At 39.4% G+C, this 72089-nt stretch overlaps 1 protein-coding gene across 1 annotated transcript; it reads right to left on the bottom strand.

Annotated features, from left to right (window-relative positions):
* Positions 1-24869: 24869 nt before the first annotated feature.
* triqk (triple QxxK/R motif containing) lies at positions 24870-49717 on the bottom strand. The gene is made up of 4 exons (XM_026156446.1): positions 49554-49717; positions 44082-44156; positions 34327-34412; positions 24870-26672 (listed from the first exon to the last, which is right to left on the bottom strand). Exons 2-4 carry the CDS (start codon positions 44140-44142, stop codon positions 26565-26567), a joined length of 255 nt encoding a protein of 84 aa, XP_026012231.1. The 5' UTR covers positions 44143-44156; positions 49554-49717; the 3' UTR covers positions 24870-26564.
* Positions 49718-72089: the final 22372 nt, after the last annotated feature.

The raw sequence follows: 72089 nt of genomic DNA, 5'->3' as shown, positions 1-72089 counted from the left end.
AATTGTACCTGCTCAGTGCTCAGCCTGGAGACCAAGTGAGAGAAAGAGACAAGTACCGCTGATGATGCCAACAGATCGTCCAATTTCCACTCTGTATAGTGTCAAGAGAAGAGGCAGGGATGGATTGCATGTGTGTGTGTGTGTGTGTGTGTGTATGTGTGTGTGTGTGTGTGTGTGTATGTGTATTTGCACGAAGGAAATAGCCCTTCTGAGAAAGAAATTCAGGCATTTGCTTTAAACTGGCCACAGACTGAGGACTGATGCTGCAAATAACAAAATGACAACAGTAAAATGTGTGCCTTTAAATAAAGAACACTATACGGACAAAGGTATCGGGACACACCATTTAATCTTTGAATTCAGGTGTTTTCAGTCTCATTGCCACAGAAGTTTAAAGTCATACAACTAGGCATGCAGTCCACCCTTTAGAGACATTTTGGAAATAATAGATTGTTCTAATAAGCTCACTGTATTCAAGCATCTTACTGTAACAGGATGGCACAGTTGTAAGAAGTCAGCTTGTGAAATTTCTTCCCTCCACGATAGTCCACAATCAGCTGTTTATGGGATTATTGCAAAGTGGAAGCATTTAGGAACCACAGCAACTCAACCATGAATTTTCAGGCCACGTAAAGTTACAGTCTCCAAGTGCTGAGGAGATGTCATCGCTCTGCTGGCTCAATAACTGCAGAGCTCCAAAGATCCTCTGGCATTAACATCAACACAAAAACTGTGTGGCGGGAGCTTCACAGCCTGGGTTTCAATGGTCCTGTAGGCAGAATGTGTTTTGTCCATATAGCGTATATTGTTCAATTTTCCCACATCTTTTTGTTCTCCTTTATGTTGTCACTCTACTTGAATTCTGCAGTAGTAATGAACAAACCTCAAAAAGCCACTGACAGCATAATACACTCAAAGCACTTTCCAAAACCCAGCTTTTCTATAAAATCAATCATCTGCCTCAAATCACCCTCCAATGTTTTTCCCATCAACTTCGTGGCCAACTATTTGTCATTCTCTCATGGAAAACCCTACACCTTATAACACGACAGACAGAACTGAGTAGAAGACAGGGGGACATACACAGGAGAGTTGTGTGAGTATTTAAACAGAGCTGATGGAACAATAGCGTGGCGTCCAGCGCACCGCTCTTTACCCTCTACACCTTTATTTGGCAAACGCAAAATAGAGAGGGAGACAGTAAGTGGTTTAAGATGTGCCTGGTAAATCGTAAAAAGAGTATATATCTGTGTGTGTGTGTGTGTGTGTGTGTGTGTGTGTGTGTGTGTGTGTGTGTGTGTGTGTGTGGGTGGGAGAGAAAGCTAGTGGATTTTGGGTTGAGAAAAATTCATGTTTAAATGTTGTTTCTTTCAATCTGTGAGTGCATTTTTGTGTGTTTGAAAGTCTGTTTGTGTCTATCTGAGTATACCAACATATGTGTTTGTTTCTGCCCACGCGCATGCTTGTGTGTATGTGGGAAAGCAAGGGAGCAGCCTACATTGTGTAGGCTCTGCACCAGCTGTGTGGGCCATGTGGAGGAGGATGTATCAGGGGGTCATGCGCTGGCAGCTGGCAGGGAGGAAGGGAGTCCGGTGCTGTGCCTAGAGGCCCAGACATTAGGAGTTGCACTACGCACTGCTCAGAGTTGTGTGTGTGTGTGTACATGTGTGTCAGAAAAAAGTTTTAGCATGAAAACGAGCGGGGCTGTTGCGGTGCAAGTGTTTATTAAATCAGATAAGCGCGTTAACACATTAACACCGAGGAAAACACACACACACACACACTGCCACCTCATAAGAAACCCTCTCTGTTGAGGGTTGTCCTCAGGAGTCAGTACAGACACCCAGCATGCACACACTGTGCTGAGTTTGCGGCTAAGGGAGTCATTAACACCTTCGCTGGGTGTCTGGTTTTCCTCTGACACCGCTGATGGTTTTGACCTCTGGAGTGGAGAGGTCACACAAAAGTCGCGTGCGTTGCTTCCAGGAACCAAAAACATCACCGCAACTCACAGAGGAATATCAGACTAAGCGATTCTGATGTGATGCTCACCGATTTAAATTATTTAAGGGATAATATAGGTTTATTGTGTGCTGTGATTACATTTGTGTAGTTTTTGGCTATGGTAAAATGAACAGTCACAGAAGCACCAAAAATAAAGAATTTATTGTTATAACTGAAAGAACGAGTGTCTGAACAATTCAATTCAACTGCGTAGCCAGAAATGCTAGGCCCTGTTTTGTAACTTTTTTGCTTCTAGTGAATAGGCACGCAGGAACCAGGAAAACTGTTAAAAGTATTTCCAAGTTTGGTTAGAAATGTGGGTAAACTTTGGTAGTTTATTTTTCTTATCTGCCTTTAAAAAAAAAAGGTTTCAAACTCATTTTCTCACTGCTTGTGTTTTTCTTGTTCAAGTCTGTTCGTGCAGATGTTTCTAGGTCTCTGCAAAGATTTTGATTAGTAAAACATTATCATTACAGATAAGAGTAACGGCTAACACTGTGAATGCAAGTTGTGAATACAAGCTGGAACAACTTGGAATTTAACTATCCCATTAAGGACCCGACGCTTAGTAAGAAACAGTTTGTCAAAGCTGTGAAAGCAAACCACAGCTCCAACCGGTCGTGGCAAACAGCCACCCTCTCAGAGCCTGATTTGGCTTGAGGTTTCTTCCTGTTAAAAGGGAGACTGTGTTTTTTCTCTCCTTACTATTGCCAAATGCTTAGTCTCAGGGGATTGTTGGATCACGGAGTTTCTAGCTATAATATCATGGTTTCTTTACCATACCGTATAGGGTGGCTGTGTCGCTGAAATGAGAATTGTTGTAAATACTTTAAAAAAGGGATAAAACTGTATTGCACAACTATTTTCATTGTAAACCAATTTGCAGAGAACAGCTGGTCCAATTAACACTGACTTTATTAAAAAAAGAAAAACTAAGGAGAATGTTCTGTAACCTCAAAAATTAAAGCCTATTCCAATCAAACTACCTCTAATCATCATTGTCAGAGACTCCCTGAGGTGAATGTAATGTGTCTCACTGGCTGATAAAGCTTCTGTACGCTGGGACGTCTAGAAATACTCCGCAACATCTGTGAAGCTACTCGAGGTCCTAGTGTTTCACTCCGCTCCCAGCTAAAGCAAACAAGGGGAAACATATTGGGAAGGAATTAGGGACAGATTTGAGACAGGCTGTATTGTTAAGCCTTCAACAGTGACATGTCTGTTTCGGTCAACGTCTACAGACTGCCTGACCTGGCAACGGCTTTATGAACTTATGTCTCAGCCAAAATTTGTGAAGCATGGATTGGCAAGGTTATGCACATTAAAAATGGAAACTTTTGTCCAGAAAACTAATACAGGAAGTTTTTAAAAAAAATGAGAAATTATTGAAATTTTAAATAAAACTACATAGCAACATTTTGAGACTTAACTTTTACTTTGCGTACAGCAAGTGTGGCTCACACCAACCACCACATTCAAATACAAGGCATCACCACTACCCAGTCCTCTTGCTTCGAAATAGCACACAAATGCACACGAGCAAAGCCGCGCAGTCCACCAGACAGACGAACACCCGCTCATTTGTTTCATTTGAGAGCAGAAAAACTGAACAGACGCCGGCTTCTCCTTTCGGCACGGTGCCGGCCGTGGTGGCAGTAGCAGGGGTTGGCGGCAGCACGCTCATCATTCCACAAAACCCCAGCCAGATGTCCCAGAGCCTGGAAGGCAGGTGGGCTGGAGCCCCCCCCTCTGCCGCACCGCGATGATGCTGGCAGCTCTTCAGACCTGCTGGGTATAACCTTTAATTCACATGCTTTTCCTGGCACGGTGGGCTGAGGGGCTGCCATCTGCCTGGCCTGTTGTGGTGTGAAGAGAGAGAGAGAGTGAGAGGAAATGAGAGGAGGAGGGAGAGTGGAAGTGTATCTGTTTGTATGAGAGTTGCGGTGGCACACTGGATGACTGAGCTGCCCAGGAGCCACCTCACAGGATACTGTTCTGGTGGTCCATCAGCAGACCCACACACACATATATACACATAAAATCACAGAGTTAGAGTGCGTTCATAAAATCCTCCTTACTCAGTGCTTACTAATGCTTATGTTTAATCAAGATCGCACATGCTGACACACAAAGCAGTTTCCCGACTAAATGTGAACAGTTTAAACTACGTCCTAATAAAGACTTAGCGGGGTGTTCTGTCAAACGTCAACACCTTGCACAGATGCTCACCAGATGCAGCGATTTCTACTTGATCCAAAGGCAACCCTGATTATTTACAGTATCCGCTTTCATCTGTTTGCTAACAGACATATTGCTTTTCAGTGCTTTCTGTCATGAAGGAAGGGCAGAGCTGTGTGACTTAGAACAGATGTCATTGATAATCCTGAGCATAATGAAACCCAGCTGACCCGTAAGTCATGATACAGTCAACAAACATGGTGACAGTCACTGAGGAGGTGAGCAGAAGAACCACATCCCTCGGATCATACATGCCAGGAACAGTCATATTACAATATTGGGAATTATTGCCAGACTGAGTGAACTGATAAAATCTTTGAAAGTTTGGAGAAGCAGTTTGAACGTGTCTTTATCTTAAGTTGTGGGGGTAAGTCTCACTTGCTGTTTTATGTTTTCACATGACATGATAGGGGGTTGCTTTTCCTGTGGTTGAAAAAGAATGTGTATTAAAATGCTGAAAATTAAAATATAGAAAATGAAGAACACTATCAAGCAGTCTGAAAGACTCGAGTTTAATATAGGCAGAAGTTTTTCAGATGCCATGGCAGTGCTGCTTGTTTTGGGATTCTCCATGACGAAGGAGCGCACCCTGAACCTGATCACCACGAAGAGCAGCTCTGAGTTTTCATTATGCTGGAGGAGCACTATTAACCCTTTAAAAACGAACTATTTTAGTTAGCACTGTAACCACGTAAACTAGCGCAATTATTGTTTTTGCATACGAAACCGGAGGAGTTGTACTTACATCTTATGCCATCAGCTTGTCCTCGGTCACGGTTTCCTTCCACATATAGCTTTGCAAAAACTGCATAAAAAGCACTTGCAGCAACAAAAAAAATAATATTCCAGAAACACGCTTTGCCGATCCGATCAGCTGTTCGTAACACTTCCTATGTTGGAATAGACATCAGCGCGAACTATCGCATGTCCGCCATGACCTGCCCAAAACCGGAAGTGACATAATTTTCGCGGAAATGTATTTTTTTTTTTTTTTTTTTTTTTTACCATCAAGGCCTTATAAGCCTATACTGGTGTTTTTAAAAATTATGTTTTACTTTATGACTTTCTGTGTCATTTCTGGGATGCTTAGAAGTCATATTGCACTGCTGGAAATAGTTTATTTTGATGCAAATGCTGTTTTCTTTGCAGATTTGCATTATACGATTGTTTTTCATTTTTTCTGCAGTATATAAAAATTACTGTATTTCAAAAATAAAACTATGAAGACACTCAAAATAAATTTCCTGTGGTGGGAAACTATTTTGTGCAACTTTTTGTACTTACAGTTTTGAGGGATAAGCCTTTTAAATTTCTCTAACTAGAAATATATGTTAAAAAAACAAAAACGATTTTCTATTTTTTTGTAGGTTATTGCACTTTTTTGCAATTTATGTAATTACTATGCACTTAATGCATACATATTATTAAAATTTGGGCTATAATGGTTGTATTGATGTATAGCAACTTGAAATGCTCCCAAAAATGGCACTACAGCATGTAAAAATATAATATAAGCTCTGACGGACTTGGTTCTAGGTCTTAAAGGGTTAAAAAGCTTTGCAAGTCATTCATTTAATACTTGAGCACTTTTAAACACAGCAGAGAAAAGTTGAACTTAAAGAATGAACTAAAGACATGCAAATGCCTTTTATGGTGTTAACAACTGTTTGTGAATCCCTGTGAAATAATAGCCATTGTTTTGTGATAATCTTATTGATGTTATTTTAATTGATTTCGATATTTCAGCGAAATATCAGAATATTAAAATTGCGTTATCACTGAGTCTCTTTCTCTCATCAATGCCTCGAGACTCTGGTCCTACTTACATTCCTGTATTCTGTAAACCTCACATAGGTTGTGTTTGCGTCTTGCAATAAATATTTGTATGTTTGTGTCACGTTGTTCTTTGTGTGTTTCCCTTTTCTGCTGTAAGGATAGAGGAGACTTTAATTTTTGAGTCTTGAGGTGCTTCCAGTTTCAATTATAATTGCTTCATACGCCACAACTTGGCCACATTTTAGATGTGGTCACAATAATTAACAACAAGTCCTGAGTTCCCTCCTGGTACTCCAGCTTCCTCCCACAGTCCAAAGACATGCAGTTAGTGGGGTTAGTTTAACTGGTGATTCTAAATCACCCATAGATGTGGATGTGATTGTGAGTTTTCTGCCATCCCATGCCCTGCAACCCTGAACTGGATTCTCAGAAAAAAATGGATGGATGGAGCAAGTATTTATAAAACCAACAGTAATCACTACAAAAATACACAACTGATAATTAGTGCATACCTAATGTGCATAAGTCATTATACTACATATAAATGTGCATCTATATATTTTAGAGAGAATTTACCTAGTTGAACCATTAGCAGCTCCTAAATAATGATGTAATACTTTATTCAGAAATGGTTAAAGTCTCATTTATTAAGTATGAAAACTTATTAATTGAGAACAAAGCATTTACAACTCTGTTTATAAGTCAAATACTAATGTATACTAATGTAGGCGCAGTGCTTTATAAATGATGTATGACGTATTCCCTAATACCTCAGTAATGCCTGAAAGCATATAGTTATTATAAAATATAACCAAAATGAATATCTAAAATATTACTGGGTAAAATAAAATGACATAAAATGTAACTTAGAGATTCGATTTTACAAATTCTCGACATTAACATTACTTACACATGCCTCTTCATACTACTCTCTTTATTACGTGCAGCACATATTGTTAGCCAATATTATATGGTGACTGATACTTGTTTTAATCTGAAACCACTTGAATTCAGTTGTGTGCCATTCCCACTTTTCACAACTAAAGAGGGAACGGGAGATAAAAAATTTTTTTAAAAAGTGATTGTGCCAGAGTAGCAGAGAGTGGAAAAGAGAGAAAAACAGAGTGAATGTCTTCATTTAATTCCTTTGAGTTAAATGAAGTGAAAGAATGATAAAGGCAAAGTGAGAGAGGGGGAGTCAGAGTCGGACGGAGGGAGCAGAAGATGGATGATAAGCAGCGTGCGGCGCATGTGAAAGATAATGAATAGAAAGAAAATTTCCAGAAATAGAAGAAGAGGAAGAAGTAGAGAAAATGGAACGAAGAGTGAGAAAGAGAGAGAGGGGTGCTGCAGAGAGGCAGCCACAGGCCTGCTGTGTGGTGCATGGTGGAGACTCATCATTCAGCTAATTATGATCAGGCTTTTCCCTGCAGGCACAGCAGTGCTGGAAATGGAAAGTCTTTGTTCTCGCACACCCCAATGGAAGCGATGGGGCATGGCGCCATGCAGATGAGATGTGTGTACACACACGTATACACGTATACAGACACACACATACAAACACAAGCAAGCATGCAGCCTCATTAACACTACATGCACGCACTGTGCTTACTCCCACACACACATTCTTGTGTACATACACACACACACACACAATCACTATTCACACCACGCTTCTCTCTTAATGCATGTTGCCAGCCATTTATACATTCCCCCCTCACACAAACACACACCTCATGATCATGCAGTGCCCCACAAAAAAGCACACACACAAACACACACAGCGTACACGTAAACAAACAGTATCCGAATCACAGAGAACGCATTGGAACATTATGATGATACCATCAATTAAGTTTGCACCTACTGAGCCAAGTTATCCATCTCTATTATAGAATACGAGCCTCCTTTAGAAAGACCAGTGGGGTATTCAATTAGAAAAGTGAAGAAAACAATGGAGTTACATCCAACAAGGATTAAAGAGACTCTAAAAAAGTAAATTTGAGCTTTTCATTAATTACTGGGGCTTTTGTGCCAAGTAAGAGCAATTAGGACAAACGCAAGCACACAATATTGCCGAGCAGATTTGTGGGGTCAGATATCAAACCAAATTATCCATAATGACAACAACTACCTGTCAGAACCACGCTGTGACGTTCATGGCTACTGAGCAGCACTTTTTAATTAAAATTCATGGGTATTTCAAACACTTCATTACAAGAAGGGAAATGATTGCTTTATTAATAAAGAAAGCAAAATTGAAACCCTGCCAAGAAATTGGCATTGGACCTAATGATTAAGCACCCTGCTTAATCCAAATATTTTATGAGGATTTCAAAGGCCTAATCAAATCTGCAGCAACTTCCATTCATAGAATTTTCTTCAGAGCATGGATATTATTTTAAATATGATGCAAATCTAAACACAGGTATGAAATGTGATCAAATATTTGTCATTTGAGGAAGGCATATATTTCACATTGGCAGTTAAACGCATGCTCAGGTGTTCATAGTGAACACGACTGCACACCCTCGTAGAACAAGCAGATGAAAACCGTGCTGACTGTTGCACAAAACAATTATCTGACTTGACACATGTAGAAAATATAAAGACTGTGCACAGAAGATTTAAGTTTCAGTCTAGACAGAGAAACAGGTGTGTGTGTGTGTGTGTGTGTGTGTGTGTGTGTGTGTGTGTGTGTGTGTGTGTGTGTGTGTGTGTGTGTGTGTGTGTGTGTGTGTGGGTTATGTCATGACAACAAGCAGATAATTTACAATAGATAGACTTGAGCTTCTTTGATTGTTTTAGCTTCATGATTGGTATTTAAAAGTACTATTTGAGGTTCACTTTTAATCTGACAATTACAGTAAAACTACAACATCTGATTCCTTCCTTCCTACTTTGCTAAATTGACTTCCAAACTTAAGTTCACTTGGAAATTCTTTGGTTCTGGTATATTTTGTCTAAGAATGAGCCAGAAGATCTCATGAAGCACAGCTGCTTTCTTGCTCCTGAATAATTGGTCCATTGAGTCCTCTCCTTATCTGAAATATTTCGGAGACTGACTTTTCTCTCTATGAGTGTGTGAAACAAAGAGCAGGCAATAATTATGGTTCATGTTCCTTGTGGAGTTACTCTCAGGTGATTCGCCCACTTTGTAAGCAGCACTTTGTCTCCTCTTTGCAGCCATCAGGTGCTTCAGCGCTGTCCAGCAAAAACACTACAGAGCCTACGCTTATACTGAAATCCTTTCAAGTAGCAACTACAGAAGTAACTGCGGGAATATTCTGCATTAAAGAAAATTATTGGGTAGCGTAGCTGATACTCATTTCTAAAGAAAAAGATGTCAGGGGGGAAAAAAGGATAGACTCACTCACCAGATGCATGCTGAAGAAGCAAAGTGCTTAACAAATTATCCAAAAGGAAAATGATGGATCTGGAAATACTTGGAATAATATAGGCCAAGCCAGAGGGAAATAGCTACAGAAGCGTAGTGATTAACTACATTTTGAAGTGTGGAAAGCAATAACTAGGTCTACACTATTTAGAGAGTCTGATAAACAGCATATCACCAAAATAACCATACAATGAGGAAGAGGACAAAGGTCATGTGTCAGACAGAAATATCTCTGCAGTGATCTCACAGGAACATGGATCCTTTAAAATGATTTATGATTGAAATGATTTGTTTTGTGCGCAATGGTGTGAATACTTTGCGTGGATGTTGAGTTCCTTCAGAAAACTGAATGACATTTATCCAACATTAAATAAATAAAAAATAAATAAAAACATCTGTTTGCCTCTTTCAAATCATTTGCGACTAGACAAAGTGTGGAACATACTCAGATAATGATTTCATGCTTTTTCCAAGAGGAAACGTGCCGATATCTTACAGTTTCAGTGTCTCTAAACCCCCCCCAAAATGCATGTATTGTTGTGATTTCATGCCGGGTATTGTTACTGGACATATTTTTTCATGAAGTCTAGCATTACAGCCCCCTGGCAGCCAGGGAAGATCTCTTGGCATGGCTCTTCAGCACTCTCCGACTCCCCTCTCTTGTTTACTGCACAAACACATCTGCCTTTCACGCATAAGTGGCTCCTCAGAGCTGTGCAGCGGTAAATGATATCCCCCTGCTCCCAGATAGAGGTGTGTATCTCAGAATAATGTCCCCAAAGCTGAGAAGACTTGGGAAAAAAAAAAACAATAAAACGAAATAAAAAACCCAGGTTGTTTTAATGAGCTGCTTATTATTGTTTGGGTGCCTTGTGTGTGCGTGTTTGTGCCTAGTTAATACAGGCACATGCATGTACAGTATATAGCTCTTTTTTTAAGTATATTTGAGGAATTAGTACTTTTCATTAATTGGTTGTTTTTGGTGTTTTTGTTGTGTTGGTGAGTGTCCGCAGCGAATAGAAAAGGATAAATGGATTGAGTTTATTCCAAACAAGCCCTGTACTTTCTTTTTGTGTAGATTTTAGATTGGGAAAAATGGTGTCACCTTCTGTTGTATGGAATGTAAATAAAAAAAAAATATCTCCAAACTAACAAATCAAAACAAAACAACACAAAGCAAGCAAAACAAACAAGAACTAAAATAATGTCAAGATGAATATTATCGAGAATGGTTAATAGGACTGTAAGCAACCAGGTTTATCTTCTCTTTGACAAACTAGGAGAGCTTCACATTATCACTTTAGTAATTGTGCTAATGTGTTTTATTTTCTGTGAATGAGATTTCATGAGCGCTTTTTGATGTTTGATGTGGGCTGATGTTGTAGGGTTTATGTTTTTGTTTTACTGCTTAAATGCTATTATTTCTTGCCTAAGTGTAGATGTCTCTGCATCTTTGGTTTTCCATTATTGTCTATAAATGCCATCAACCTGCGAGGGACCACAGATGAAAAGTGCTCATGTTGATTAATGTGCTTTGGCCCTTTTAAAGGAAATAAACATTCAGTTTGGTCTCCATCTAGCTTTTGCTGTACACATCAGCCGGACTCTGTAAAACTGTCACTGGATAAGGTTGCCTTTACAAAATCATTATTAAATCAAAATATGGAAATATGCCAATTCTTATGTCTTCACACTCAAAGCCTTATTTTTAAAATACGTTTTTGCAAAATACAGTAAATGGAGCAGTATGTACTTAGCCAAAATGGCCATTAAAATAGAGTCAGAGACAAGAACTTGAATTAAATTATGTAATTTCTTCTTCTTCTTCTTTTTTTTTTTTTTTAAATCTTATGGAAAATAATTGATCCGTCTGGCAGCTATCCATTTCCTTTGACTGAGTATCTCATTTAGCTCTCCTTTCATATTTGTAATCACCATATATGCCCATGGTAAAGTCTTAGTGCCAAGCTTTTGCACACTTTGCACTTCCTATTTGACAGACTTGCTTCCACTCAGATGAGTCTCCTTGATTGTTGACTTACTTGCTTACAGTATGCATTAACATATCTTCCATGTCTAAATGTCAAATACAGTTTCATACCTACTTCTTTAGCTCATTGTTTCTTTAACAATGTCTTACACTCATCAACAAACAATAACAACTGCTTAAGGACTAATCACAAGAGTAAACTTGTGTATACTGAATAAACTATTCAAACAAATGCTGCAAACATGTTGTGCAGCAACCTTATAAGTCTGAAAAGAACAAAAACAACTAGAAATGAGCCTCGCTCTGAGATTATCAGTCACTTCAGTATGTCAGAGAACTGGCATGCTGGGAAAAGCTGTCACTGCGGTGAACTAGTGGGTTTGAGGTTACGATGGCCTGATCAGACCGCACTCTTATTACTGGTGGAGACAGCCAGAAACAAGCAGAGAGTTGTGGCGTGCCAAAATGTAAGTCAACAACCTTACTAACCAGATAGTCAGTTAAGTAACCGACCTCAGCCAGTCAGCCAGCCAGTGCAGCCGAGCGTTTCCTTCATGCTGCCAGCTGTCTGTTTTTTTCCCAGTAGCTACAATGTGGGATTGTTTACAGCTCTTTTTATAGTCCAGTGAATAAGCCCTTATTTTCTCCCAATCTACCCCTGCTGGGAGAGCCAGCCCAGACAGTGGGAAGTAGCCCTGGGAAGTCATAATTATATTTGGCAATGTGTGCAGAACCACACGCGCTCACACGCGCTCACAAATACACACACACTAAGAAGACAGAAAAGTGTTTAAACGTCATCGCTCACGCTTATATAAAAATCCCTGTAAAAAAAACAAAAAAAAAACAAGGCGGTGTGTGCTTGTCTACAGATACACATCAACACATATGGGACACAGCAAACGCAGCGCCATTCCTGCCCTCACAGAAAAGCCAGCATGCGCATCCATAAAAGACCTGAGACACCTCCGCAGAGTTAAAGCGGCGCTTGAACTCACCTCCCTCTCTGCCTGAAACATATGTTTAACAAGTACTCTGGCTCATTTGGCTGACTCTCTCAGACATGAGGGGACAGTGAACGATCATTTAGTGTATGATGACTGCATATGTATTGCCTGATTTGGCTTGTTTCCTTTGTATAAACCAATATGCTTCACATAGCACAAGAAAAGCAATTACAGAGAGTTAGTTTGTCAATGTTAAATTTAAGTGAAATACATATTTGATTACATTTGTTGTATGTGAAACAGTGATTATGAATTACATACCAAAGTACAATGAATTTGGCTTTCATTCAGTTAAAGTCATCTTACCCGCAGAACAACCCTAAGTTTTTTGTCCCAGCTGCTATTGAAACCCACACTCACCAGCCACTTTTAGTCATTTGCTGAAGTTCAACCTGAGCATCAGAATGGATGAAGATTGGTGATTTAAGTGATTCTGAACATGCAGTATAGGTTTCTGAGTATTTCAGAAAATGCTGACCCAATCATCCCTGGAGTTGACAGAGAATGGTCCAAAAACGGAGAAAATATCCAGCGAGAGACAGTTTGCTGGGTGAAAATGCCTTGCTGATGCCAAGGGTCAAAGGTGGCCCTACCACAAGCTGATAGGATGGCAACAGAAACCATTTATTGCAATCAAGGTATGCAGAAGGGCATTTCTGTGCATGCAACATATCAATCTTTAAAGCAAATGGACTACAGCAGCAGAAGACCACACGCACTGTCACTTCTATCAGCTACGAATAAGAAACTGTGGCTACAGTTCTCATTAGTCTTAATTTCTGCTGAGACATTTGGATGTCAGGGTCAGAATTTGGTGCAAACAACATGAAAGAATGGACCCATCCTGCCTTGTATCAATGGTTCAAGCTCCTGGTGGTCTAATGATGTGAGGGATATTTTCTTCAGACACTTTGGGTCACTTAGTACCAGCAAGGCATTGTTTTAACATCAGTCTGTCAGAATATTGTTGCTCACCACGTCCATCCCTTTTTGACCACAGTGTAACAATTTCTAATGGCTCCTTCAAGCAGGATAGCAAGCCATGCCACAAAGTTAAAATCACAAACTGGTTTCTTGAACTTAACAATGAGTTCTCTGCACACTATAAACTTCACAGTCACCAGATAGATCTTCTTTGGGCAGTGGAGCATGATTGGAGGAATATGTCCGTGACCTTGTTGAATCTGTGGCACGAAGAATTAAAAAAGCTCTGAAAGTAAAATGGGTCCAACCCACCATCAGCAAGGTGTACCTAATAAAGCTGCTGATTGCATTTTAAAATAGGCAATATTTAGTGTCTGCATGAAAAACTATAGATTGGATTTGTTCCTTTTTCATGGAAGGGAAATTGGTAACTGGCATCCAGGAAAACAGAGCGTCATGTTTTAATTTATAAAAAATGATTATTCCAGCCCACACTATGATTTTGCCTTAGTTAACCCAAACAAGTGCAACTCTAAATAAATAGCATGTTAAGACTTGCACCCGTGCCTCCCGGTCCACAGTCAGCTGTAAATTCCTGTCCACTTCTATCGTATCTCTAGCCCACATGTTGCAGCTGTTGTGCAGTGTAACACTACTTCAGCACAGGGAAGAAAGTTTTACTCGGAGTAATTTCAAGATGCTCTTTCCATACTACGCCTAAAAGTTGATCATTTTTGGGTGGTAACAATGTATAAGTAAGTACAGTTATTACAACCAATAATGTGGCTATTGACGGCTGGGCCTGTGTGTTCCCACTGAATCCATGTTACTGCGGCTGCAGATTAAACTGATTTGTAAGAAGAAGTACTTTGGGTGTCAGATTCTTAAATGAGGGTCACGGCAAAATGGGAACAGTGGGTGAAATCATTTTGCCTGTTCCTCCAGCAGCAGTTCCAGGGGTCCTTTTAAGTGCTTTTTGTGTCTGTGCAACATGTGTGAATACGCCATAATCCATTACTCTCACAACTGCAATTCAGCCTTTCAGAGTAGCAACGTTAAATGAGATGAATAGGCCATCACTTGCGCCTCAGAACATTTGTAACAGAGTGCCGTACACAGCCCCTGCTGAAAATTGTACTCAACTGCACATGGGAAGAACTACTTTATATTCTCTCTTTATATCTTTCTTTCCTTCATTTGCACTTGTATTTTTTAACAAAGGCGCTATGGTTAATGTTAAACCATGGTAGGTAAAATAGTAGAGGCAACAAATGCAGAGAATCCTTTCATATTCAGCTGATGTTTTCACGACACAATACCTATGGGTGGAGGATGAATTGGATCATAGCTCTGCCAAGAAACTATTGGAGCACCGCAGGAAACCCTTTTATCTGTGAGTGATTCTCAGATTTTGTTATCATAGCAACATCTTCCTCTAAAGTCTGAGTTAACATGAACAAGCCAGCTTAATTTATTTGTTTCTTGCACTTTCTACATTTCTGTAGCAGGTCATGGCAAAGGGAAAAAAAGCAAGTATAAGTGGCCATCATTACCACAGTGTGCTTTATGGATTAAAATGGAAACTGTTATGAATTGTATAACCAGCACTGTCTTATATAGAGAGTATTAGACTGAGATATAAATAACAATGAAAATGTTCAGATTTCAGTAATGATTGGTTGAATTCCCTGAGCCAGCCAGCCAACTATTTGCCTGATTCTCCTTCATCACTTGCCATGTTTGTCAGTTTGCATTATTCAGCCAAAAAAGGGTAAAGCTAATTGATATCCAGTGTTGATCAGATTTGTATTGCCTGGGTACATGAAAAAGTATTTTCCTGATTTATTTATTTTTGCACATTTGTCTCATTTTCATGTTTGAGATCATCAAATGAATTTTAATATTAGAGAATACAGAATGCATTTTTTCAATTGATTATTTCATATTAAAATCAATCTGACTCAGTGGAAAAAGTAATTTTCCTCCTTAATATCATGAAACTCAGAATTTTTGGAAAGTTGGCTTTAGTTTCACGAGCCACACCCAGGCCTGATTACTATCGGATCTGTTGAATCAAGAAATCACCTAAATAGAACCCCTCTGACAAAGTAAAGTGAAGACACCAACAGCTGTGAAACAAAGTCACTGACATTTGTCAGTCTGGAAAGGGTTACAAAGCCATTTCTAAGACTTTTAGACTCCAGTGAACCACATTATGAGCCATTATCCACAAATGGAGAATACTTGGAGCAGTGGTGAATCTTCCCATGAGTGTCCAGCCTACCAAAATTACTAGAAGAGTGACGACTGATCCAGGGCCAAGATTCCTTCACAGCCATGTGAAAGACTAATTACCAGTCATCACATACACTAGATTGCAGTTCTTGCTACCAAGGGTGGCACAACCAGTTATTAGGTTCAGGGATATACTTTTTCACTCAGTACGTTTAGATAACTTTTTCCTTTAATAAATGTGTTTAGTCGGGTTATCTTTTTCTAATACTAGAATTTGTTTGATGATCTGAAAAATGATCTGAAATATGCAAAGACATAAGAAATTGTTTTAACAGCATTGTGTCTGTAAGGGAAAAACAAAAATTGCTTTTTTATGTGCAGCTTGTCTTTTTTTTTTTAATTATTTTAAATGCACTAGTGCCTTTAATTATTTAAAAATCACAGTTCAGAATAACTGTAAATATCTTACATTGTGTTTAAGTAAGCCTGCAAAACCTGCAAATCAGCAGTGCATGCTCAGTACACAATTCCTCAGTTTTTTCAGGTATTTGTAGGTGTTTGGAGCTTCCTGTGTCATTATCATGACACTGCAACAACAAAATATCTTTAATAGAGATTTTATTGCCACTAAAACAAATAAAAGTTGTATCAAATCTGCTTATTAAAACTGTTAAACAAAGAGATTGTAGTTATAAACTGACAAACTGACAAAAAGAGTCAAAATGAAAGCCAAATAAAATATGAGGTGTATGAGTGAGTGAGGAGGGACATGGTGCGTGGGAGATGGGAGAGCTGTATGCACTCACCCCAGGCTTGTGGGTGAGTCAGGGGGCAAGTATGCCGAGGATGCTCCCTGATTCACCCTGGTACTGTCTTGTGTCGAGGTCTGGGATCCGTCTGGCTCACCCCCCATGTTACACTATCTGCTGTTGAAGGAGGAGAGGTTGGGTCAGGGTTAGCTGTGTGTGGTTGGAGGTATGGCATATCTTTGTGTATGTTAGGGCAGTTTTAGTATCAGACATAAAAAGGGTGGGGGTAGGTTAAAGTGAATTTTTTTTAAAGGCAGTAAACTCTAGTTTATGCTTTCTGTGCACATTAAGGTTAAAGGGACAGGAAAGGGATAGCAACAGACATCCAGAAAGAAAAGCACCACGAGTGTCTTGATTATTAAGTCACATTAGGCAGAAACATATAAGTGCACACACAGAGGAGTAGCTACATGTACTACAACTATTTGAAAACTGTAAATGATTTGCAGCGACCTCTTCCCTCATTTTTCTTCTTGGGTCAAGGTGGTAAAATGATGAAGTGAAGGTAAGAAAGATGAGTCACAGAATATAGCGAGTACAAGTTTAGTTTGGGCTCACATTAAAGATTAAGAAAACACTGATCGGTGTTACCTTGAGCACAGTTATTTATCAAAGTCCAAGCAGCTTGGTTTATTTTTAAAAGGAAAGTGGAAAGTTGAAAATGAAACTAACCTTTGGGTGGTTGAAGGGAAACATGAATTCTCAGCTCCAGCCTGCAAACCCACAATGAAAACTTTTATCACATTAATTTGAAAAAGAATGCCAATCCACGGTTATTTCGCTGCAGTCTGTGGATAAGTAATTTACTTTGTACTTTTAAGTGAAAACAAGAGATTAGTGGAGAAAATGCATATATATTCATGACTGCAAAATGTTCTTTGATTTAAAGAAGCATGTCATGAGAGGGTTAAGCACTATCAGGTTCTCTTTTGAAATAAACGGCCTGCACACAAGAGACAAGAAACTGTGTACATCTTTTCATTTCTTTAAAATTTGAAGAGTTATTCCCTTTTGTGATTGCCCTTCTTCTTGATCTTATTCAGTATCACCTAATGCAATAATAAGAATAACCAACAATTATAGTCAAACAGAAATCTCTTTTTCTATTAGGGAGCTGTCAAAACCACATTTTTCTCTTATTGAAATTCGGTGTTTATCGTTTGCCATCTGGAATTGATTTTCTTGTTTAGGGATTTGGCATGAACAAAAAAAAAAGACTTTTTATATTTATTATTTTGTTCAAGGTAGTTTAGTGTCTTCTCCCAGAGGATTTTCATATATACGAGAAATCACTGGCTGTCACAAAACTATGGGTTATGTCTGCCAAATATAATTTGCAGTGAACTGTATAGACTTTCCCTGAGGCTTTAAGGAACAAGTAATTATTGGAAAGAACTAATATTTACAGCACATTATGTTTTTTGGCTTCTTACTGGCAACATTCTTCTTTTGTCAGCTTGTTACGGAATCCAGTTGCCTTATTCTTGATACAAATATGACACAAAGTTTCAGGGACCAGATTGAACTGAGTAAGAAGGTAGTTTGTGAAATTGTACTTGATGAAAGGGAAACACCTAAACATAGAGAAAAACTGAAGCGATACACTACTGTGCAAAAGACTCAACTCACCCTTCACTCAGTCCAGTCCTTCTACCTGACCATTTTCAGATTCATTATTTGGTTCATTAAATAATTTAAACAAAAAGGGGCCTAATTAAAGGGATGAACCTGCGTTGTGTCGACACATAACAGAGGACTTATAGAAGAACCAGTTTTGAATTGGATCTTGAGGTGCCTTATTAATAACAACCTGCTACAAAACATATAATTTTCCCCTTTTATTTAGTTTAATGTGCTAAAAATGCTGAAGATAACACAGTTTGACAGGAACAAGATTGGTGATTCCCAAGCAACTATTAGCTGAAATTCTGGCATATCTCAGCATGATGCACAGTGTTTCCCTAAAAACTCAGAGGAAACTGGAAAAGTGGTGGACAAGTGTGAGGCCTGAAATACCAAATCAACAGCAGATGAACCTAATCTGAAAGGTGCGTCCTTAAGGGGTCGGGGGAAAATCCAGCAAGGACCTGAGAGATCCTGTAGGATCAACTAAAGGGCCAGAGATGCACTGCAGCCAGTGGTGTTGGGGATCTTGTCAAAATTCATGAAATTATTAACACAGAAAAGTGTCATCAGATTTCACACAATGCAATACCTTCTAGAAAGCATTAGAATGGCAACAGTGTCACTTTTCATCATGGCATACACACTGCCGATGCAATGAGAGGATACAAGGATAGAAAAACAAACAAAGTTACACTCTCAGTCCTGGATTGGCTTCCTCAGAGCCAGTGAAGCAATGACGGATGATCTTGAGAGAGATGGGCAGCCAACAACATCCGAAAAACAATCCTTGAATTTCCTTCAACAAGTCTCGTGAACTATTGCTGAAGACTACTGAAAGAAATGATAATAAAGGTGGCCTAAGAGAGTTCAGCCATTGTTGAAGAATAAACGTGGTGAATTTCAAGCTCATTTGTATTTTTGCATCATGTACTCTACTTTCATGTTTGCACATATTGCAATAAAATGCTGTACCTATTTCCCATTTTGCCAGTAAAATATGAAGAAATGAGGGGTTGCTCAAGGCTTTGGCCAGTACTCTACAGGGTGCAATCTTGAAACAAGAAGACTGACAGAGTGGAGACAAACACACAATCAACTCAACAGCTTGCCATAGTGTTGTGTTAAAAATGAGAGGGCCACAGGTGTGCACTCTCTAATCTCATCATTAAAAACAGGTCTGGTACAGATAGGTGTCATCCACATAGACCCTCACAGGTCCCTCTGATGTGTATTAAACTTATGACAGAATGCCTCTGTCGTGTGAAAATTGTCCTTCAGCAAAGTATTGATATTAGTAGTGTCTGTGTAAATGCCACTTTAGCCCCAAGGCCTGTTAGTTCGCAGCCTCTCATTCCCTCTCATTCACCCACAGTGTGTGTGTTTTACAAGAGGATATTTAGAAGTCAAATGCAAATATCAGATAAAGTTTTTCCCACTTTGTAGCATAGACTCCTGTGTACACTGCCATGTCACTCAACCTGCCACTAAGTGTGCAGACAGCCCAGACAGCTACCTGTCAGGTGATGCTGATTCTGTGATAACTTTAAGCTTTTTATACACACGGACTTCAAGACAAATCTTCATGATAAAAGCAGTTTTGTATGATGTAACCAAACTATGGGCCTGAGTTTATCATCAATAGGCCTTTCCTCTGCAGGGCATGCCATTTTTAAAAAAAGTCAATTTAAAACGTGTCCATGGAACCTTTTTTGTTTTCATTGTAGATTGAATCCTTTTGCATGTTTTGTCTGATCCCATGTAAGTTTTGGGAATCTTTAAAGAGGGTGAAGATGATCAGCAAACACTCGCTGGTTAGCAAGCTGTATCTTGGGGAACATATTTTGCAATCTGAACATCATACTTTATTGTAACATCCACTGTCATTTCTATCATGTCTATACCTGCTTAGTGTGATGGTGTGCTAACATGATCTAATCAGCATTACACATGAAATACATGACGATAAAGCACAAAGTTTTACCTGATGACGGCTTAAAGAGGTAAAGTAAAGAAAATCATTTCTAATGTTTCTATTAAATTGCCAGGGAAGCCATTAATTTTAGTAGGTGTTGAGTCATTTTAGTTAAATCCACAAATGTTCAGGTCAGTGGGAGAAGGTGAAGACCACTAAAGTCATTAGAAGATATTCCAAAAGGAAAGGAAAATTCTTTGGAAATCTTGTGATCCTCCAGTTGTGCACATGTTTTAATTAGGATTAACTAACTGCTTTAATCCCCAAAGCCACGATCTACTATGATAAAAACATGATGTAACTCCAACATCTACAGTATATAATCAGTCTAACTTATTTAAAAGAAAATAGAAGTGAATAAATATTCAGCTCATGGAGAGAACAAAGACCCCAGTTCTTTTTTATACACTGTTTTATACACAGCATTTGGTTTTCATGACATATTTAACCCTGGCCTTTGCGCAGCTACTCTTAGTGAAAGAATTTTCTAGTATAAAACATCTAGCTGAGCTGAGATGCAGCGATAAAAAAAAAAAAATGAAACAACATAAAAGTTTTTGCTGAATGGTGGTCTTTGTTCCTCTAAGTTTTCTATGACTGAATGATATCTCCCCTAACCTCCTATGACCCCCTGGCTCAAGGGGACAAGAAATAGAGAGACTGGTCACTGGTGGGCAAATAGAGAAACCAGTGTATGTATTTGTGGGACAAAGTGAGAAAAGAGGGGAAAAGCGGGAAAGAAGGAATACGAGTGTGAGTGCCTTCTTGCCTTTTGCCCCAGGGTTAGGAGACCTGTGACTCTGTGTCTTCTAAATCAAAGACAAGGCACAGCCATAACCTTCTTAAGAGAATGAGGATCCTTTCACTACCTTGCAATCGCTCTATCTTCTCAGTGCTCAATGCTTACAAGTGTAAATATTCCCTAAGTAACTCACAAAACTACAGATGTAACATGAAAAGGATGTATTGAGCAGGTGGACTTTCCAAAGCACTGAGAAAACAGAAAAGACCATTACATAAAGACAGCAAGACAATTGGTACACACAGCTAATGGGCATATGGTCCCTGATCCTGTGATTTGACCTTTTACCCTTGTGTAATATGATATCTGTTTAGATTTGCTTGGGAGGCTAACAGAAAGATTGATAGCCACTTTTTTATTGGCGCATCGATCATGTTCACTTGTTTCACCTGCCAAAACATAGTGATGATGCTTCTGCCTATTAAAATACTAATCGTGCTGGTTATGCTGCTAAAGTGTGGTCGTCTTAGTTCTGTGAATTTTTCTAGTGCATTTAGGTGATCTAGACTTCATCTTTGTCTATCAGTCTATCAGTAAAACAAATAAATTGCTGAATGTTTTGTAAACTAGGAAGTGACTGGAGAGCCTCATAGTGCAGAAACAATCACGTTAGCCACTTTACTCCTTAAACGCGCCCATCGCTGCTGTCTACTTTCTGGAACAGTGATTCGCAGAGAGCGGAGGAGGGAGCTGAGATCGCCTTACTTATTCCAGTAAACAACACAGCGATCTAAAAGACAACATGTAGATATTATTCCCTCGGGTAATTCAACGCTCACTAGTGCATAGCCAACAGCACAAATGTGAGAAACATAGTAACTTTGCTCTGGCTAAAAGATAAAAAAAAAAATAAAAATGAAAACAACAGATTTTAAGAAACAGGTTGCTCATGTTCTTTGCTCATTTAAAATATATATATGCATGTGATCTGAACAGACAAATCACAGCAAAAAGTGGCACTTGGCTGTGAATTTTTATTCACTGAAAGCTCAGGCAGCTGTGATGCATACTGCAGCTTTTGTTGGAAAGATAAACGACACTTGAAATGCAAAACAAATAGATGCCCAAAGCAATCAGCTGTAGAGAATTCAGTAGAAGTACCCACTAGTTATTAGCTTAATGTGCTAACAGAGTCCTCAGTGTGCTCCTTTCCCATTTTAACTGGTGTGTACAAGAGGCCTGATTCTCAGGTAAATCAGTCTCAAGTGGGTCCGAGTTGGATGGTTTACTCAGGGTGTTGAGTCTCTTAGGAACTGAAGGATAGGATGTCAGCTGCTGCTTCCTGCTTAAGCCAGTAACAGGAACTGGCTGTGTTCCAGTGTGTGTGTGTGTGTGTGTGCTGTCAGACAGAGGACTGGGCAACAAGCCCAGGTGCAGCAGAGCCCAGGTGTTCCTCTACGAACAACACAATGAGTGCGTGCAAACATGGAGGGACCGACAAGCAAATGGAGAGGGATTGGTATCAGAGAGCACACCTGTTGAGCACCTGTCCTATCCGCTTATGACACACTGATTATAGATGGAGCAGTTGTAAACACATGCGCGTCAAAAGCCAAAACTTGTACACACACATATCAGTCAGTAAGAATCAACCACAGCGCTCTGTGCACAGCCTCACTCAGACATCAAACTACTTTTGAGTCTTTGCAACTTTTCACTTTCTCCCTGCCCTCCCTGCCTTTCTCTGATCTCCCGCTGAGTTCTTCAGTCTCTGTGTCATTAGGCAGCGAATCAGGGATTAAGAAAAGATGGGAGGATGTGATTTGCAGCAGAATCCACTAAGTCTGGCATTACCACACACCTCACAAAGCGCGGGGGAGGTTCTAATCCACCGCACAGCACAATCCTGCTAATGCATTCATATCAGACACGCAGACAATTGCGGTCGACTGAGAATTAAACACCTAAAGTATTACTGTCAAGTTCAGCATGGGCATGTTTGTTTTTACATTAAAGTCTGAACTGAGGAAGACACCTACATTTTAGCTGGGTGTTAGCGATGTAGGATGATGATTTATAGGACAAATACTTGCATGAAGAACAATGTATATCTCTGAATAACAAACTTACATATAATATGTATTGCATCATACCATTTCTCAAGGACTAATGCAGAAAAGCTACTAAATGAGTCAAAAATGAAAAGATTCACTGCATACACTTTTATATATTCTGTCACAGTGACCTTGGATGCACACAGTAAAGTTTCTGTCATTGCATGACCTACAAATATTTGTCTTTTTAGCAGAAGTGCAGAAGCAGAGGGACATGTGAAGTATTAAAGCAAAACAATGACAGGGGGAGGGAAGGGGGAAAAGTGGGAAGAGAGAAAGAAGGGAAAGATTAGCAGTAGTACTTTGTGACATGCATCATCAGTCCTGTCTTCTCACTACATCTCCCTAATGGGAGCGCAGCAGTGTGTGTGTGTGTTTGCACGCAAACGCATGTGTGAGAGAGAGAGTGAGAGTGATGAGCCTCTCTGTCAGAGTGACTTGTAGAGACCGTGTGTCTGTGTGTGAAAGAGATAGGGACTAAATGAGCTTCTGGTGGGACTGACCCTTCTCACTTCTCACTGGTCCGTCAGAGAAACTGAGCGCTCCACTGGAGCATGGCCACAGGCAGGGTGCTGAATACTGAAAATGTTACACACACATACACAAACTCTGGGGAAAGGCAGCTGCAGAAGCTCTCTGTATGACCATATTCACATACACACAAAACGCATTAAAACAGAGGTATTTTAGAGACTAAACAGAAAATACATGGAGGTCAAGGTGCATTTATGTTCACACGACGTCAGAAAATGTGACAAAATGCACGTGTTTGTTTATGTCAAAAGCAAATACCGTGCACGCCAAATCTAGCGTGTTGCGAATGCGGGGTGTCTGGTTCACCAGTAGTCATAATTATGATTCATGTCTCAGTAAACAGCCATGCATGTATGATAAGGTTTGTATTGCCTCAAGTGTGGGAAAGCACAGCAAATTACATGTGCAAGTACGCATGTGTGTGTTGGTGCAAATGTGAGTTTCAGGCTAAGTATAATTGCTCTTGGTGACATACCGTACATGACTAATGAGCAGAGTTTGGGCACGAAGCGTCGAGCTCATTTGTCACAGGATGGTAGGTAAAAATTTCAGTGCTTTCAACTCCCGTGGAAAGCTGGAAAGGTCATGTTAAATGCTCATAAAGCCCTAATGCCTGATTAATTTCCTGTGCAAGCACAACTCAGTGAACACCCTCGATTAGGAGTGACACGTCACATGACACGGATGTCACAGTCATGTCCTTTTGCCGCTGTTCTCTCGCCATTATACTGTAGCATCTCTGACTGCCTCCGCGGCTCAATCCAGTGGCATGCAAATAGCCTTGACATGACCAGAAGAGCACTCCACACATAGTCAATACAATTTAATAACCCATTACGGAGAGAACACTGTTGTTTATAGCTGGGAATTAAACCAATCTAAAAAGAAATAATGGCAGCTTTTACTCCATAAAAGTAAATCGACGCTAGGATTTTTTTATTCATTAACTTTTAAGACTCAAAGTAATGACTACACATACATTTAACAGCTGAATATAAACCTCTGGAGATAAGAAATATAAAACATCACTGGTTCTAATGCATATGATTCATCTAAAGTACACACTGTCTGATCAGCTGTTATTTTGATTGTGTTTAAATGGAAACATTTCTCTTATTTAAATTAATAAATGCAATTACAATCACCTTCTTACAGCAATAAAAGCCTCTGGGGTGGTCTGTACTTAACCTTATATGCCACCGCTTTTTGTTGTGTAGGTAGGAGGTGACATTGATGGTAGGTAGAAATGTGAAATTTTATTTATCAAATAGTCTGTAACCGTAAATGTACAAATGCATACAATAAGATAACAAAGGATAGTGATCATTCATGCTATGGTAATATCTCTTGTATTTCCACATGATATCATTTGTTTTTTAAAGATTGTGGTTAATATATCACGGATATCGTCGATAAACATATATTACACCCTAAAATTACATACGAAAAACTCCAACAAAAGCAGAAAGATAATTCATGTCACAAAGAATCACACGATTGATTCATTTAAAAAAAGCACACTTTAAGATGTTTATTTAACAGATGTACTCGACAACAGAACAAACCACCGTACTGTTATGAAAAAAGATCTTTCCAAACACAGGTCTGAATACACGGGTTGGGCAGCGAGATCCTTTCTATTGTGCTGATGTCAAGGCTCTTGTAGTTGGTAATGGTGACCTTTCAGATAACAGGTGTCATGTATGAAGGTCTATTAGACCCGGCTATCTATTGTTACACATGTGGGAGGCTCATGGTGTTGGGGGAGGGAGCTCGGACGTATCAAGGCGAGATAAAAGCCTCCGAGTGAGGGCGCGGGTGCATGCTCATCATAATGGTTTCTTTGACATGTGGTCTTTTACTAGAGGTCAGAAGGTCATGGGAGAAAAGGGGAGAAAAGGCAAAAACTGAAAGCTCAAAATCTATCTCACATTTCAGGAATCATATCAGCAGCAGACATGACTCGTCCCTCCCCAGAGCGTTTCTGAAATACAAACATGCTGGAATAAACTTAAAGCACTGATATGTATTTGGTATTGGTCTTGTATGCACTATGCAAAACTTCATTTTCTATAAAAACCTTATAGATGACAGTATTGCCCTTTCTGCGCAAAAAAATCTGAAAAATACAATTTTAAACCAAAAGAATTCCATTAAATTTATATGAAGATAATAAAAAGCTACTGACTCTGTGCTTCTGCTAACAAATGATCTCTCAAACAGTGGAAGCACTTGAACTGAAATGATTGCAGCGTGCAGGCCTCAGGCACAGAGGGAAGCAGTAGAAAAAAGAAGCACTGACAGTCCTTCATATCCCTTTCTATACAGACATATCACATTTTACAGAATACAATGCACACAAGATGGAATGAAAATAGTGTTGTTGTTTTTTATAAGGAAAAAAGACGCAGGCTTGTGTCACGTCAGCCATCAATTATCTCCACAATTTACATTCAATCTGATGAACCCAATCATATTTGTGTGCTTACCCTGAGGATGTCTGCCTCCACAACGTAAGTCGGGCAACGTGTTATTCTGTATTCTGCACACATGTTCAATCAGGACAAGGGCTTTGTGGATTCTAATCTCACACTTTGTGATCTCCAGATATCCAGGAGGAGAGGTTTGTGCACTGGAATGTGAGGCGAGTGTTTGTCTCGATGTGACGAGAGCTTCGGCGGGAGATTTACATTTTTCTATTAGCGGTGAAAACAGTGGGACGTGACTCTGCTGAATATGACTAACGAAGCTTAGTCTCCACTGTGGCTCGGATCAGTTGTGTAAAAGGATGCTAACTTTCTTTACAGAAGGTAGATGTCAAGCAGGAGGTCACCGTCGTTTAAATGCTTTACTCTAGTTGGCTTAAATTCACATTAAAAAAAAAAAAAAGAAGGTTTTACATTGGAGAGTCATTAGATTGAAAAAATTCATTGCAGAAAGAAATATCAAAATATTTCTGTTTGATCAATTCCAAAACCTTTGTCTTAAAAAAAACCCTGAAACTTGACTGTGTGATATGCAGTAATGTGTCTTTTCATAGTGTGTTCACAGTCTGCACGTCACCAACGAAATGTGGGGAAAAAACCCGAACAAAAGCCCCAAAAAACTGCGAAACTAAACGGCAGTTTGCGTTAACCAATTCGCCCATGTGCATAAAACAGAGAAGCCAAGTATTTGGTCCACTGTCCACCTCCTATTAATCCACGTCCACGTCCAGGTTAATCTCGGTGCTCAGGTTAAGGTAGAAGAAGGCGTACACGCAGAGCACGAAGAACAGGATTGCCGCGATGACCAGGAACGCATCCTGAGGAGAAAGCAAAGGTTTAAAAATATATTCAAAATGTTCTTGTGAGCATTTTTTTATTTTTCTGCCCAAATCCCGAGTCTGTCTTTACACTCATGAATGTCTGCTTTGTTTGAATGTCATTGCAGTGTTTCATAATTGTTGTGCTTATTTATTTGTGTTACGTCTGTATTTGCCAAGCCTCTAATGCCTTTCTTTTCATCTGAATTCACCGCATGTGAATAAAGATTTGTTGTTTTCTTTGCTTGTTTTGAAAACCACAAATATTTAAACTCTCGCTCACAGTTCTACTGATGTGCATAAAAGGGCAAATCTAACTACAGCAATTACATTTTAGTTTCAGATATTAAACTGGGAGGGAAAAAAATTACTACAGAGGAGCAAACAAAGCTATTATCATCATCATCTGTGGATGTCATAATAATATATGAATTTGTATCTGTTTTCATATTTAAACCAGAAACGTAAACTGGAAGCAGTTGAAAATCCTCCACAGCTTCACATTGACAGTGTCAAACAGCTTCTTCTTTTATTTTTTAATTTGAATTTTGTGTTGTTATATACACGACGCGTACACGCTAGCCCTGCAGAAAATATGCTAACAAAATATTTCTATAAAAACATTTGAAATCGTAAAAGAACTGTACCAATAGAAATCACTTCTCATAATTAGGTAATACCACTAATGTGAAACACTACTTACTTTATAAAAAAAAATAAAAAAATCCAATCCACTATGTATTTTTATTACAATGTACATTTTACTCCAGTATTTAAGCAATCGAGCTAGAAAAACTTAAGAATACATAACAACTCGAAAATAATAAGTAACTATTTTATATATGATCACAACTTAAAACAAAATTTGGTTTAGGGGACTGATGATTAGGGCTGGACAATATGGAAAAAAAACACATTTTTTTAGGACAAACTCTGGCTGCCGTTCATCTGTAGTGAGCGCAGACTGTCAGGCCACCGTTTACCTCAACTAATCAAACTATTAGCTTGAAATCAGTTGTTGTCGTCGTTGACAGCTCGTCAGCTGTCCTGTGACGGGAGGGTCTCATGTCTAATCTGCTGACAGTAACTGTCACTGTCAATATCAGGACTAAATACGCATGTTTATTCACTTTTGCATGGGTTAAAGACCTGACTTCAATTCAGGAGAGGAGTTAGAAATGAGGGAGGAGAGAAAGGACTGATGGAGGAGGAGAAAGAGATAATGAGAAAGAGTTGAATGGTCATATACAGTTTAAAAAAAAAAAAAAAAAAAAAAAAAAAAAAGCTTATATGTGATTTTAAAGTACCATATAAAGTGTACTATGCTTGTGGCCAGTTTCTAGCCACATACATAAAACACGATTAGGCAGAACTGCGGTGTCCATCCATCTCAGCCACTGTATTCAAGATAACTGGGCAACACTGTGCCACTCACTCCTATGAATTTTCAATGGATTAACTGTAAGTTTATGAGACTGCATCAATTGATGAAAGACCCAATAACATACCAATGGGATATATACTCATAAGTACAACATTTTTTTCTGTTAAACAAACTCAAACTAAATTACTTATCGCCCTACTGGGGCGACCGTGGTTCAAGAGTTGGCAGTTCGTTTTGTAATCAGAAGGTTGCCGGTTCGAGCCCCGGCTCCGACAGTCTCGGTCGTTGTGTCCTTGGGCAAGACATTTCACCCGTTGCCTACTGGTGGTGGTCAGAGGGCCCGGTGGCGCCAGTGTCCGGCAGCCTCGCCTCTGTCAGTGCGCCCCAGGGCAGCTGTGGCTACAATGTAGCTTGCCATCACCTGTGTGTGAATGGGTGGATGACTGAATGCGTAAAGCTCTCTCTCTCTCTCTCTCTCTCTCTCTCTCTCTCACATGGAGGTGCAAAGAGTACCAGGCACAATATGTAATAATTAGGTGCTGGTAGGTAAAATTGAAGCAACATCTATGAAAAAAAAAAAAAAAAAAAAAAAAAAAACAACACATTGCAGCATCACATTTCAGAAGCCGGGTACCAAGTGGCTGCAGCATTTAAAAAAATAAAATAAAAATCTATTTGCAGTCAGGCTCCACTTTCACTTTTTTCGTCTCTCCATTTTTACTGAAAAGTTAAACTTTCTTCTACAAAATGGCCTATTTTTTTATTTTTTTAGATTTTCTATTGGTTAATTGTCAAACAAATTGAGGCTTTCCAAAGGAGTGGTATTCAACTTGAAAATGGGAATTAGGAGCGCTTGTTCATTATGTGGTGCTCACACGATTACAATCTTCATCAGCTGGAGTTTCATTAGGGGCACTCAGAGTATTGAACAATGCCAGTTATTCTTTATCAAGAGAACTCATTAGCAGCAAACTTTCTAATCAACACTGGAGAGCTTGGAGAGCTTTAAAAGAGCACAGAGTACAGTCTGATTGGAGGTTATTCAAAAAGAAATATTTGAGTGTGGAAATGAGTTTTAAATTGCAAACTGGGCCAAAACAACAAAAGGTGACGTGGCAAGTGTTACAAAAAAAATCTCAAATCTTTGCAAATGTTAATAAATTCAGTTTTCCATTTATAGATTTATAAAAAGACTTCAGGGAAAAACTAAATTTAACAAAATCCACCTGTTCATGAAAGAGGCTGATGCAAGGTTAAAGACGGGCATAAAGCACTAAAAAAGAAAATAAGATAAGCTTAGTCATCCTAAAAGACACTTTTAAAAAATTGAAACAACAAAACTATAGGACAATCTGATAAAACATCAGTTCAACGATTCCCTTATACTGCACATACACACATGGCAGACTACAAAAACAATCAGTCAATGAGCCAAACTGCAGAGAGAAAATGATAGAAAAATAAATAAATAATAAAAAAAGGGAGTGAGAATGAAATAGAAAACAAGTGAGAGATAAAGCTCGGCACAAATGAGGGGTGGTGGGGGGCTAATAATAATTCCTCTCTGACGAAGGCGATGGGGGTGACAATTAAAAGGCGTCACAGCATCCACAGCTATCTGTGTACATGTTGTATTGCCTAGTCATCAGCAGCATTGGTCTTCATTAGCCTCAGCCCACATTTATCTGAATCCCAGCAGCCTCCAAACAGCTTAAAGTCCTAGCTTAATTGGAAAACTTTTAAATTTCATGCACTTTAGTTTCATATATTAACCGCCAGGCTTCCACCGCTTGATTTACTTTTCTATTTTGCTTAGGCCTCGGAGAAAAGAGAACTGTTATCAAATCACCGAGGCTTGATTGTTTTCTGCTTTTTCGTGTGTTCTGTGGCAGCTTTGAAAAAAAAAAAAAAGAAAAGAAAAAGAAGCACAACAAAGAGAAGCGTTTGTAATTCTGTCGAGAATATCACAAAGAAAACATTGTGTTTCTGACATAGGTAAGCATTTTATTGAATTGCTGGAGACACACAAAAAACAATTACAATTCAGGTTTCTTCCCCTTCTTTGCATCAGGTCTCAGAGATAAAGAGAACAGCTGGTTACAGTGACTTGTCTATAAAAACAAGCTGGAGGGGTTTCAGTGAAAACACTCGAATTGGAGAAAGCACCTGCATTTGATTGAGATCATTGTTTTCGAGAAGAGTAGCCCACTGCGTTGACTCTTGCCTTGTCTCACAAATACATTTATGTGCTTACACACACACACACACACACACACACACACACACACACACACACACACACACACACACACACACACACACACACACACACACACACACACACACACACACACACACAGCCTCTCTGCCCACATTTTGATGGAGACCTCTGGATGGGGCCCAAACACATCATCATCTTCATCGTGTGGTTCTCTCAGCACTGGCGGCAGCTGCAGCACACTCGGCATGCTGGGAGCCAAGTCCCCATCACCCTGGCGACAAGCCATAGCTCAGCAGACATCCCCTCATCTGGTCCGACTTTTATTCTCCTCCTGGGTTTGTTTGTGCACGCACACGTGTGTGTACGTCTGTTTGTATGTTCCCATGTGCTAAGCAGGTTAGAGTCGGTGTGTCTGGGGCTGTATGTGGGTGGCAGCTTGTGAGAGCCACACAACCGTCGGTGCATTTGGAGCACAGTTAGTAAGCAGGTCTCATCCATACCAGCCACAGCAACAAACAATCAACCATTAAAGTGTTACGTTTTCTGACCGATTACATTGAAATTTCTAGTTAATTTTTGTAGATATATTAGTTTCCTTTGTTGAGCAATCGATTCTCCATCACCACCAGAATAGATTCTCCTGCCTTCAGACCACATTCACTCTGTTGCAAAGCTGCAAATCTATTGATAATTTTGCTGAATTTAATCACGTCATCTATTAGAGTAAAAACAAAACAAAACAAACAAAAAAAAACCCAAAAAATGCTTACCACAGCGTCCAAGGGTCCAGAGGGGTGGAAAGCTACAGAGTTAAGGTTAGTGAAGGATGCTGAGCCTAAAGCCAGTTTTAAAGGTCACAAAGGTAGCTCTCTCTTCCAGATTGCCATGGTAACTCATGGTGTTGCACACATAAGCTGCTCTGGATGTAGTTCAGAGCTGTGGTTTAAAAAAGGGCTGCAAGCGTCACACTTTCACCCATCCTTTTTCTGACAATGTGCTCTGAGTGTGATGCAGATGTTCAGCAGAGGGAATATGTTTTATTTATGTAAAATGGTGAGCCACAAGTTGCTAACATGACTGAACGAAGCCGTGCAGTGACGTTGCAGCAGACTACATCACATGCATTCAATTCAGCGATGCAGGAAAATAATGACGTTTTATACTTGGTGCTTATTTGCTTTTAAAAAAAAAAAAAAGGCAGATATGGTAACTATGAATAAATTTCACTTTAATTTGGCCAAAGAGTAAATTGATTACAACATCTCTGCTGTTACATCCCCATGCTGAAATGGAAACAAGTTTAAAGTTTAAAAGCTCGAATGTGCCACTGTCATGTTAGAAATAAACAGCAGCACCATTAAATAGAACAAAAGGCCACAAAGCGCCCAACACAACCTTGAGCTTTTCTCTAACAGCACTGATTCGGGCATTTCACCAATTACTGCTTCAGTTACTCGAATCTGCCCCGTTAAAACAAAAGTTGGAGCTTCTTGACGTGAGTTATAGTTGTACAAACATAAGAAATGCCAAATACTGTATAGAAAAATAGGATGTAATTTCAAAAACACTAAAACAACTCAAGATATGAAGCTGTATCCATGGTTCAAATCCTCACCTGCGTCCTGACCCACCTGCTCCTGTCACAAAGAGGCAAAAATGTCCAAAAAACTAATACTTGTGGATCTATAGGATCTCGCTCGCCACACAGCACACATTCACAAATGACAGATGGAAGATACCCATCATTATCTGTCGTCTCCATCCTCTGCCAATTCCATAAGAAACCCCACCCCACCCACTCTACCACAACTTCCTAGGCTCAGCGGCTAAATAAGACTGAGGGAAAACAGTGCAGAACTGAACAGAAGGCTAGTGTGCCAATTAGACAAGGCAGCAGGCTCGTTTCCTCTGCTGCAAGATAATGTGCTGGAGCTACTTTGAAGGCGCTGCTTCTTCTCTAGGCAACCTGAGGAGAGGCTGCAGACTGCACTTCCTGCCAGTTTCTCCCTCTCTGCTGTCATTACCACATACCATTCACTCTTTGGAAGAGGCAAAGACTTGTGTTCTGGCAACAAGTTGTTACTTCCGTAAACACACTGTGACTCAACCTGTGTATAAGGACCTGCATGGATACAGCAGGTGGCTGGTTTTTGGGTTGTTTTTCCTTTCTTTCTTTCTTTTTTTTTTTTTAAAGCAACCCAGACAACTCAGCACTATGGTGGGAACAGAAGTTCTCCTTCTCTCACTTTCTCCACCACAGTGTCTCCATCCTTTCTCTCTGCCAACTCATCCAGACTGCCCCGTTACCAGGACAGCCCCGAGACAGCCTGCCCTGGCAGCTGTCAGATTCTCTGTGCCCGCATGTCTGTTGGCCCTTCTGAGGTGCCAGCTGCATCTGAGAGCAGCATCTCAACCAGGAATATGGAGAAGAGAAGAGAAGAGAAGAGAAGAGAAGAGAAGCAGACAACATGCCCCAACATCCAAACCAGCCCTAAAAATTCCAGCCAAATCTTTGCTGTCAACCAAAGGTTCAGAGAGAGAGAGAGAGAGAGAGAGAGAGAGAGAGAGAGAGAGAGAGAGAGAGAGAGAGAGAGAGAGAGAGAGAGAGAGAGAGAGAGAGAGAGAGAGAGAGAGAGAGAGAGAGAGAGAGAGAGAGAGAGAGAGAGAGAGAGAGAGAGAGAGAGAGAGAGAGAGGCTTTCTACTGTCATCAGAGAGCTGTGTAAAAATCACTTCTTCAACTTCATATCACGCTAAAAGGACTTGATGGGAAAGCAAGCGTGACCAAATATCCATTACATTTGGGCTGAATTTCAATCGAACTCGGGGCCAAGAGGTCTAAGACAGTTTAATATCCTCGTCCCAGAGGTATTTTTAATCCAACCTCTGAAAATTCCACTCATCTTGGGCATGAAAAACATGAATTATTCATGACCAATATCAATATTTCAAGATATGGACTAATCTAATTGGATTAAAGACGTGTTTAATGAGGCCCTGCATGTCTAAGAGATGCATATTTTAAAACCTGACCATTTCACCCAGTGTTTAATCCTCATTGTGATTTGTTCATCTCTGCCCACTTCGTAGCAACTGAGGCTTAATCAGGAAGTGAAACATTTTGGCTTTTAATGTCCTGTAAGCAGAACTTGTCAGTGTAACAAAGGACAATAAGTGTTCAAGGACTAATACTGAATGTTACTGTAATGACGTCTTTCAATTGAGTTTCACTAAAAAAATAAAGTTATAAAAGTTCCTCTCATGGAATCTGTGATTTCAATCGTCTTCTTCTCTTGGCTGCTCCCTTTAGGAGGCGCCACAGCAGATCATCTGCCTCCATCTCGCCCTGATGCTAGCATCCTCTTCTGTCACACCAACCCTCTGCAGGGCCACTCATATCCCAAAATGTTCTTTTTGGTCTTCCTCTTTTCTTCTTGTTCCATCTTCAGCATCCTTTGGCCAATAGATCCATGTTCCCTCCTCTCTACACGTCTCAGCCTTGCCCGTCATTGGCTCCAAATCTCTTGACCTCCTTTTACTTTAGCATTACCTGCTCTATCCATTTCATCTTCTTTCATCTGCATACTGTATTTTCCTCTTTTCACCCACCTTCCTGTTGCCCCTCCTTTGCCATTGAAAGGATAAGACCACCTTTGTGTTTTATATCTCCTCTTTTTGTTAAAGAAAAGCACTATTTTACACACAATCTATGAAGGACACTAGCATACCTTCTTTAGCAAAGCAGCAGGGATCTTAAAAGAATAGAACAGCACATAATTATGTGAAGATCTACTATGGATTATTATATTCCCTGAAGACCTAGAGTAACTTCTTTCAATAAGACAGTGTGAAGAGTCTGGAATAAATAATATAAATATAAAAACTTAATACAAAAAGGAGCATGGGAAAAGTTGGCTAGCAAATCTTACATAGATAAGCAGAACCACAATTGTACCAGGACAGACATTTAAGTGTGGATATACATATATACAAACTGTAGAATACATATAGATAAAGGCTTCAGTAGTCCTAAACAGAAACCAAGTCTCACCCTGAATCCAGAGGAATTCTTCTTCGCTTCAGCTTTCAGCCGTGTTGCTTTCAAAACCGACTTTGTCTTTTTGTAGTCTTGCTTACCTAAAACACATGAAATAGATAAAAAGAAATTAAATGAAGTACACAAATAAATGACCAAGATTGACTGATATTGAGTGACAGGTTTCATTTACTGTTGCCAAACAACCAAAGAGACCAGAAAGTTTTTGTGTAGAAGTGTAGCACTCTGGGAACAAATGGTTTTTATATAATTCATAAATGCTGGTTGTACTCTGGTCTTTATTCTACAGAATAGGGAGGTTGCTGAATGGAAATATAACAGTTAAATGTGAGTTTCTCTCTATATATTCATGTGCTCAAAAATGGGTGGTGAGAAAGTGAGAAATAAATTGTGCACTACTGAAATTTCTCAAATAAACATATACACGCCTCACGCAGTCTACAAAACACACGGTTCACCTGTGCTTACTTGACTTCCCGTAGGCTAAATTCTCAAGGGTGAGTCCTGTGGGCAAACTGGCCACCCGGCAAAAAGTGTGTGTGTGTGTGTGTGTGTGTGTGTGTGTGACAGCTGGTTGTCTTGGTCTAATTAGAAACAACACACAGCAGGAAAAGGAACTTTGCTAACAATAGGGTGGAAAGGCAACAGCTTGCTGAACAGTGTGTGTGTGTGTGTGTGTGTGTGTGTGTGTGTGTGTGTGTGTGTGTGTGTGTGTGTGTTCAAGTTGTGCAATTTCCTATTTTTTTTTTTAAACTATTCTTTCTTCAAACTTATGGTTAAATCTAGATTTGATTAATGGTAAGATGAGTGTGGTGCTTGAAGTTAACTATGAAGTTTTCATGATTTAAACTTGATTGTACTTCATTAGAAAAACAGGGATGTTACATAGTACAGACTGAGACCTGGTGGTTTTTCCTCTTCCAATTAATCCTTGTTTACAATGGCGAATAGGAAGAGAGACTGGAAGATGTATTTTGGAGAGGGTTTGAGAGGGAAAAGCTGAAATAAGCTAGTGGGAAAACAGGTGTAGGTGTGTGCGTGTGTAGAGCTGATTTCCACTCAATAAGGTGTCACTCTTACGGCCCAGTCACAGAGGAAATGACCATTAGCCTTATGTTAAGCATTTCACCTGCTTTTCAATAATCTTGCTCCCCCTGCATCTTTTTTCCAAGATCTGATATTCACTTCCCATCTCTCCGCGCTCTCTTTTATCCCCCCCCCATTCCTCCTGGTCCTGAACCCTTCGTTCACCTCCCACTGACTCTGTGGAGGGCTAATAGAAATGGGGAGCGTGTTGCCAGGAGCAAACAGTGAGCTAGTGGGAATTCATTACGGGGGGCACTGAATGTCTCCTCCACTTGTCAGAAAGTGGAGAGGGGAAAATTTGATTGGAGGGCACCTCAGGTTGCTCACTATTCACATAACCGTTGCAAAGATTTTCACACTGTAAATGGCGTGATGTGAGCAAGGACGGGGTTTAAATTTCAATGCTAGATGTATATATTGGTTGAAGACATAACCATCTGGTAACAATTAGTACTTAACTGAGGCCAAATCAGAATACTTACACCAAGCAAGGTAATGTGTAGAGTAGTGTATATGCTAGAGAATTACCTCAGTGTGTGTATATGGTATTCTAATGCTGCTGTGTTACACTGGTGTACCTCCTGTAGCTACACAGCAGCTTTCTCTTGTGGTTTATTTGCGTGGGTTTGGAGCCTGCACAATCTACACGCGCGTGCCTGATGATATTGCACTAGGCTTATGAGTACTCCTATTTGTCATCACCGTTTCCACTGAGACATTTTCTGTCACCAATTATCTACCTGCATTGAGCTACAAGCAATCCTCCCATCCCTCCCTGCCTCAGCCTGCCACCCTGAAAAGCCATCACTGTTCTCCTGTACAGCAACAACAATGACACGTCTCAGAGGAACATTAACCCCTGTAAAACGGCCTAGGGCACCTGCTGGGATGGCTTCCCTGATCGTGCCTTTCACTGAAGTCATCGCCGAAGAGACAGAGAGGAAAAGTGAAAGTGGCCTTCTCCCCCCACCGCTTAAAGCAAAGTTCAGATTCTTCTTGCTTGTTTGTCATCAGGTTACCTATAAATGGAGTCTGATGAAGACGGCTGTGAAATTAGTTTTTATCTTGAGCCATTATTCTGTTTAGCATAATGAGACAGGTAGGGGGTATTAGCTAAAATTAGTCACATGTGATTGTGCACTCAAGGGAAAGAGAGGGGAGGTATGTGATTTGTGTCATACAAATTGGCCATTAAAATGAAGATAGAAGAGTGGTGAGTGATGATAAGAAACTTTACCATTTATTTTAAGTTTCTAATGCATACAATGGAATCCAACAGCCTGAGCCTCCTAAATGCTTCTATTTTAGAAAACAAATACAGATCCAATTCGAACAACCTGTATTACAGCTGGCAAAATAAGCTTAACAATTTTGGTGAAATTTTTAGTTGTGATAAAAAAAAATTAATTTCATGAATATCTTATTCAGTAATCGCCGTTTGCATTAATGACAGCGCTCAAGCTGGACTCCACAAGTCTGCATAAAGATGAGACATGTTATCAAAAATGGAGACAATGCCCCAAATAGTTTACTGCGATATTCAGCACTCCTTGGTCTTCGAGCATCATCGCAAGGATGTAGCTCAAAGGATGTTACGTGCCTCTGAACAGTGGGTTGCTACTTGTTTTGGTGCAGGTGTTTAGTTCAAGCTATCTGCCATTACACTGTGTTGACACGCTGCACTGACATTCTCTAGGCTGATTATCGTCTCACACCTTTCTGTTACTGCTGTGAATCTTAAAGTCTAAGTCATCGTTAAATTCTTCAGTTGTCCACACAAACATTTTGATGTCTTAAGCCATGCCAAGTGTTTGCTCTCATTTCCTCCTTTCTGTGAAGCGGCTTGGAGACACTACCCATCCTCTGATGAGATCGTCTTCCTGCTACAGACTGAAATAACATGTTCTTTATTTAGAAAATGCAGCTGTTTCTAACAAAGCCCGATGCCCTGAACCTCATGATCATATGGTTTTTCTTTCAGTCTCCCTGGTAATGTTCGGAATAGGGCTGACTGAGTTTTCGCAAAGCATTTGAGAGCCATTTGAAACCTTTACTCCAGTCATGATGTGATGCTAATAATACCCCTCTTTGCTTAGAATAGCAATTTGATTGCTGACACTTTCTCTTTTGCAAGGAGATCATTTTTCCCCACTATCACAATGAAGGTAGTAACCAAATCGAAACTGCACAGCCACATTTGTAACAGGTGTGCAACGGCAGGATGTTCATTTACGTCAAGCCTCTAGTGAGTAGATTCAATTCATCCCTTTTTATATGCAACAAACCCTTAGACAACCATGTCTACTTTTAGATTTCTGGTTGCAAGTTCAAGAGTGAATTGTTCACAACTGGTGAGACCACCTTAAGCCTTTCATATAATTAACTAAGTACAGCTCTGTTCAACTTCCCCTTTCCTCCTTCTTTGTTATTTAAAAATGGAATAGAATGAGAAACATGGGGATCATTTTGTGAATAAATTATTTCCTACTTTTGAGGAACTGAGAAATGAAAGCCTATCATGAACTAGTATAGTTCGGCTTCTTTTATTCGAGTCATGCATCCTCCTATATATAAAAACAAAAAACAAAAACAAATTATATACTAGTCTCAGTCACATCTTGGTAAATTTATTCCAGTGTCAGAAAGTATTAAAAATCAAGTAACTATACCATTGCAACGAGCTCCATTATGAACCCAGTATACCCCACAGTTCATCTAATGCCATGTCTTCATATAAACCATGAGCGAGAAGCACATTAGCAAAGCGGCAGCAGCTCCAAACTTCTGCCTGTGTCAGACAGAACACAGCAAAAAAGCCAACGCAAAGGAAAAAATAGACTTAAAGTATAAGAACATGGTTCAGAGCACACATATGGACTTACAGTACCACTGTACTCATTTAGTAGACAGGCATGAGGATGACTACTGAAAAACTTGCAGCAATATTCAGTTTAATTGCAAGCACGACTAGGTACACCTGTTCACCTGCTTGTTAACACGAATTACTCATCAGTCAGTAGCATGGCAACAAGTTTAGACATGTAGACATGGTCAAAACAACCTGCTGAAGTTCAAACTGAGCATCAGAATGGGGAAGAAAGCTGATGTAAGTGACTTTGGCATGGTCATTAGTGCCAGATGGGCGGGTCAGAGTGTTTCAGAAACTGCTGATCTACTGGGGTTTTCCTAGTCAACCATCCCTAAGGATTACAAAGAATGGTCCAAAAAAGAGAAAATATGCACTAAGCAGCAGCTCTCTGGGTAAAAATGCCCTGTAGATGCCAGAGGTGAGAGGAGAATGGAAAGAGTGCTTTAAGCTGATAGGAGGGCAATATTAATTTAAATTACCACTCACTAAAACAATGATTTGCAGAAGAGAATCTCTGACCGGACAACATGCCAAACCTTGAAGCAGATGGGCTATAGCAGCAGACTGCAATAGTCACTCTTGTCAGCTGAGAACAGGAAACTGAGCACAGTGGTACAGTGGTTAATGTTGCTGCTTCACAATAAGAAGGTCCTGGGTTTGAATGCACTGGCTGGGTGTTTTTCTGAGGATTTTGCATGTTCTCCCTGTGTTGTGTGGGTGTTCAGGTCTCAGCATATCCCAGCTTCATCTCACAGTCCAACTTTCAATCCTGAAACTGGCCACTGGTGTGAATGTGAGCATGAATTTAATGGATGTAGCTATATGACCCAAAACAAGGGCAGCTCTGAAGTAACCACCAATTCATTATTAAACTGATAGATGATATAACACCAGGTTGCTTTAAAGCCAATATATGTAAAACCATTTACTGCCTACAGCACACAGCTATCGCTAAGCCAAAATGACCACAAACAGGGACATGTGTATGTTCAGAGGAAAAATAAATAAACTAAAATGCCTGAAGATTTCTGTGGGTGACTGTTTGTGTTTATGGGGACTAACCGTCCCACATACTGCATCCAACACAGGCAGAGTAATTTGGACAGACAGCCCTGTCTAGTGGTTTCTGAGTGCCCTGGGACAATTCGGGAAACACACCGACAGCGTGTTTGACAGTTTTCATGCTTTGCTTCCGCGTCTATCTGGCATTGCAGCCATATAGTCAGTGACCACATGGTGCGGATCGCTGACATCTGCCAGGATGAGTGGTAGAACCTGAGAACTGATGCCAGACTCTTGGGGTATACTGAGCCCTTTTTCGCTTACTGGAAGAGAAAGGAAGCGAAATAATAAATAATAAAGGGAGATTATCCATGATATAACGCCGAGAGATAACTGGTACACCTTGTCGATCTACTGCGCTGTCTTATCTACAGATAGGAGTGAAGTATTTCACCTGTAAGAAGCAGTATATCATGGGTGTTATCTTTTATTTGCATGTAAAATGGTAACTTGTAAAGCTATTGGCTTCCAGCTTGACATTTTGTATTTAAAATTGTGGGTGTCTTTATCTATGTGGACAATTTTCCCTAGTTTTCAACAAGCATTAAGGATCATTGTGACTGAACACTTGTACTTACATGTAAGAATGCTACAGCTTTATCTATCCTAAGGGCATTCAATTACAACAGGTTTAATAATGTTATTTAAAAAAAAGAGAGTGTCAACAGTAGCTATTTGATGGCCATCTGCCATGACAAAAGCACTCCAGCAGAGATGATGGTACAGCTCAACAACCAGCCTGGACTACCGCCGATGTGCCATGAATAAGCTACCTATTACGATTTCAAATTACCATGTGTGGCCCATTCCAGCTCTGAGGAGAACAAGCCCCATGCTCCATTTGAAGACTTCATTTTTCTCCATCTTTTCCCCCCACGCTCTGTTTTTCACCTTTGCTGTTAAACAGTGGTTCAGTGAAATTGCCTGATGGCCGTCCTTTTCAAACAGAAGGAAAATGGTAGAAATTGAGGGGTTGGAGGAAGGCGGCGGGAGAGATGGGACCAAAGTGTGTTACACATTTCTGAAGTGATAAGATGTGCTCAGAAAGAAAACACTAAATGGGGGAAAGGAAAAGAAAAAATGGACTCGTGGGAGAGGATGTGATGGCGGGAGATGAGCTTGTTATGTTTGTCTGTCTCTCATTTGTTGAACCTATCAGGTTTTGCATAATGGCAGACAGTTAAGGGATATCTTCAGGCTAAATAATTCTATTCTTCTGTCCCAGTATGAAAACATATACAACAGCAATCCCTCTCCTTTATAAGCTGGTGGTGTAAAAAGCTTTCACATGCCTGAGGAAAATAAAATAAAATAAAAAACACAATTGGACTTACAGTGCCATCTTTTTTTCTTTAACAATAATAACAAAAAGAAAGAAGGATAAACGTGACATAACTTTAGAAATGGAAATATGAACCGACCAAACATTTTGCTTTAAAACTCATGAGAGCACCACGAGTCCTGTTAACACAAAATTAACACCAGAAAATACAAAACCTGGAAAAAATGTGAGGATGTGAATCACCACAGGCAAAAGAAATAACATGTACTTAAAGCTGGAATGAAGGTGTTTAGAACAATGCCATTACTGTCACAGTAACGTCACCGTAGTTTACAGCTTTTTAAATAAATATATAGCATCTCCATGTACTCTGACTTCCTCCCACAGTCCAAAGACATGCAGTTAGTGGGGATAGGTCCACTGGAAACTCGAAATTGCCCATAAGTGTGAATGCGGGTATGAATGTGAGTGCGAATGGTTGTCTATGTCTATGCGTTAGCCTTGCGACAGACTGACGATCTGTCCAGGGTGTAACCTGTGTCTCGCCTTAAGACAGCTGGCATGGGATCCAGCATCCTCCCAGCTTAGAACAGGAAAGTGAGGGTATTATTCACACAGGCTCACAAACATTGGACAACAACAAAAACTGTAAAAACATTGCCTGGTCTGATGAGTCTGCTGCCACTTTGGTAGGATCAAAATTTGGTATAAACAACATAAAAGAGATTTATCCTGGCTTCTAGTAATGGTCCAGGCCATAGGTGTCAAACTCTGGCCAGCCTAAATACATTTGGCCCGCGAAGCCATACCGCGACTTTGTTCCAAATTTGAATTTTGGCCCACTGTGTATTTGAGTTTGACACCACTGGTCTAGGCTGAGGGTGGTGGTTTAATGGTGTGGGAATACTTCTGGCTCATTCTGGTTACTTTAGCACCAATTTGGCAGAATTTAAACACCACAGCCTGCCTACTGTTGGTTACCACATTTATCCCTTTGTGACCACAGTGCCCCCATCTTCTGGTGGCTACATCCAGCAGTATAACACTCAATGTGACAAAGCTCAGAACATAACAAAATGGTACTCAAACAGCCTCCATAGTCACCAGATCTCAAGCCAACAGAGCATCTTTGAGTTTGGGGGGGAAACCCAGAATACCATCTTGGATGTGCAGCTCTACAGCAACTGTGTAACAGATCCGCAGTAATTGTGTAATACAATTATGCCAAAATCTGAAGACAAAAGGGGGTCCAACCTGGTAGTATCAATGTGTATCTATTGAAGTAATCATATTTAACTACTAACTAAGCAAAAGAACGCAAGAAAAGGACATGCACATTTGTGTAGCCAGATGTTGTTGCCACATCTCTTGGACTGGGATTCAAGTCACCAAGTTAAATATTCTTTCCTTGAATGTACTGTAGCATCAGATTTTTAGATTCCCATAGTCATGGAGATCCAAATAAATCTCAGACATCATGTTAGTTTAGTAACTGCACTGTGCCATCACTCTACTACCTTGTAAAAGGACAAATCATCAGTCATTAGTTGTCAATTAATCAAGGCCAAAACCAGATCTTTCATGAAAAGTTCATTTGCATGACTTTTGTGTCTTATAAGACTACTGTGTCACATTTCATGTTAACAAAATGGGAGTCCCGGGATTTAAAGTAAAACCTTTAAGCCTGCAAAGCCAACAGAGCTTCCCTTTGTATCAAAGTCTGTCAGCTGCCCACAATTATCCAGCTTTGCCACTGGCGACCTTTTGGCTTTGCTCTACACGAGAAAAACAAAAACGAAAAGATATGATAGGTGCACTGATCTTTAAGAAACCACAGCTGGCACGCTAAAGTTGGCTGAGCCTTTGATTGATTCCAATCATATTGCCTTAGTTGGCCCTTTGTGAAGAAAGGGGAATGAAGGGGGAAGTAAATACTACATGATTAGAAAGCCAATAAACCTGACAAAACAGCTTCTGACAAGATGGTCTTTAAGCAACGTATTCACTGTCACCTGAGACGCTGCTTTTTCATGACCAAGTGGAATTATTTGCACAGTTTGCATAATGGCTGTGAATTTGGTTGAATTTTCTTTTTACTCTAGTGCAAACCAGAAACACTTCCAACGCTATGCAAAGAGATGATGCATAATCCTACACTGACAAATGTGAGAACGGCCACCAAATACTTCCCAGTAACATATAATAATAATAATTATTTATTATTATTATTATTATTATTATTATTATTATTATTATTATTATTATTATTATTATTATTATTATTATATGTGATTTCTTAAATGTGGAATGTCAGCTTGATTTTTTATAATGCGGCATTAATTACGTGTGCATTCCTACACTGGCACAATCAACCAATCAGTGAGGATTATGTGTCAAATGGAATTCGACCACAAGTAGATAAATACAAACTACCAAAAAGCATCACAAAATAATTACCAGTAGCCTTGTTTTAATTATTAGTTAATTTATTGGTAGAATTTTGCTGAAACTATCAGCCATATGTTATATACGCTGCTATAGAGAATTTATGACAATGGAGAAAAACAGTTTGTTGGATGAGTTTTCACCATAGACAGTATGAAGATAGATACAGCGATCATAACATCACCCATCGGTTAATGAAGTCTTATTATGAAGTTTTTTAGCTGCTATAGTCTTGGCATTTTAAAAACAAATGTGATGACCAAGGGGTGGATTGGGCTACAAAGCACTCTTGTCAATCACAACTGCATAAAATCACCTGTAAAATGTTTATGAGATCAGTTCTGAGAGCAGTTTTCCAATAGATTTCTATTGGATTAGAAGTCTTTTTGGCCCCCATTAGAAGTAGCGCATGTATAAAGCACTGTTGCATTTGCTTCTCTTTTTAGACCTAGATGCTAGATCTATGTTTTGCACTGTGTATGATTTCCACACAGTTCAAACATGTCAGGTCAACTAGCAATAACTAAAAGGTTTTCAGAACAGGTCCACAAAATTCAAAAACCACTCAAGTTCCTCTTCTTGTACAACTATGGATAGTTTTCAGTGATCAGTGGAATGCATTTCTCAAAGGGGCTAGATTTTAATTTTCAGGAAGCAGAAAAAGTTGCAGGTTGTGTTGATGCCAGTGGGTTCATGCCTAAAACTTATGGGCTTTAAGCTGTTTAAGATTGGTTCCTCTAAAATTTCTTTGTTATTATACAAGTCTGCTTTGACTATCTCACTAGGGGACCATTTCACAGCACGCAATCAGATGAATGTTGAAAAAACAAAAAATGACTGCCTGAGAACACTACCTTAAAATAAGAGATGAGACGAACTTCGAACATAAAGCTTTTTATGGACCAGTTTTTATTTTTTATTTTTTCCAAATACACCTTGTGCGTTATTTCATTTAATTACATTTGATTGATTTGCTGTTGCCGAGCAGCAGTACAGATGACTCACCAATCTGCTTTCTGTATTGATCAACCGGTAATTTGGTTGCACTGGCATCTTTCTTCCCCATCCTCCGTCCTCAACCTGACAGAAAATGAGAATAAAAAACATTGAGACAATTTCACAGTTAAGTCTCCACATTACTCACGATTGTTTGCAACTATACTGCAGCTCCACTCCTTCTGTAGCTCGGGATAATTTATGAAATCTGCAGGAAGGATTCAAGTTAATACACAATCACATATAGCGCACAAAGTAGTCAATTTTGATCAGGCAGATGGTTTATCTTTCACATACATCGGCTACACGTAATTAAATTAATTCTCACCACCTACCATGTGTGTTACGCTCTCGGCATGTGCACTTCCTACCCATCTCATTTAGCCTAGCACCATTTTCCTTCACACCATGAGTTCTCTTTGATTACATTGACAGCTCAGAGGTAAGATATAAAGACAGAGAGCTATGAATAATATAAATAATATCTTTAGGATGTAATTGTACAAGTGAGTGACTACACTTGGGGTATAGAATAAATATGAACATAAAAGCACTGCACAGCAGGAGTAACAAAGACGTGGTCAAAGGAAGAAGACTTATGAATAAGAAAACAAACGTGCTGCAGGGTTTGATTTGATATGGTTCTCTCTTCTATTTGGCTTGTGTTTCAATAAATGAACCTTCTTCAAGTTTAAATATAATAGAACAAGGGGCACTGGTAACAATAACATGCCAGATAATGATTAGACAATTGGCTGTTGTAGTCAGTAAATTGCACTTGCAGATTACACAGTAAAAGACATCCCTATAAACATATCAAGTCATAATAAGCAAGTCATTTTCCGTTTCACCTGTTTAAAGAGGCGTCCATACAGGAAGTGGCGTGGTGAACAAAAGGCTAAATATCACTCCCATCACTAGAGAATTCCTGAACTATCGTGCGACTCTTTTGGTTCTGTACATCACCTCAATGGACTAAAATAAAGCAAACAAGATGTGAGTGAAGAATAGCTGCCAATCAAGAAGTTTAATGAAGAAAAATCCTCATTAACCATTTAGGTATAATCAGCAATTTTAACAGTCCTTTTATTTCGCAGTGAAATGAAAAAAATCTAATCAATAAGCAGTTTCATGGTCAGGTGTGTTATGTTATTTCATGACAAATGAAAATGTTGAATTGGCATTCTGTAGCTGTAGGTCTCAATATGACGTCCAAAAATATTGATCAGAAAACCAGATGTGTCAGCGGAACTAGAAACTTTAGGACAAGGCAAATCAACACAACAACAAAGCAACACTAAAGGGCCAGACATGATGATGTGATGATATGAGATTCCTTTCTTTGGTGGAAAAAGAACCACTTCACAACATCTAACCAAGTCAAGAGCACTCTCATAGAGGTAAGTGTATCATTGTCAGCATCTGCAATCAAGGGACTCATTCATGAATGTAAATGAACTCAAGACCACTGGTGCAACTCAGGAGGAAGAAAGTTCAGATAAACGTGAAAACAGAAAGAAAAATGGCTGTGGATGAGGAAACGTTGGCAGAAGTGATGATATCTGAGATCCACAGGCCAGACATGCAAAGGAAAACACTCAAAGTCGATCATATGAGATTTCTTGCCTTTCGCAATGCTCCAAACCTGGTGGGATAGCATTTTACAGTCCAGCTGGAGAATGTTTCTTTTGTGATGCGTTTGAAGTCAGAGCTTTAAACGGCAGAGTAAGTTACCTGACTTGAATTTTGTCGGCTTAGTCTGTGAAGCAGATTAAGGTACTTAATAAAGACAAAACTAAAAGGCAGAAAGACCCACAAAGAAGCAGAAACTAATGGTGGCTAGGATAAAGGCTTGCCTCGCAAAGCTTCTCAAGACAGGTGACCCTCATGGGTACCACACAAAGGATTCTCTTTATAATTATGTTTGCTTGTCCCATAATGTTTAGGCCTGAAAAAAACTGAGTCTTGATTTTGATTAATTAATTTTAAACCCAATTTAGTTGATTATAGAAGCTAGTTTAAGTATATCGAGTATTTTAACCATAACCATTCACTGGTTATGGTATTTCGAGATGGCGAGGTTGTTTTTCTGTGTACCTATAATAAAAACAATACTTGAAAGATTTTATGATGTTTAACACAAATAACTAATAAATAAATAAATAAATAAATAAATAAATAAATAATCAAATGAATACAAATGTGTGTCAATTACTAAAAGTACACCACTGGCATATAACTTTAAATGGTATACATTCAAGTGACAAGAACTACACTACAATCAAATTTAATTAATTTAATTGGCTATATAAAGTTGGAATATTACAGATGCCATTAGATGTGTTACTGGGGTTTTATCCTATATAAAAATACCATTATAATGTCTTTGATCTACTATAACTGTTGATTTTTTAAAAATGCCTTATGGCCAAAAGATAATCTAAATAAGAGAAATGAATATGAAGCATCTAAGCCCACGTAATGCTTTTCTTTACAAAACTTAAGACTGCCTGTTTGTTGCATCAATCCAAAACGCTTGTTTCTCCTGCTCTAAATTCCAGACAGACTCTCTCACAACACACTGCATCAATCAATATTGTAGCCCTTTGTTTAAAATAGTGGGAAAAGTAAGAGTGAATCTAGGGACGCGTACGTGTGGTTGCTGATGATACAGAAATGTCCGTCCTGTTCTCTGGGCAAAAGATTTGAGGTGAAAAGATTTACAATTACCCACATTAGACACATAATACCAGCTACTAAATCCTGCTACTCTAACAATAAATGATTATAATTTAAAAAAATAAAAAATAAAAAAATAAAAAAAAAGAGAGAGAGAGAGAGAGAGAAAGAAAGAAAGAAAATGTTCAAGTGTGGTAAAAAGAAACATTTGTATGCAGGTGTGCACATAAGAGGAAGAGTTAGGTGAATAGGAAAAAGTATCTATGTGTATCCAAGAGGAACAAGAGTGGTGGAGAATCTAGAGCTGCAGCTGGGGAATAGAGGAGAGAGACTGAATTAGCATGTTCAAGGAGCGTGGCTGGCTGCCTGTGCTGACTGATACCTTCTCAGGGGAGACTGCAGCTGCCTTGGGTAACCAGAATTTTACCTTACATTAAAAACACTGTTTTCAGCTACATTTCAAACACTCTTAGTGGCAGCATAGAACAAGGATGTATGCACAGCTATTGTTCTCCAGCAGCTGGAAACCAGAGTCAGCAAATAAAAGCAAGTCAGAGAAAGACAAAAGGAGGAGAGGAACCTGTCCAAATGAAAATAAAATGTTAACAGTTGGAGGCTCTCAGAGCTGCTGCTATGCAGTATTATTCATTAGCATCACAATAATATACCTAAATTGGAGTCACTAACGTTTGAACAGATACATTTGAGTATATTTTGCATCTGCATCAGTGGAACATAGCAAAGCAGCATGCTGCTGCTAGTGACAGGTGCATTGTTGGAATTGATACTATAATACATCCCTGTCCATTTTTTCACCGTATAGTCATAGATGACAAGGCGAATAATACATTCCTGTCATTAACAGTGTTAACTGTAATCTCACTTTACTAGAAACCTGAAGTAAATCTGGATTTTAAAAAATTGCTTTATTTTTTAAAACTAAAGCATTTTACAACAGCCATTTCCCTGAAAGACACAGTCTTCAACCCCAGTAGAGTAAAAACTACAAGTCAAGGTTTTACTTGCCGTGCACAGGTTAGACGAGTGTCATTCAAGAAAATGCTTACAAATGAGTACATATGAACTGAACCAAAAGAAACAAACGGTTGTATTAAGTATCTGTACAAAAGATTTGTCTTTATCTTGCTCACATTGCCCTCATAATGTTTAAATAAGTATACCAGCCTGTCTGTAAATTTAGCATTTAAGATGATTCACAACCATCAGCTTTAGCAGGTGAAGGAATTTGTGAAAGAGCCAGAAAATCATTAATGTCAATGTGCTGTAGGATTCATTGAGTAATTATATGGTGATGTCAATCTGGAGAAATTGTTTCCAAGTGCAAACGTACAGCAAATGTGAAGAAAAAGGATTTCTTTAGGGTTTACAGATAAAGGTCTGAAAAAGGAAATATCCAGCTCTCTGGTGACAGGAGAATGGCTAGACTCCAGTGAGCTGATAGGAAGGCAACGTAATTCAAATAGCTACTTATTGCAAGCAATAGATGCAGAAGAGCGTCTCCAGAAGGGCAACAGCAGCAGAAGACAGATGATCTGATATCCTCGTGTTGGTGTTGTTCCCACATCATCATAATAAATGTTGTTCCAGGTTCAACATTGCAACAACGCCAACACGAGGATATCAGATCGTCCGCAGAGGACCACACCAGGTGCCCCTAGGTGTCAACTAAGAAAGTGAGGCTACAATTTGCTCAGGCTTTGATAGTGGTGGTGAAATGATGTGGAGGATATTTTCTTAGCACACTTTGGGTGCCTTAATACCAACTGAGCCTCAATTAAACACCACAAACTTTCCTAAGTTGTTGCTGCTGTCCGTTCCTTTATGACTACAGTGCACCAGTCTTCTGATGGCTGCTTCCAGCAGAATAACACACCATGTCACAAAGCTCACATCATCACAAACTGGTTCCTTAAATATGATAATGACTTCACTGTGCTCCAATTATCTCAATTCCAAAAAGTGCCTTTGCAATGTGGTGGAACAGGAAGATGACAAAACCTCTGAGGAATGTTTTCAGCAACTTGTTGAATCTATGCTTCAGATGATTTAGGCAACTCTGAAGGCAAAAGAAAAACCTCATACTAGCAAGGCATACCTGAGTATAGCATTGCATATTAAGCTCTAGTTGCTCCAGGTGACCCAGATTAGTCTGAAAAATTATGTATTCTCGGTAAACTTCAAAATAACATCTTTTCTTTGTACCATTCATGCTGGTGCCACAGTCTGACTCCCAAGCACATGAACGAAGTAAAGTCAGAAGAACAACTTCCCAATCTGGAAAATGTGACAATTATAAATGCACGTGAATGCACAAGTAGTGTTAGCAAAGGGTCATGCTAAATAGGGCCCCAGTGCCTCACAAAAACAAATAAATAAATGTTGATAAAATTCAGCACTTCAAAGTTAAATATTTTCACAGATCAGCAGCTATTTTCTAAGCTGTATGTGTTTGGAAAGAAATCGTTGAAAGTCTTTACCACCAGTATCCATTCAGACAAAGCAAAACCATGATTATTTAGTCTGAATGTTTTTATGTTTGCTGGAACTGATAGGTCAGCTTTGTTTCGTCAGTTTATTCTCCCCTCACTGACATCAACAACGTAAACAAAAGTAAGGTCAAATGTAAAACGGCAGATTTATGATAAGTCTTGACTATTAACAGAACACCCATTTAATGTTTCTGAAAGCCCTTTAATGTGTGTGCAAAGACTCCAAAACACCGCAGTAAGTAGAGACGTGCAAGAAGCAATGTTGATTCATTGCACTGACGGCGATACTTACACTGTGAACGCGTCGACGAGAAGAAGTTTACGATATGCACGGCTGCTTTACGTGAACCCGCAGGACGACCGATTTCACCAATTTTATTTATTGGACTTTGATCTAAATTTCTCCGAAATGCCAACACATCACTTCTTCCGCGGACAGTTCCTGTTTTGCTCGGCAACGTCGATGGCAGGCAGCCTTTTCATCCAATGAAACAAGAGTATCTTTCGTTTTGACCAATAGCGGGGCGCCGGGTGGGACGCTAAGACAAAAACACTGGAGCAGCATGTGACGGGTTGATAGTCGGACACTCCCAAGCGGATCCTTTTCTCCTCAAAACTTTTTAACCAGGGTCACCAAAATGGTATTTATTTCTTCAGTGTTTCAGAAAAAAAACAGTTTTAGATGTTGCTGCTATGCACAAAACACAAAAATAGCCCATCAGGCATATGACTTTATAACAGTGCTACATCATTACATCATACTAAACTGTCAATAATATCAGGTAGCAAAAACTAGCAAGAACTATTTGCTAATTAAAACATGAGTAATAATGTACAAATATAACGATTTTTTTAATGTTTTACATTAAATGAAGAAGGAGCAGATTTTTATGATACTCCCAAAGAGATTTATCTCTCCTTCTGGGACAGAACTGGGGAGCTTTTGCCTGTTAGACAAGTGTGTAAGCCACTACACTATGGAGCCACTGAGTGTAAAATACTCAGATTATTACATACAAGAAATGCGGACAACTTCACAATATTGTTTCTTTGACTTTAAAACCAAAAAGGTCACTGATAATGCTCTAATCAGTTTTGATAGGACGTACACTGAGAAATGGGAGCCAGGGTTCAGAATCTTCCATCACTGCAAAATAAGATGATCACACAGACCTGTCTGCACATCACATGCAAGGATGTGTTCACCCTTGGTTCTCCCAAACAGTTAAATGTTATTTAAAGTAACAAAGACATGTGCTGTGTTAATTAAATAGTCATGTTCATTTAATTTGTTGTCCTTAAGTTATTCTTGCAGAATATTACCAATGCCATTGTGATCATTGTGGAAAACAATAGCTCTGTTCTGTCACAATTAAAGGAAGCAACAGCCAACCTCATCAAAGATGAGGCAATCTTACTCCACCATGTTCATTTCTCTTTTATCAGTCTTTGTTTTTAACAGTTTTTCCTTGTTTACTGTGTAGAGTTTTATTCCCCCCTAATTGCATTCAGCCTCATTGCTGCCTGGGGCTTAGTGCAGATTATGGGTAGACTTGCCACCGCTTGTAACTTATTGAAGTTTAAAATGATTTTCTGCTCTCCCATGGGCATGCCATTTGCATGCAGCACAGCAGTAACTAATAGATGTAATCTGTCTATAATGTGTCTGTATTATGCTTTACTTCACATGAAGCTGCCATTCATAGGGAGCACTTAAACACTGCCCCTTGATTGAGAAACAATCGTTTGAGTGGCATTTGTCAGTGATGGTATTTTCTTTTTATGAGGAGAAATATTGCTGAGGAAACAGGATATTTTCCATGTATGTTCATGGAAAATGCTTTTCTAAAAATAAAACTGAAGTTATGTGAACTATCTAAGGCAAGTACTTTGATTTCAGACCATATGCTGTAAATACATAACGTCACGCATATTTGCCAAAAATGTTAGACCTGTTAACAAATAGCCTCAATAAGAAGCCTGAAACTATTGTCTTAATATGGCCATCAAAAGCAGCATGAGTGCAGTTAATGCAGAGCTCAAATGTTCTCTTGTTATTCTAAATGTGTGTGATTAATTTCTCCCGTTGAGTGAAACAAACCAACGTGCTGTGCCTGTCACTCTGATAGATATGGAAAGCATTAGCATCTACTGCTGCTGAGAATGAAAACTAGGTAGGATGGATTTGCCTGATGAACAGCTTCAGCGTGTGGCCTGTACATGGAAATGTATGGATAACTCTTGAAAGGAGATGAGAGGATTTCCCTCAGGATCTGTTACAGAGAGGTGAAATATTTCACCAGTGATTGAAGACTTGTTAAATGAAATTGAGTTTCAGCTGTACAAATGTCTGCAAAGTGACCGCGCTGCAGAGGCGGCATGAAATAGAGTTAAGCCTCGGCCGTTTTCCTAATATGATCATCTGCTTTGTAGTTTGTTTGTTTGCACTTAGATCTATTTATGTGCGCCTGCCTCTGTTTCTCGTTTCTCTTTTTTGCCTCTCGCTGCCTGTCTCTCTTTGAACCTCACTCTTTTACACCCCACCCTCGATTCCTCCCTCTTCATCTCTCCTCCTCTCCGGCAGTTATACGGCCTTTAATTGCCAGACATTAAAAAGAATGCAAGAGAAGAAGAATCCCCTGGGGCTACTGGCAGGCTAAATGGCAGATCTGCTGCCATCGCCTCTTTTACATGCAGCAATGAAGACGTGTCAACATAATCTTAGGCAATTTGCAGTCATCATCGGGGGGACTGATTAATTTCTGACTGTCAGTCGTAAACAGTAGAGTGGTCTGTCTATATTTTAAGGTCTTACTTTAAATGTTTTAAAGCAAATTTAATGGTTAGCAGTCAACAAAAAGGCATTCGTATTGACATGGAAAATAATCCACCTGTAAAATGCTGTTAATTGGAGATATTAGACCTCTTATCAAAAAGGGCTTAGGGCCCCTACACACTGTATAATAATAAAAATGTCACACCGTGTGAAGCAGATTCTTTGAATATTAGCCACAATCTCTTTCAGAATGTACACTATCAATTCTGAGGCATGTGAGATTAAGAAATTAATTCCTTGTGAATCTGCAGACACACCAACAATTCCTGTTATTTATCAGTGTCTCTCAGATGTTTAAAAAATGCATTTGGCAACATTTAATGCTGTAATGAGCTTTCTTAGTTTATAGATGTGGGTGGTGGCAGCAGCTACAGTCGTGCTGTCAGAATTTGGTCATATTTTCACTGCAACATGAAACCGATGTAATGCTCAGGGTTTTGTTTTATCAGATTAACTCAAGAGGATGCAAAATTGAACTGAAAGAGATTTCCACAAAACAGTGTTTTAATAATTCAATCCAGAAATATTCAGAAACACACGGTGCCCTCTAAAATATGTCACATGAATTCTTATAGATTGAAGTTTAGTGTTCGCCTTTCATTTCCATCTTCAGTCACGTTATTGGTTCGGAGAAGACAAAATTCTTTCCCCTGTTTAATATTCTTATCTCAGTTTTCCCGCAATGTCTGCAGTGTGCGGTGAATTCTCTCCCCTCTCTATCTCTCAGCCACAGAGTTCCCTCTCATTGATGGGAAAACTGTATCAGCACCGATACAGAGCAAAATGAATTTTGGGTTTATGAAATGCAAGGTCTGGTATAAGAAAAAAAAACGAACAGACCTAGAAAGATAAGTTATCGTGAGGTGGATTTAGCTCCGTTTTGCTCCAGTCATTATCCGGTATCGGAGTCTGATGACTGGGAGTTATCCACTTGTGTGAGGAGGGTCTGGGTATGTCGCGACTGGGCACACATGCATGCAAATGAATTCTCATTGTAAACTGTGTCAGTAACAATCAATATAAAATTAACATTTATGACACGTAGCTCATAGCTATGCTAACTAGATAACCCAGCCACATTGCTCTACGAGCCCTTGTTGTCCTTTTGCAACCAGGAAGGGCATTCAGCAAAATATCTTTGCCAAATTAACCTCATGGATCATCAGTAAGATTTCCATAAGGAACTGGATGAGGTACAGAACAGGTTACGTTAACTATATATGCTAAGAACGCTCTCCTTCCAGTTATCAGATGTTTTAGTACAAGCTAGAGTCAATGTTAATCCAATTACCAGTTCATTTTCTTCCTGAACCTGACCCTATCCTGTCACTGGGCCAGAGGCTGAATGAAACATGGAGGGGCTGCAAGTTCATCATAGGCCATTGTTTAAAAATTTCTTAACAAATAAATGAATCAAACAGCAGGCTAAATCCACTATGTACCATGCAAAGCGAGATAGTTGGGAAATTTAGATTGCTCATTAGTAGAAGGGATATGAGCTTTTCATTATACAAAGCAAAGATGGGACCTCCTTTTTCATGAAAGGAGTTTCTTCTTCAGCTTAGAAAGAGGGAAGGTGGTTCTGCATGGATCTGATGGTTGGTCTGGCAGGTGCTCTTTGGTGGTTTCTCCATGGTTTCTATGTATCAGTGTAATATCTGGATTTCAGTAAATCACTTTGACATTGATGTTAACAATTAGCTTTATTCATGAATTCAACAATTTTTTTGTTTTCATTTCAAGTGGTTGCCAAGGGCGACACATGTGACGTAGTGAATGTTATGGTAAACAAATGCTCTTTAGGGTATAGATGAGGCATCAAATATTCACAACAAATGCAGATTGGAGAGCGTTGTGTAATATACAATGCTTGTGTGTGTGTGGTAACTGCCTGCACTGAGTTTTAGCTCTGGTGTTTGTACAGGTGCTGCAGTTGGATCTCTGCGAGGTCTCCCAGTGGTCACACTGCAGACTGGCTGACTCGGCTTGTTTCTTTTCACTGTTTACTCTGGCAAGTCAAGTCAAGGTCCTACTGAGAGCTATTCTTGAGGTACATAATTTTTGTCACTTTGGGTTCACCACCAGCGAAGATGCATAAATACTCTGGTTTTTTCTTTTGTCTTTTTTTTTTTTTTTTAACAATTCGGTCCAAAAACACACACATCTGGAAACATGGAGTAAATGATTCGCTTAAGAAAATAACTGCAAAAAAAGGAAAAGAAAAACACTTACTCATCCATCCTCACAATCCTACACTGCCCTCTCAATAAAATGTGATAGACTGTAATACTACCTTGCCTAGTTGTCGTAAGACAGCTGCAGAGTTCTGACATGTTAATTTCAGCCGTGAGATGACCTCCAGCTAATTATCCTTCAACTCTATAAACACTAGTAGCACCAGTTAACACCAATTAATGGTCACTAATCATTGCCAGATGCTGCACCTTGAGTAATTTGCCTACACTTGCACTTACAATTTCACACATTCATATGATTCTAACTGTCCCACGCACTGACAATTAACCACATTTTGTGCACCACTATTTCTTGCATGTTTAATATTATATATAGACAAATCTACACAGGGATAAAATCCCATTATGATAAAGCTTAAATGTCTTCAGTAACATCACAATAGTCATATTATATATATTCTGGAAGCTCATAAACATAAACCAGGTCCAACTTGCAATGTGCAACATCTATCCAAATACACCTAATGTTGAAATGCATGCATTGTTAAAATCCTACATGCAGAGAGGGACAAGGTTGATCTCAGAGCATGTGAACTGGGCGGACACTTTTAGCAAAATAGTGGATTGTGCTATTTCATGAAAAAGAAGACAGGGTACATTCCTGTTGGTACAGATGCGCTTGTACTCGCACTGCTTTGAGTCCTCAAAATGGAGAAGAAAGGCTCTATATAGGAACCAGTCAATCTACCATTTACAACGAAGGCATATGTACAATGACACGCATAGACAGATGCTCAACAATTACATAAGTATACAAACAAAGCAGGAGAGAACAGTTATAGGACAGGTGGAGTCTTGGAGCTCAAAATAGCTTTTCACTTCTTTTTGTTTTTGCAATTTTTTTTTGCAAAGTTAGATTGGGCTAAAGAATTGCGGGGGTGGAGCCTGTGTGCTTCAAAAATTAGTGCCCTACACCCTCACTGACATCATAGTTGCCAGGATTGCAGCTTGACCTGCAGTAACTTACCGGTGTGTTGGTGTTGAGCTTGTATTATCAACAAACTGTATGACTTAATTTTAGTAGTAGTTGTGTATCAGTAGGATTCAGCTGAGAACAGCACAGTGAACTTTTTGAACTGGCCCCCAGGGCCTATCTTTAATGGCAATAATAACATGAAGGCATTACGCATTAGGAAAATAAATCTTAACAGATCCCAACACAAAATAATCTCTGAGCCTCAAATAATTAAAAGCTATATTCGCTCCCTCAGATCTGTCTGCTCCAACATCATTCTTGATTTGCTGCTTCATTGTTTGTATTGATTAGTCGAGTGCGCACTGTTTGCTCTCTTGCCTGCCAACTGTACTGTTGCCAAGGGAAAGCGTGAACAAACCTCTGCCAGCATCAGCCTCCTCCAGCAACAGCTGTGCCACATATGCTGCCGATCAATATAAACAAACATGGCCTCCCTGCACCAGGGATAAGGATTGACAGGTATGATTCATCTTCTGTGCCACTGGTGGGGGGTGCGAGTAATAATAAGGAGAGATAGATCTTTTCCCATTGCAGTACGGCCACTGGGGTTAGTAGGGGTAGGTCAGAGACATCATTCGCCCCCCAAGGTAACTGGCAGGGTTCCCCTCATAACCCCTCGCAGTTTTGCTGAGGATTAGAGCAGCGTGAATCCACCAGGGCTGTAATTTGCGGCGTTCTGTACACAGAGTGAGCAGCAAAGATGAATGTGGAACAGGCATGGATCATTGGTGCCGTGCCAGTCGCACTGCAACTGAGCATATTTAACAAAGACAGTGGGGAAGATCACAGTATCCGAGTGATTCATAACACTCTGCTATTTAATAAATACTTTGTAAGCTGCACCATTTCAGCATATGATCGCCTCATCAAGCGATTTGTGTTTGATGCATCTCACTCTCAAAAATAATGATGAAATTTCTATGCAAGCACCATTTAAGGATTTTGATCATTGCACTGTGGTCCTTTGTGACTACATGACAGGAGTTCAGCGGCTTGTACATCACGTATGCCATTGTCTCAGGGGCACAGCTGAAAACACAGGCCATGGAGGACAATAGCGCCATAGAGTGGCTATGACGTCGCCTTGATGAAGAGTAATGGCTTGAAACAATATTTCCCCAAGGAGTAGAATTGAAATCTGAACAGTGTGATATGGTTTCATCGCCATGCAATTTGGAGATGTCAGATCAGTTTTGCTGGGGCCAGTGTTGTATGATGGAGCAAAGCACAACCACAGGAGGAATGGGTGATTATACAGACAGCAATGCTTTTATATGGGCTGCACAAAGCCTGCAATATCTCACGGTGAAGGGTAAATAAATATTGTATCTGAGAAAGGCATCCAGTGGTAAGTCAGTCATTTTAATGTAAGTGTTCTCTAGTTGATGTCGTTTGAAAGAATTCATTGACATGTGGTGTGTTTGGTCAAAATAGTGATAGCGTCCTGGAGAACAACAGGTTGGGGTTAAGTTTAACGTCATAAATTTTTCAATATATACATTTCTGTTCATAAGTCTTGAGCTGCCCTTTACATCTTTATAGTTTTCTAGGAAAATGGGAAATAGGTGCTGCAACGTAGTAAAATATGCAACCATAAATTGAAATACAACATATAATTTAAATTTCATAATTCAAATAAGCTTGAAAGTCAATATTTGGTATGACCACCTTTATTCTTCAACACACCCTGAACTCTCCTAGGAAAGAGTAATCTTCAGGAGTTCTCCAGACAACTTCTTTAGATGTTGTCTTTTGTTCTGTTTTCTGTCAATATGATCCCACACTTCTTCAATAATGTTGAGGTCCAGGCTCTGGGGAGGCAAATCCATGACTGATGACTGATACTTGCCTGATACTTTTACTGCACTGACAGTGTGTCCAGAGTTCATGGTCAAGCTGAAAAATTACGCTGTTGCTAATCAAACAATTTGCAGATGGTTTTGCATGATGGATCAAAACACATATTTTTTATTTTTGTGTCATAACCCACGGACAAAGTTATATGTGTTATCTTTGACGTTTTCTTAGGTTCAGCTAAAATAAGGCGAGCAAATAACATGTTTTGTGACAGGCTGCTAGCCACAAAGTGCCTAAAGATCTAATTTAAATATGTTTTTTCGCTTAGTTTCACTGGTCCTTTAAACCTTTTTATATACTCAAGTAACTCATAGGTCACAGTATAGGTCAAAATATATACACTTAAGAGGTGGCTTAAAAACTTTGCACAATACTGGAGAAGCATAAAATATTCTAGCTGATAAAGTGACCATATTCCAGCTTTTTGGTAACTTTTTTCAGTACATCTAAATTGTTTATTTTTATTCAAGTTCTCACAGTTCTCCTAATTTGTCAAAGTAAATATTTTAACAATTATAAAAGAGCCGTCTCCGCTGGAGCTCATTCACAACCACAAAAATAAACCATTTACATTTAATATCCAACAATGGCAATGAACCAAACTTCCAACCAAGAAGGCAATGAAAAAAGTTGACATTTTGAAACACAGTGTCTCCTTAAGCCAAAGCTACTGGAAAAAAATAATAATAAAATGTCTTCAATCAGTGTTACTGATACGGAGCTACTTGATAATCAGGTTTGATATTTAGATAAGGGTTGATTGGTGCATTTAAATCAGGCCCATTGTGTGGTGTAGTCATTAACAAGACCACGGCTCTGTTGGACGCCTCCATCACGCAGGCTGTCAAAAGTCACTGCTGACAGTTTCCTCTGGCAGCCTCTATACTTCACACATCGACGAGTTACAGCGGCAGGGGATGAAGCCAGGTCGAGGCGATGCGCAGGGTTAAATTAACCGATGGGCTCAAACACTCATCTTACTGGCAGACTGAAAATATTTAAGTCAGGCGAAGTACCAATCATTGCTTTAATAACTAGAAATCTCAGAAGAAACATGCTTAAATGGTAAACCACCGACTTCAAAACAAGCATCAAAACTGAATGCTGCAGAGTCTGGAGTCAAGACCATGGCAACAGCCTTTTTCTTGCTTTTTCTATGACTAAAGCTGCACAGCTGTGCAGATAGTTTATTTGTTTACTTTATTTACCAGTCAATTACATTTTAATGCGACTTGCCTAATGTCCACATTCTGTCTTCAGATGTGTTATATGTAATGACTGTGATAGATAAAAGATAGTTTAATTATACTAGACCCTAATTGTGTGCATGCAAAGCCTCTATTACAGCAGCCTTGAATCTATACCATCATTGAGTGGGAATGAGCATAATTGGAAGTCTTTGTCTGGTTGCAGATATCAGAGCTTCTTAGAAATGTGATGGCAAATGTTGCCTGTGAGGCCGCTAACAGTGACAACATTGGTAGAAATTTAAAATAGCAAAAGTGCCAAAGCTTGACGACTGGTGTTGGGCAGAAGGATGGGGCAAAACATTGATGAAGACGATACAACATAAATTTTTACTACAGCAACAGCTGCTCTCCTTTATTTATCTAATGGCATACACAGCATCCGGCCACACAGTTATCTTTCTGTCCTGTGCACAATCAATATAGTAAAAAGTTGTTAAGGGGCACCACAATATTCTAGTCGCTCCTTTCAGTTGCTGTGGTGTTGTTTTAGTCCCAGTGTGATGCCATTCATTACTGCCCTGTCAGAGCTCTCACGACTCAAGGCTCAACAACTAATTGCGATGACATTTTCAAATATGCTCAGTGCTATGAGCCACGAGCAGTAACAGCCACACACGGAGCCCTATATACTCCAACGGTGATATAAAACCTTTATTAGAGGTTATGTCAACAAAAGTCACCTCCTGGTGCAGAGGCAACATTATTTTCCACTATTTTCTCTTCATTATTTTTGGAATTTGGGTGGTGTAGTGGAGGTTGAGGGCTCTTTATTTTAGGTGCCCTTTTGATCCTGCGCTGAGAAAAAATCAGACCTTATTTGAAATGAAGGTTAAAAAGTAGAAAATGAGGAAATAGGAGTGAAACACGGAGAAGATTAATTTGTTTTTCACCAATAATTGCACCATTATTACGAGTTTTCATGAGAAATCCCTGGACTGAGCCAGAACTGTGTTTTCTTTAGTGATGCAACAGCTCGAGCTATACCTTCAAAGTTTAAAACAAGGAATTTGTATCGTTTATTTTAGTTTTATTATTTTTTCTGTGAGACTGTGAATTATACGCCACAAATGAAAATGTAACAATGTATTTTGTACTCCTAGAAATCTGGATCTATTCAGACTATTGCACTTTATTAGTTGTCTGCCTGCTCATAACTTTTACATATGTCTTTAATTTCTCGTTTGAATTCTAATATCTGTTGATAGTTAGCATATATTCCTGTTGTGTATATTTATTTGGTGCTTTCTTAGATGTCTAATTTTATCCTAATTCTATCAATAGCAAATTAAATGCTCATTTATACTGGAAAAAATTACTGACCCAAAAAGTAAAGCTTTAGTGTTTTTCTTATAAATCAATATTTTTTTTAACATAATTATTTTGAACAGAATTTTGTTGGTAAAACGTTTGATGTTCCCTGCACTGCTGCTAACATTTACAATTCACACAGTGTATCTACTGAGTAGTGTATCCATACGCCTGCTCCACAATGTAACAGTTGCAAGCTGACGCAATACAATCTGTGTTCTTAGCTTGTGTGATTAGAAAGAGAAAAGACAACGGGGCGCGAAACATGCCTGGTTTTTATTGTAATATTTTTAAATTAAAAGTAAAAAAGAAAAACCCAAAACATATTACCTCAGTCCTGAAGAATGACTAAAATTACATCAGTATAACGTGGCTTTACATTTTAGATAATCATTTTTCTTTCCTTTCTTAGACATTGATTTGTTGATGCAGAATGTCATTAACAACAGCGCAAACTCTGCTTTCTATTGTCGGTGGAATTTGGATTCACTTATTTTGTGAAGAAAATACATGATTAGAAAATGGATCTGTCTGTTTATGCTTTTTATGACTAAGAATATCCAGCCATCCAATTCAGCTTCACTGGACTAAGACTACCAATCAATACAATTATTTTAACTCAATGAAATTAGCTGAAGCTCGTATATTCATTTTACCATTCTGTGCACTTGTGATGGTGACGTTTTTCTGCAGCATTATTTTCAGAACCCGTGTTGCATTTCACTGTTGTGACTTTTTAAATTATCTTCAGAGAATTTTATGACCTTTCCCCTTGTTAGCATGTCTGACTGGACTAGAGACTGCTCAGTCGGTCCACTTTTCACAGAAGCATCAAATGACACGTCAAAATACAATTTCTAATATGAACATGCTCAGAGCTTGAAGCAGAAATTCTGGGTTATCTGTTATCTGACTGGGATTTTAGGTTTTGTAAAGCCAGCTAACATGAAGAAAGCAAGGCTGTGTTAAACCTGCTTTGTAGCGCAACCCTCAGATGTCAGAGTCAACATTTCTTAGTATTTAGTTCATTTTTCGCATTTTATGCAGGTTCAACAGTTTGGAAAAAAGTGCGATTAGCCACTAGAGAAAGAGTTTCACTGTGAACACACTGCTCGAATTAGCAGCACAACAATCTCAAGTTTAAATCAATTTTAAACAAATGTTAGCAACAGAATCACCAGCAGTACCAAACATCTTGGGTGAAATATTGTGCGCATACCTGAACACTCGAACACACACACACACACACACACACACACACACACACACACACACACACACACACACACACACACACACACACACACACACACACAGATGGTGAATTATTAATATATACACCCTGAATCGCATACGTTGTTGGATTCATCAGTGATGTGAAGACCCAGTAGACTTCCATCTGTGCTGCAGCCTGATGCTTTTACATGTTGCAGGAAAGTCTAAACTCTGGATCTGGAAAAGTCCTCACTCCTTCTTCACTGGGACGCTGATGATCACAGTGCTATGGCAGTCCATGCCCTGGAACACTCACCGAGATATAATTTTGTCCTCATGAGAAAATGTTATCACACATTATCATATACTGTCAATTAACTTTAAATTAGGCTTATCATCAATTAATTTAGCTGCTAACTAACACAAACAATTCACAACCACAGTCATTTACTTTGTAAAATAAGGTTTCCAGAGCTGCACCAGACTGACTTGTAGCATCCTCCTTCAAGCTTTTGTCCTCTTGATCGTTCTTAATAGGAGTGTTGTTGTCCTTTGCTTTCAAGTTTTCCCCTAGCATAAAGCCCGCAATTACGTGTATGACTGCTGTGTCGATAAGATTACTGTCTTTATCTAGGAGGAACAAAAATATACCAGCAGTTAGTTTTGCGGGGAAATTATTTTATTTATTAGTGGATTGTGCACGGCTCACCGTAAAACTAGAACAAACCAGTTTTCAGATTATTTAATAAGAGAAACCTAGAGTCACATCTTTTACTTTGTTGTTTGTATTTTCTCTCAGCCAGAAACAATGGGAAAACATTAATGACTGAGGGTGCTGAATAATGATTTGATTAAAACAGAGACATGTGCGCGCACACACATAAATGCACCGCCACTGTGTCCTCAAAACCTGAGAGACATCGCACATGAAAGGTGCTCGACATCAGAGGGAGTCAAATTGGCCTTGGCTGGGAGGATTGGTCCAATCAACCTCCAACCGTATAATTAGTAATTAGATTGGGATTAGAGTCAACTCTGAGTGGTGGAGCGTGGCCAATTCAAATCAGCATATGAAATGTGATTAAATTAATAAGAGAAAAATTGAAATATTAATGTCCTCTTTTTCCTCTGGGTCTCAGTTTGATTGGTTTGAACTTTGGTTAATTATGGACTCACGTAGAGTAAAAACATTGTGGACTATTTCTTATTAAAGTTTGTTTTAGTGCTGCAAATGAACATACCCTCAAAATTCAACATCCAAATAGGCCCATGCGCTAATCGTCTTTTAATTAAAAATGACACCAGAAAACACAAAACAGTCGATGACAATGCAAAAATATTATTTTGACTTTTATGGATTGTCATTTAGCTGTGTGTATCATTTGTTTGTTTGTGTGATAAAGGGGCACACACATCCTGAATGTGACTCTTCTGTTTTTCTTTTCTGGTCCTTTCTGTGTCTCTTTCTGCTCGTGTGTGTTACATGCAGGGCCAGATTTGTCAGCACGCTTTGAATATCAAGGGGAAATCTTTTGTTAAGAAAGGTTAATAACATAAAAAATTGCAATACACAAATAAATAAATACCAAGCTCACTTATCTGAAAAGAATATGAAGTTGCCCAACCACTTCAAAAACCCATCTCAAGCACAAGAAAATCTCTCACCAGCTGATTATTTGGAGGAAGCAGCACAGTGAAACTGGAGCCCCTGAGGGTCTGTCCTTCCTTGAGACTGTCTAACTGGCCTTACTTTGAATGTTCGCACTTCAGTTTCCTGAAGTTTTTTTTCTTCCTGAGTGGAGGAGGTCAGGGTAGATTTCATGGTCTAACAGCCGTGGAAATAGGAGTCGGTGGCGCTGCGCAAATAGACGTGGCGATTTGGATTTAAGTAGCTGCAGATAATTTACAATCAGCTCCTTTTCACTCCTCCGGTAACAATTGTGTCAAGAGAGTGACCATTTGTGTCAAAAGTTTCCTGCATGATTAGTGCTTAGGCATTAAAAGGATTAATTCTTAACAATAAGCCTGTCATTATGATCTGGATTTTTTAAAAAGATTTAATAAGCATGGTGATCAAAAGGGTTCTTAGGGAAGGGTGACAACCATTCATTTAGTACGGACCTCCTTACCTATTAAGATCTCATTTAAAATTTGTCCGAATTCCATTATTTAAACTTACACTGTTCACTTTAGTGTGCCAAGGACAAATGCATTTGAGACTGTTTCTTTGGGAACCTCGAAGATGTATCCTCAGTTTTCCAGAGTAAAGAGGTTTACTAATTCATCCCATGACTCGCAGATTCATTATATATGGATGTAAACCTGTGTGAAGCGTTGTGGCATGAGTTTTTGAGCATGTACAAAAGATTTCACTCCAACATGCCATGTAAGAAGGCAAGATGTTAAATATTGAAGAGGCAGCAAAGCTCTGGTGCAGGTGTTTTGTGTTGTTTTATCTTGTGTTGCATTGTAGTAATAGGGAAATGCCAGGTGTGTTTTACAGAAATCTATCATCTTTAATACTTTGATGTTAGGATAGGCAAATAGGAAAAGAAGGAGAGAGAGAGCAATGGTGGCAAACAGAGAGAGACTGAGACGATTCCATGTTGTGAAAATGTGCGAGTAATTGTTTTCCCTGTTTGTCTCCTCTGGTTGGCATCTGGACAAGCTTCCTCACCCAGGGTACCTACATCACCTGGCTATCCTCCAACCACAAACAACTCAAATCAAATTTAGAAAACAAAGAGGAGCTTTTATCATATTTTAAATTACTGGATTTTAAAATTCATTACTTTAGTGTCTTTTTTCAGCAATCTCATCAGTGTCATTTGCAAAAAAAAACAAACCCATTTGTACAGAGAAAATGTTGTAATGTGTACTTTTTTTAGGTACATGTGTTTCACTGCTTGCAAATATATCAGTCACATGGCAGGAACTTAAAGTAGACGCGGTCAAGACGAGCATCACAGTGGAGATGAAACATCACTTAAGTGCCTTTGAATGTGTTTTGGTTGTTGGAGCCAGACAGCAGTTTCACAAACTAATCATTTACTTTCAAACACAACCATCTCTAGGGTTTAAAGAGAATGGACCCAAAAAGAGAAAATATCCCATAAGCGACAGTCTGGCCAGAGGAGAATGGCCTGACTGCTTCTAGCTGATGGGAAGTGAAAAGTAACAGGTATAATCCCTGGTTACAACTAAAGGATGCAGAAGAAGATCTTTGAATACAAAACACACTGAACATTAAATAGTCTCACCAATACTGGATAATAGAAGATTGGAAAAGCATTACTTGGTCTGATGAGTATCGAGTCTTCTGGTGCAACATTCGGATGGTGAGGTCAGAATTTAGTGCGAACAGCATGAAAGCAGGGATCCATCCTCTCTTGTTTCAACAGTTCAAGCTGCTGGTGGTGTAATCATGAGGGGGGGAAAGGCTCTTGCCACATTTTATTTAAACATGAGGGCATACCTGAGAATTATTGCTGACCGTGTCCATAGCCGTGATCCATAGCCGATTGCATGCTTTAGGCAGGATAGCACACAAAAGCCAAATCTCAAGCTGGTTTCTTTAACATGACAGTCAGTTCACCGTACTCAAATGGCCTCTAAGGCCACCAGTTCTCAGTCCAATAAAGCACCCAACCTTTGGGTGTGGTGAAATGGGAGCTTCAACTCCTGGATGTGCTGCCAACAAATCTGCGGCAACTGTGTGATGCTATGTCGCTGTGGACCAAAATCTGTGAAGAACATTTCCAACTGTTTCTCAGTTTGCAACGTAGAAGTTAATAATATGCAATATGTAATAAACCTATAACGACTAGAGGGACCTTTTCTTAATTCATCATGTCTAATTTTGATGCTTTAGATATGTCTTGCCAAAAACACTTCTTGATGCATTCTTAGTCCAAGCACATTTTTTATTCATGTTTAAAGATGGCCATTATGTAAAATCATTATCATTTTTTTTCCACAAAATTGTGACTTTCAAATTCAAATGCAATGGGCTTTCCCCCCAAAACACTTATTTCCACCAGGCACTCATCAGTTATTCAAAACAACAACAGAAAAAAGAACTTTATGATTTTTCTTTTTAAACATATGAAATTTCAGTGCTTTCGGTGGCTTGATCACAATATCAGAAGATGCATGTCATTTTCATTTAAAAAGATAAGAGCATTTTTGCCAGCCCGTTTTACACTACATTTATTGAAAGAGAATGATTCTTGGCAGAGGCATCTATTATGTTTTATTAATAGATGCATGTACTAAAGAAGGAGGGGTAGAAAAACTCGTGCGCACCGCTTGTGGGACGTGATCACTCAGTGCATTAAAATGTATGATACAAGGGAGCTAGTGAGACGGTTATCTGTGTGGAGAAAAAGATGAATAAATATTGAAACATCTTTATAAAATATTAATGACAACACAAACAATGTAAGTAACTAAGGGATTTAGGAGTGGCCAAAGAGTCCAGTGGGGATAAATTTTCACGTGCAGCAAAGAGTACGCAGTCTTTTAGACTTTTTTACTGAGCGGGAATAGAAGCAATTTTCAGAAGCATCTCAGACGAACTGCTGCGCAGCATGAGAAAATAAATATTTCTTTGACATCACAGGTTTCCCCTCAGAGAGGCCCGTGTCTTTAATGCATCACTGGGAGACAAGGGGGGGGTTGGGGGGGGAAAGCAGTTGTGTATAAAATATGATGACTCCTGGGATGTTTGATTTATGATGGGTGCAGCTTTTTGATGCAATATTTACCTAAAAGAGCGCTTGTAAGAAGAGGGACTTTTTTCCTGATGGACAGCTAGCGTGGTTATCAATGGTGTCATTGTTGAATCGATAAAGTTTCCATCTGTGTCCTGGATTTGCTTTGTTATCCTGTCACTTGCCATTGCAGTTAATATGCAGAGAGTGTGTGTGTGTGTGTGTGTGTGTGTGTGTGTGTGTGTGTGTGTGTGTGTGTGTGTGTGTGTGTGTGTGTGTGTGTGTGTGTGTGTGTGTGTCTTATGATGGTGCAGCTCCTGTCAATGCTCCCTGAAAAATAAATACCAAAGATTTTTAAATGTAGCATCTGTCCAAGTTTCTGTTATCAAGTTTGCACTGTTTGTGGCATCAGTTTGGGCAAATTTCTTCACAGCCATTTGGTTAAACTTTAAATTTCCAGTAATGCATTTTTTCTCCCCTCATGCTGATTTGCAACTAGCTCATGAAAATACACATAATATGTAAAAGAAACAAAAGACAGTGGTGTAAAAAAAAAACAACTCACTGCTGAGCAAATACCTTATCAATAAACAGGCTGTGTTGCTGAAGATTGCCTCAAAAATGTTAAAGTAAAATAAAAAAATCTTAGCCATACACTCTGCGGCTGACTGCCATGTACTTTCAATGTTTTATTCAACCTGTTATTAGTGGTGCGTCAGTACTTTCTCCACTCAGAACATCTGTTTCCATATTTTTTTACTTCTGCAATTTGATGGCAGAGTAGTGCTTTGTGAACACGAGAGAGAGAGTCTGTCAAAAAAAACAAACAAAAAACAGACTTTTACTTATATGTATACATTATATATGTATATAGTTGTACAATGGTGGACCCTCATTACACACGGCCAAAGTTTCTGGTAATGAAGTTAGTGAATGTACAAGTAAAAGGAACAAAACTGATGCTTCAGACTTCTCTAAAAGTTCCCCTTCAATCATTTTTTGCTACTCTTGGTTCTGCCGAGCGTCTGGTTATCCTTATTATGGTTATTTCAGTCACATAGTTCTGGCACAGCATCCCACCCATGATGGACAAACAATCATAAGAAAGGCTTACAGAGACATACCCATAAACGGAGAGACAAAAATATTGCCTATTTTTACACAGTGTATTAAATCCGTGATTAGGGTTAGGCTGAGTTTATGGTAAACTTTGATAGAGTAAATTGTGACTCATGCAAAGCTACTCTAGCAGAATAAGCAGTGGAGCTTAGGATAAGAGCAATAGTTAACCTTTGAGTTTAGTTTAAATCCATATGTGGATGTGCAGACAAACCCCTGCAGCTCTTTCTGTGCTAATGGAATTTATTTTCATCAACATATATTGACATGGATATACGCTCTGGTTGAAAATGTTGAAAAATATGCTGTTTTTAACTTGGCTTAATGAATTTAAAAAGTATCTGAAAGAAGTGGAGTTCCTAATAAGATCTCCAATTAGTCTGAATGTATGCTGAAGAGACTTTGATCGTAGCATTCCTCAGGCCTCTGGAATGAAAAGTTGAATATTTCACATAAGCTCGGTGACAAAAAATCGATTCCACTCTTAAAGCAATTTGCTCATCACCCATTTCTTTGTAGCTGGCAGCTGGTCAGTACAGGACATCCAGGGCGCTCACTGAGTAGGTAAATCTCCTGTATGATAAACCACAGCATACGTTTTTCCCATCACTTGTCATTTCAAAGGCCTCATAGTACCTTTTCTCCCCAATAGAGCACTCTGCTCTCAGGTGGTTTACATGTGGTTCCTATGGATATTTAAAAGTAGAATGGGACAGCCTTCAGCTATCAGGCCCCCTCTTCAGTGGAACCAGCTCCCAGTTTGTATTCAGGAGACAGACACTATCTCTACTTTTAAGATTAGGCTTAAAACTTCCCTTTTTGATAAAGCGTGTAGTTAGTGCCATAACCCTAAGCCATCCTTTTGTTATGCTCCAATAGGCCTAGGCTGCTGGGGGCTTCCAATGATGCAGTGGGTGTTTCTAAGTGGTTTAGACACCACTATGGACTTAATCATTTGTAAATAATAGCAAAGAAATGTAGCTTTCCTCCTCTCAGTGGAGGTGTGCATTTAATTGGCATTCTTTCGGCATCTATCATTGTAATTAGATAAAGTGGAAGGTAAATAAGATCACACTGTCCTATTAAGCAATATTGGTTTCTTCAAAATTCTTTAACATGGGGATATGTTAAAAAATGATGCAGGAAGGCATTATGGAAACACAAAATTCACTCGCATAAAAGACGCACGCAAGACAACACACAACCCCCGCTCTCCCAGGTCACGTGTCCTTGTCCTGTCTCATTCCTTTCTGCCACCACAGTAAGAATTTTTTTATTCTCTACCAATCAAGCCTCCCTACAACCACCCCTGTGCCATTTAAGTACCAGGCCCTCAGGTGGGAGCCTGAGGGATGGAAAAGAAACGTGTCTGCGCGTCTCACGCGTAGGAGTCCACAGCTGCATGCCACGTCTGCTTCCCCTGCCTGTAGACATGCTGCCATTCATCGCCTCATTACCGTGGAGGAGAGGAGGAGAGGATGGGTGAAGGTAGGCTGCACAGACTGTAATCAGCTCCCTGTTGCTGTTTTTCACGCACTGCATATCACATTTGAGATTCTGCATGCTCCATAGCCTCCAATAATAAAAGTTACCATAAGCTGACAAGTAAAACCAAAAAAACACTTAGCTTGACATGAGTGTTGTGAATCACAAAGTTTGAATAGGCAGTTAATGGAGATTCTGCCAATCTTTTATTAATGTGTTATTACAGTCAGCACTAAATATCTGTTACAGTATAACAAAATCATTGAGATTCGCTGTGATATGTAATGTAAGCTGTTCATGAAGAGAAAACAATTTTTCTACAGTCTGTACTGGTTATGATTATATTTAACCAGGCAGGCCACTCGGGATAACATTAGTTAACAGGAGGTAGCATAAGAATAATGCAGGCGTCAAAAAAACATCCCTATTTTAATTATGAGTTATCAAAGCAAGACACACACAACATTCGAAGCCATTTTGTTTATCAGTGACAGGATTTTGTTTAAATACAGTGTCTTAGATGGGTGTCAAAGCATACCAGCTTAGCAAATAATGTAACAAGATGGATTTTCATATTGTGGCGCCTCCTGTGTTTCAGCTCTATTTAAAGTTTGGCCATAAATTAAGCAGTAATGCATTATTCATGGCACCACTTCTACACTCTCCTGAGGGAGGAGGCTGGGGTGTTGTGCAAAGTGGGGATCTCTCTTCTCTCTCTCTCACTCTCTCTTCCTCTCGTTCGTTTTCCGTGCCGCTCTCTCTCCTTGACAGCTGTCTACATTATCTCGCTAATGGTCTGAATCAATGAGTTGCTCTTACACTCGCGCATGTCAAAGCCACAGAGCCGTACAGGTCTTTGACACAAAGTTAGCAGCAAATTAATGGTCTCTATGTAATGTGAAATTCAAACAAGCCGAACATTATTGTGGTCAAAACACATTTGATTTGATTTAAATGCTAGGCATCTCTCAACATTTGTTTTCCTTTTATTGTACTCGCGTTGGTTACGGATGGCAGAGGTAACGTAGCACCCTCCATTCAGGCAGAGTAACAAAGAAGTCATATTTCAAATTCATAGGACACTTCTCCCTAATTTACTTGCAAACTGAAGCAGGCTGCAAAACCAATTTGCTCTCAGACTCCTGGTTTTGCACAGCCACGTCCAACCAAGTGTGAGTGATAAACACAGAAATGAAAGGAGGCACGGTATAGAAAGAAAGATACAATATAAAGCGAAAATCGCAACGGTTTTCTCAGTGAGCACTGGAGAGCCGAATGTTGTAAATGCGGAGTTGTGAATGTAGCATGGTGTTCCTCTCAGTGGGTGAGAGGTGGATAGTGGACAGCACCAGGCTGCTTACTTGGGTCTACCATTGCTGAAAGGAGGGGGGGGGGGCAAAAGTGTTGACAGCAATTTCACCACAGGGTAGGCACGCACACAGGGTGCCCCAGGTGCCCTGGCCTATACACAGTGTCTGATTGCAGTAAATTGTGGTGCTGTTTTTAGTACACAAACAAAACTTGCTCTGTGTGTGCGTTTGTGGAGAACGAAGGAGGGGCAGAGAAGCCTAATGGTGCACGTTAAAGCTTAATGTGCAAAATGCAACACATATTAAGTTTCTAGTACATTTCTGAGTAAATACCACCTCAGATGTGTGTTATTGTTGCTAAAATACTTTCAGATTTGAATGAGGTTGTCGGTACTGTGGGTGTGGTTTGAAATCTAAACTAAGAGAACATAATTGGTCCGTACTGCAATATTCAGATATGTGGAAAATTTGAGGAGAAAGACAGAGCCGCGTGCAGCTTCAGTTTCTTCATAAAAAACGAATCAAAATTCACTCCTTTGCTACAATCAAACTCTCTGCCTTTTAATCAGACCACAGCCTTTCACCAAAAACTATGACAACTTTAAAAAGTGATTACAGGAATGCATTGTGGGGGGGGGGAGAAATGATGAAGCATGGCCGGTCTAATAAGCTGCGACATCTCATCTGAGATTCCCACTCCGTCTAACAGTGCACTTACTTTCCAGAGAGAGAGTATTCTCGTCCTATCTCATCCATCTCGCTTATGCAAATGACTGTCTTAATTTGGTTAGGGCGTAGAGTCATGTGGGAGATAGAAGAAAGTACAATCTTGTTTACATTAATGGGTGATGTTTTCAGCCCGGTTAACCAATTCAGAGGCTCATTTAGCCATGCTGAAAGCAGGAGTGAGAAGACTAATAGAGCACGTTTGACCACAATCAAGAAAGCAACTTGTTTTTCAAAATTAAAGAGTCAAGCTCTAAACAGACATCAAAACAGCCCTACAATGTTTGAATTTTCATTTACCTATGTTGTATATGTTTTCCAACTGTGAAGAAGTAAAGTAGAAATCGTCCATTCTAAGCAATGAGCAAAAAAGATCAATAACAGTCTGTCTTCGCAGCTCGTTAAATCTCTTCTGTCACGTCTCACGTGCAGTATATGTGGCACAATGTGACCCTACTGCACAGATAACCATTGAGGTGTGAACAATTTCTCCACAGAAAGTAACAATAAATGTCTTTTGAGAACAAAGAGCTGAGGCATAACAATTACAGCTGTCACTGACCCTCCTGTGATAACCACACAGAGTAAGAGAGCACAGGAGAATAATTACAGCCAGCTGTATCCCAGCCAGTTTGCAGAGAATGTCCACTCCCTGTGATACATCAGTCTAATTTCTCTCGCTTTTTCTCATACTTTTATAGAAAAAAAAAAAAAAAAAAAAGGGGGGGGGGGGGGGGTAGATGATTGATTTTGCCTTTTTTCACCGGCTCTAACACCACCTCTGGTCAAGGATAGGTGCCAGTTGTTTTTCCATGTGATGCTATAATAACATGGTTTATAAAAAAGCAACATACAGAGATAATTATGTTTGCCAGTCTTTTATAGATGAACATCATTCACACAGATCAAATTTGTGAGTTTATGTATCAAATCATCTATCAAATTATGCTTCAACCAGTGAAATCCCAGAAAGCTGATTCTGTTCATCTAGACGTTGCTTTTTTAATGGGAGAAAACGATGCTGATTAAATGATTTTTAAAATCCTTTGAAAAGCTAAAAATATAAATAAATACATTTAATATTCATGTTTCTATATTAAAGTAAACAGTGGAACATTGTGCAGATATTCCCACCTGCCAGATTTTCTTGGATTTCTTGGATTTCCTGTCACGTAAAAATACTTTTTGTGATCACATGAAAAATTAAACATAACTTTATGCTTTAATAGCTAATAAGTGCAATTTAGCTAATAAATCAAATAATGACAACATTTTAAATCCTTTGTTTTAACATAGTTTGGTGCTTGTCTTTAGAACAGGTAAAATCCAGGCTTTCCAGGAAGTCCACTTCCTATTCCTCAATGCAGAAACTGCACAAGTTAAAACTGAAGTTCAAAATGAAAGTAAGCAAACTGAACATAAATGCCAATGGGCAATTATTATCCTTCCAGTGCCTGTGCAAGTCCTAACCTTTAACGCCACCACGACGCACCAACTCTCTTGTCCTCTCTCTGCAGCAATTTCCTTCGCCACTAGAGCCTGAGAGTAGAGTCACACCAGCACGCTCCACTGGGTCCTGTGAAAAGATGCCCAGTTAGTGTGAAAGGCTGCCTGAGGGTCCCAGTGCACATGTGTGTGGGTATGTGAGTGTGTGGGCAGGTAAGTGGACAGCCACTTTATTGGCTTGTAGTAATGCCAGCTTACTTGTTCACGCTGATGGGTGTGACATTCACCTCGCACGCCGCTGTAGCCATTCACTCATTCGCTCTCAAACAGCCA

The sequence above is a fragment of the Astatotilapia calliptera genome, chromosome 22, assembly GCF_900246225.1.
Source record: "Astatotilapia calliptera chromosome 22, fAstCal1.2, whole genome shotgun sequence".
Classification (NCBI taxonomy): domain Eukaryota; kingdom Metazoa; phylum Chordata; class Actinopteri; order Cichliformes; family Cichlidae; genus Astatotilapia; species Astatotilapia calliptera.
This window is presented reverse-complemented; position numbering and strand designations above follow the sequence as displayed.

What these genes read in the sequence shown, in the direction of transcription:
- triqk (XM_026156446.1), bottom strand. Translation starts at nt 44,142, where the DNA reads ATGGGGAAGAAAGATGCCAGTGCAACCAAATTACCGGTTGATCAATAC. An exon ending in TCAATACAGAAAGCAGATTG is followed by an intron (nt 34,413 to 44,081) that starts GTGAGTCATCTG and finishes CATGTGTTTTAG; the next exon opens with GTAAGCAAGACTACAAAAAG. An exon ending in AGAATTCCTCTGGATTCAGG is followed by an intron (nt 26,673 to 34,326) that starts GTGAGACTTGGT and finishes CTTTCTCCTCAG; the next exon opens with GATGCGTTCCTGGTCATCGC.